The 72,089-nt window shown below is 46.2% G+C and overlaps 1 protein-coding gene across 1 annotated transcript; it reads left to right on the top strand.

The window, feature by feature from the left end:
• The first annotated feature begins 23,634 nt into the window (after nt 1–23,634).
• LOC102947011 (zona pellucida sperm-binding protein 4) lies at nt 23,635–37,816 on the top strand. Its single transcript, XM_037891852.2, has 12 exons — nt 23,635–24,030; nt 26,731–26,849; nt 28,177–28,276; nt 28,583–28,738; nt 32,548–32,735; nt 33,160–33,257; nt 34,065–34,192; nt 34,833–35,022; nt 35,105–35,252; nt 35,847–35,925; nt 36,581–36,694; nt 37,653–37,816. The coding sequence occupies exons 1-12, from the start codon at nt 23,823–23,825 to the stop codon at nt 37,799–37,801; spliced, it is 1,677 nt and encodes a 558-aa protein (XP_037747780.2). The 5' UTR covers nt 23,635–23,822; the 3' UTR covers nt 37,802–37,816.
• Nucleotides 37,817–72,089: the final 34,273 nt, after the last annotated feature.

Below are 72,089 nucleotides of genomic sequence, written 5' to 3'. Positions count from 1 at the left end.
TTTAAAAACATTTTTGCTGTTAACAAGCATGTTACCTCTGGAGACACAAATCCAGTTTGAGAACTGCAAAACTAAGCATCTCTGATGCTATCTTCTAGACTGATCACTGAGTCACATTGGGTAGATAGAAAGATTAACCTAAATAATCTATACAGAAGCCTGTGGAACCCCGTAAGATTGGGTCCCTAATCCATGAACTATTAGAACTCATTTACAAAACTTTTCTTAAATATTACATGAATATATTGTCTCATACTACAGAATTAGAATTTATAATTCCTATTCCATGATGAGATATAATGTATCTTAATTAAAACGATTTTAGATAGGTTTTTTCCTCAAAAATCCAATTTAAATAAAAAAATCCGAAAAAAGTGATTGATTTTTTTATCCACCCTGACAGCGCAGCATGGTGGTGGTGCGGGGGGTGGGGGGGAGGGGAAGGATTGGTCTCCAGATGGAGTGAGGCAGGGGCCGGGGCAAGATGAGCACAGTGGGGCATGGGGGGAGGATTAGTCCCTGCTGACTACAGCAAGGCAGGGGCTGGGGGCAAAAGCACAGTGGGCGGGATCTAGGGTTGGTCCCTGGAGCAAGGGAGGGGCCGGGGGTAAACTGCAAGTGCAGGAGGGCTGGGGAGGGGGTAAACAGGATCCACCCCACCCCTGCTCATATAGAGCAGGTACCTACCTTCTCCCTGGTTCTAGCCCATTCTCTTTTGTCTCTCTCTGTACTGAGCTGAGGGTGGGGGTGCACTGAGCACAGGGCTGGGGGTGCAGGGTCTGGGAGGGAGTTAGGGTGCAGGAGCAGGCTGGGGTACATGCAGGGTCTAGCCAGGAGCTAGGGTGAGGGAGGGGGCTTAGGGTTGGGGCAGGAGGTTGGGGTATGGAGTGCTTACCAGAGGCAGATCCCATTTGGTGTGAGGGGTGCAGGTGGGAATGTGTTTTGGGGGGGGGTGCAGGAGCTCCCGTTTGGTGTTCAGGCTGGAGGTAGAGATGTGGGGATGCAGGAGTCAGGATTGGGGGTTGGGGGTGTGTGAGGGGGTGCAGGAGTCAGAGCAGGGGGCTGGGAGTGTGGACTGGGGTTGTGGGGGTGCTCCCAGCCCCCTGCAGCTCACAGCAGGGGGCTCGAGGGGGTATGCCCTGATTCCACCCCCTTCCCCAAGGCCCTGCCCCTTCTCTGCCTCCTCCCCCGAGCAATGAGCGGGCTTCAACTCCGCTCCTCCCCCTCCTTCACGCCGGTGAACAGCTGTTTGGTGGCAGGGAGGGGGAGGGCCGGGAACGTGGCATGCTGGGGGAAGAGGCGGGGGAGGAGCTTGGCTGCCAGCAGAGCCTGCCTTGCAGCAGCCGGAACCGGCAGGACCAAGCTTCTGCCCCCTGCACCCACAGGAGAGAGCCAGAGAAGAGCGGGCCAGACCGGGCTCCCTTTGGAGCATGGCAAATCCAGGTATTGCAGATTGGCACAGTACCACCCACAACCATGTCCTGGCCTGGGCGAAATAATCATGAAAGGACTGCTTGAGCTGACTATTCTGTTAAAGGCAGCTGCCCTGTGGCCAAATCGTGCAGTCCTTGCTTAGTTCTGAGTAGATCTGAGCAAATCATTCCCAAGCAATAATCTCTTGGCTGAAGTTCATTTGCCTTTCTGTCTGAGCAAATAAATTGAAATTTTCCCAAATCAGTCCCTTCAAATGTTCTCAAAATGCATTAGTTCTATGCCTTGTTATAGGAAGTTGAGCCATATTGCTTAGTTGTAATTGGTCATACAAGCACCAAGGAGTTGTTTCTCCTTCCTTCTCATAAGGCAGTCAGGTTTCTGGTGTGAACACACCCAGAAAGAGAATTTACAATTCACTCTACACAGGTATTTGCATGTGTGAATGTAAAATTCATTTCCCTAGAGAATGTCTGAGTAAAAATCCATCACACAAGCATAAAAGGCTCTGTGTCCCATCTCTGAAAGTGGCCAGAGTCAAATACACCAGGGAGAGGCACAAACCTCCCTCCCTGACTCATACAGGATTGTACCATGAGAGGGGAGGGCACTTCCTTCCTGACCAGGGCTAGAGATCAGTGAAAGCCCTGAAGGAGGAGGATTAATTATACTAACATGTATTGTAATAAGCATAACTGCAGAAGCTGTTCCTATTCATAATACTGTCTACTTTCATCTGCTTGGAATTTACCAAACCCTATCATTGTAAGTGAACAGGATACAAATCCAGTTAGCAAATCCAGAGCCCCCTCTCTTACCCCATGAAAATGCTTCCTCCTTATCTCACTGACAAAAAGGCCTTGGAAGTAGAAGTACAATGCGGCACACTTTGTGCGACTCTCTCCCTCAGGCAAGGAAGGAGTTTTGGAAAGTGCTTCAATAAGATGTTTGAAAATCTTCTTGTTTAAATTGCCCCACATTTGCTTCTGTTTAAACAATGTTAAGCCACATTCTAGGCTTTTCTCCTTTCTTTTCAAATGAGTGTGTAAATTTCATGCTCAGGAAGCTATCTGACTAAAAGCTAGGCTGACCAGACAGCAAGTGTGAAAAATCAGGACAGGGGTTGGGGGGTAATAGGAGCCGATTTAAGAAAAAGCCTCAAATATCGGGACTGTCCCTATAAAATCAGGACATCTGGTCAACCTACAAAGCAGTCAGTAGAGCAGCAGCAGATGGCATCCTAGTTCTATAGTCTTCGCCACTAACACTACCAGCATATCCCACACAGTACCCCCTTGTTTCCATCCAGAACCCCACACACTTCTGTCAATGTATCTCACTCCGACCGCCTGCACCCCTAGCTAATCTCCTTTTGTTTCCCCTAGCTCACATACTACTTGCCAAAATACTTAATTATATATTTTGTGACAAAGCTCCAACCTTGTCTTAGTGGGTCCCGCGCATCCTGGCAGATTACACTAGCCTCAGAGGCTCACTGTGACCCTCCACGTAGTCCTTCTCTCTCTAGAGACAAGGGTGGCAGCCGACTGAGAAATTTTCATCATAAGCCAGCAAGGGAGGTGAGGAGAAGGTACCCTCCCTTGCACAGTCTCTGTTGTCTCCTAGTCTCAGTGATTAGTCAGGGAGGGGGAGCCGAGGCCCACCCTCTACTCCGGGCTCCAGTCCTGGGACCCTGACAGTAGCAGCTTTTGGTAGCTGGCTTTTTGGAACAGGATGAATACAATTGCCTGGACCACTTCCCCACAGCAGCCCCCACTTCCTCAATATCTACGTCACCCTTACCTCAGGGCCTCTTTTCTTGTGCCTGATAACGTTTGTACTGCTCTGTTTCTCCAGCAGCGCAGCTTCCTCCTACAGCTCCTGACACATACCCCGCACTTGACTAAATGGGAGGCTTTTAACTAGTTTCAGCCAGCCCCTGATTGGCTTCAGATGTCCCAATCAACCTAGCTGTTTCCACTGCTTTCTGGAAGGATCTTAATTGGCCCCAGGTGTCTTGATTAACTTGGAACAACTGCCATTTTGTTACCATGGTAACAGGGATTTGTTTAGCCTGGGGCTAACATACCTGTTTCTCAATACTTTCCTATAGCCATCTGGCCTTGCCCCGTCACAATATGTGTATATAAAAATGATTAGAGTGAAGATATCAATGGAAGCCCCTCATCAGCTATTCCAGCTCTGTCGCTATACTAGCCACATCTGATAAAGTCTTATTTCATAGCCATAAATGTCACTGGCCTGAATTGGCAGCTGTTTTGAACTCCAAACTCTTTGAAACCAATAGGAGTTGTGTGCACAAAACAAAACTGCAGGATAATTAGACCCCATCAGCTCAAGAATGGCACAACACAGTATGTATTTAAATATGTGGATTGTTTGTTAGGTGCCAACACCATGCAGATATCACTCACCCTGAAAGATAGACAACATCCCCTGAGGGGGACATTGCATGTTGATAAAATAGCCATATGACTGACACCAGTGCTGAGTGCATGTGAGAACACATTAAGTCCCTTCCATCCCAATGCTTAACAAATGTTCATGAATTAAAACTGACATTTTCAAACATGGCTTATGATTTGGGGGGTCTGATGCTGGTAGACCAGGTGCCAGTTCATGCCGTGGTCCCTAAGCCTCAAGGGAACACTATCAAATGCACAGCTGGAAGCCAGTCTGACTCTCCTCTTTCAGAAACTGGGAAAATGGGCAAGTCACTATGCATCAAAGGTCACAAGACCATAAAAACAGCCAAACTGAGGCAGACCAATGTCTATCTAGCCTGGTATCCTGTCTTCTGACAGTGACCAATGACAGGTGCGTCAGAGGGAATGAAGAGAACAGGGCAATTATCAAATCATCCATCACCTGTCATCCAGTCCCAGCTTCTAGCAGTCAGAGGTTTAGGGACACCCAACGCATGAGGTTGCGTCCCTGAGCAGCTTTGCTAATAGCCATTGATGGACTTGTCCTCCATGAATTTAATTCTTTTTTGAACCCAGTTATACTTTTGGCCTTTTTTTGCGGTCACACAGTGAGTCAGTGACTGAGCCAAGCACAGAACTCAAGTCTCCTGTGTCCTAATCCTGTGCTGTAATCACAAAACCACCCTATGCCCTGTGATTCTTGCCTATCCATGTTGCTAGTTATACATCTCATTCTTGGAGCGAGAAAACCATCCATGAGTTCCAAAGTAAATATCAAGTATGCAGAGAAGAACTTCACCTTTCTATTGTTATCAATTACAAGTAGATTTTGATATCTATGTAGTTTACCACGAAGCTCTCTGTATCCAAAAGGAAGTATTTTATGAGACCGATTAGTGCCTGGGCCTCCCTGTGGCTTCCACTGGTCAACAACAAAGCAAAGCACAAATGAAAAGAGAGAATTCCTCCAGGGAACTGAAAGTAACCAGTGGGATATTTTTAAGTTTCCTCAGGCCATGGTAGTTTGTTCTACTGGAGCATCCCTGGTGATTGGTACAACACCTCCCTTCTTTTCAGGCATTGGGTAAAAGGGAGCATGTGATGGTTTCCCTCTCTAGTTCTCCGCTCAGCCCCAGTGCAAGTCAGAGCTGTCAGCTGATGGTAGCCAGAGTGTGGTGCCCTCTAGATACTCCTCCTCCCCCACTCCCTGTTTCTATTCCCCTCACCCTGCACTGGGCCCTGTGGAGTAGGAGCCAGCCATGCCAACGCTATCTCTACTGTGGACTCCCCACACCAAGGGAATCCTTTTAGAAAGAGGAGGGGACAGAGACTCTGTCTCAATGTCCATTTTTCATTTCATGTCCCCCACATTATCTGTCCTGTCCCTCTCTCCCCCGTGAACTTGCAGTCCAGGTCCCTTCTCCCCATGACATACTACGCATCTGCTTTGTTCTTTTCCTCTGCTGCTGGTGGCTGGCAGCCTCAGTCCCCAAGGACGTTTCAATTAAATCTTTGTATGCAGTGTCCATTGATGAGTAGGGGGCTAGCCGAGCTGGAAGTTTCCACCTCCCAGGTTGTAAAAAGCTTTAGTGGCATCACTGGCAAAATTAGCCTGAAACCCTTCCACAGTATCAAGCCTCTGCAATTGCTCCTGTTGGGTAGACAGCTGATGTAGAATCGCTTGACACCCAGCTTTGGAAAAACCTCACACAAACAGGAGCTATAGTGTCCTCCAGCAAAACGTAAATCCTGATTAGGATTCTGAAAATTCAAGCTGGCGATTTTCCCCTGGCCTGTGTTACAGATGCCAAATCAAATACCTATGGGATCTTGCTGGACGACACTCTATCTTTCAGTGTACTATTGACTACATGACAAATAAGATTTCTTCCAAATCGAACATTTCTCCTGAAGATTTAGACACCGTCTCTGTCACAATTGGCAGCGTCTTGTAGAACTGTCAATTCATTTGCTACACCTCATCTGGGCTGCCGGCCTTGGGGCGTTAATATGCCATGAAATACTTGTGAACCTTTGAAGCGCTCGGCACGCAGAAATGGCAGCAGTGCTGCTGTGAGGTACTGCTTGGTGGCTGCTGCTGTGAACTAAGCATTCAGGCCACCTCATGCAAAAAAACAAGGGAGGCACTGCATGACGAATGAAGCTTTGCAAGGGTACCTAAATAATTTAGGAGCACAACTCCCAGTGGCTTTCAATAGGACGTGTGCTCTCAACTTTTAGTTGCTGTAACAGGGTGGGGCTCACTCGTCTCTCACGAGTGCCCCCAGCTGAGTGCACGGGCCTGCACTCTTTCTCTCTCTCTCTCTCTCTGGTTACAGAGTCTCTCCAGTGACTCAACCCTCAGGCAGAGTCACACGCAGTCTGTACGTGCAACACAAGCAAAACACACCCCTTCTAGGGTACACAATCCAACACTATCCTAGTACCCCACTGTTGGAACATCTCTTGCTGCAGCCCTCCAGAGCTCAGTCCCTTAAACAGTCCCACAGTCTTTGAACAGTCCCAGCCCAGATTCCTCCCTGGAGCCAATGTCTTTGCTTTCCCTGGCCCCAGCTGGGTCATTAAACTGTTCAGGTCCCCTTCCAGGAGTGTATCAAACTCCAATATCACAGACCCTCTTCGAGGCCTTCAATCCTCTCTCCTGGGCCTAGTTCAGCTCCTCTCTCTGGGGTTAGGCCACACCACCTGGGGGGGGAGGGGAACGGACCCAGTCCCACCCTCTACTCCGGGTCCCCACCCAGGAACCCTACAAATAGCAGCCACATCCTACTGCCTCCCCTTTAACTCTGCTTCACCCTTAGCTCAGGCTATTCAGCTACCAAGCCCCAGCAGCCTGCCAGGAACGCCTCCGTACCCCCCTAGTCCGACCAGCCATGAACACAATTGGTGCTCTTCTGCCTCCCAGCAGCAACTGACTCCTGCACAGGACAGCAGCTCCTTTTGCTTGGGCCTGCTGGGCCCTGATTAGTGCTCCCTGCAGCCTCTCTTTGATTGGCTGCTTCCCCGCAGCCTCTCTAGGGAATTTGGAGGACTCAGCTCCGCTGCTCCTTTTTTGGGGTGAGGTGCGGTAGTACCTTGATGGCATGTATTGGTTTAGGTTGCACATGTAAGGCCTGGTCTATGCTTCAAAGTTAGGTCAACTTACCTCTGTTGGTCAGGCGTGTGAAAAATCCACACTCATGGTGCCGAAACTGTGCTGACCTAATTCCTGATGTAGGCGCAGCTATGTCAACAGAAGAATGCTTCCATCAGTGTAGACGCAACTTCAATCAACCTAGCTACCCGTGCTTGGGGAGGCGGTGTTCCTACACCAATGGAAAACCCCCTTCTATTAGTGTAGGCTGTGTCTACACTACGGGATTAGGCTGGCATAGCTGTAGACATACCCTAAATTAGCAGTGAAGGTTGAGTAAGGACCTACATAAGGGTTGGTCCTAGCTGATTTGGTACTAATTTTTTTTAAAGGCAAGAGGCTGATCATTCCACCTAGCTCCATCCCCACAGAGGATGTCAGACCACAACCACCAAGGCTGCTGGGTCCTAAGCAGTGGAGGAGTTGACCCAAAATTTAGGGGGAACAAAGGGATGGCTCCCCAGATGAGCTCAGTTCCTGTCTCCCAAAATTGCCCCGCTAGCACCATATCCTACATTCATACCACAAAAAACAAGTGTATCTGGGGTCCTCAGAAATTATCCATACTTGAAAATTTAGCTGTGCTTTAACATGGGGTAATTAACACATGATATCTCAGCCACCTGCACGTTCTAATGTAGACACTACACAAATGCTTGCTGCTGGACAGAAATGTTGTCTCCTAGTCACGTTAACATGACTAACGACAGTTGTGTCCTGTCCACATTAGAAGTGGCAATCTTTTTCAATGAACACGTGAAAACAACTAAAAAGTCAAGTGTAGTGTCACAGGCTGGCTTGCCCCTTAAGGCAAGCTGGGCTCAGCCTTGCTTGTGGCCTAGCAACTTAGTGATAATTAGTGACCCTAGCTGAACATGGTAGGGAGGTTTCATTATAATAACTGACCCGAGCTGCAGGGAGGGAATTAGGAAGGACTATGAATACAGAGCTGAGCATTCCCAAGGCCAGTCACAGTTAAGAGCAGCAGGGGGTGAGTGTTCGGGCTGAGTGCCTGAGAGAAGCCATCTGGGAAGTGTTCAAGGAGTAGCATGAAAGTTTAGAGATTACAGAGCCTGGGTAACCCCATGAGCTGGGAGAGGGGAGGAACAGACTAGATGAACTTAAAGTCTAAAGGGGCTGAGATTCTGGGTTTAGCTGGGGACAACTGAAGACAGACCTCAGCAAGGGCATGCTGTGCCTGCTGGGAGAGTGGGAGGAGAAAGAAGGTGTTTTAAAACTCTAAAGCAGCCAGACCTTAGAGAGGTGGTGCTGTGCCCCCAGTGAGATGCTGTATGTTAATAAACTAGTGCCTGAGACGGGGGTGCTAAGACAGGACTCAGAGCTTGGCTGTGTATTGAGGAGCTCTGGGGAGGAGGGTGAGGATGTGTGCTGCAGAACCACCCATGACCAGTAAGGGGCATTGCAACATGGGCATGTATGTCTGCATGGCCGCATGCCTCAAGTGTATGTACATGACACTGTGTTCTTCCCAGCACTACGTCTCCTTTAGTGCTTGTTTCCCCCTGTCCTGCCTACTCTGTGTGTTCCCTGTCCGAGCACACTGTGTCCCAGTCATGTTTTGTCTCACCTTTGGGTCTAGTCTAACAGGTGTGTCTGTCCCCATCCTCCCAAAAGTAACTTCTCTCCCCCCCCGACCCGCACACGGGAAAGGGAGCTGGATGGTTGTTCTTCTGTAAAGGAACTGCTCTGTGCAACAGAAACGAGCCTATTCCCATCACTGCAAGCTGAGAGCTTGCTGCTTCATTCAACCACAACACAAGTTACAACAGGGGGCAGGGACAAAATCCCCACTGACTAAACAGGATGGAAGGGAGGGGGTGGAGCATGTCACCATGCCATAATATTCTGGGTAACCCAGTTAACCCCTTGATGGCTATTCTAGGATAGTTTTCTCGTGGGGTCTTCCTTGCCTCCAGCTAGCTGTGCTGACAAGAGGGAGATGTTGGACTCTTTCTTCTAGCTCCCCTGCCTGGCAGAGCCTAGAGCTTCTACCTCTGCACATCAACTGATGAGCAGAGCTCTTACCTCTGCTAATCAACTGCTAGCCCCACAGGCAGCGAGGGGATGAGGTAGGGCTCAGCTGCTACTTTGGGACCTGGGGCTGCCCTCCTCTACAGCTCAAAGTTGGAGGGGGTGGAGGTGGGGGGTGTTAATTGTGGTCCCCTAATCACACACACCTTAAAGTAAGGAAATGTCCCGCACCTACTTATAATTGCACCTATGGCCCTAAGTAACCTCTGGGAGCCTTTATTTTTGTTCTCAGAAGGTGCCCATCACCATATTATCTGAGCTGATGTTTTAGATTCCTGCTGCCTCTTCCTTGGTGTACCATTTCACCCCACTTCTCTATATTAGCCTATCATTTTTTCTTTCTCTCTGTTCCGTTCCAAGCCTGGCTGGCCTTAAAGTTGACTCAGCTCTGTTATAGGCTATACTCAGCACCACATGCTGAAGCAGTGTGAGCAGCATCTCTCCGGGAATGAGAGCACACCAGTGGGAAGGAACCAGAATGAGAAAGCCAGATGTTCTCCTAAGCCCATTGCGTGAGTCAGGATCCAGAGGCTGAGAGAGCAAGCTGTCTGTGTGTCCTGCCTGCAGCATCCGAGACAGAAACTTCTGTTCTTTTCCATCCCTCCTGGGTGTTCTTGTCATGTCTGTCTTGAAAGCAGTGCTAATCTTAACAAAAATGACGGTGGAGTTGCTATTTCACTTTTAACAGACTTTCCCATTCCTCCAGGAAAGCTATTTTGAGGGCAGATCTGATGGAGGCTATGGCACCAGCTGAGGGTTGCCTGTTGTTGTGGGCATGAGATTTGGGGCCTGATTTCCCTCACTTACACTATTGTAGATCAGCATTAACCCAGTGGAGTTGCATCAGTCTGAGTGAGAGGAAAATTGACCCATGCAGTTAAGCCTGTTCTTTTTTTATGAAACAGTGGGGGCGGGGGAGGGGGGAGGCGGGGAGGGAATGGGCAGTGGAAGGAAGGAGAGCTGGAAAGGAGAGATAGTAATATGTATCTAGAAGAGCAAGAGATGAGTGTCAGTCCCATTTTCTTTCTCTGAGTGACCTTGGCACCAAGCGCCCTGATCTTCGCTGACCGCGGCTCTTATCGTCCCAAGCTTGATGTGAACTTCCTGCTTTCCAGGCTTAAGCTTCTTATTCTATCAGTCACCATTTTTTCCCCTTTTCTTTTGTCATATTTTAATGAGCAAAGCGCTTATGCAAATAGGAGGAGGAAGCAATTTCCCTGAATGGGGAAGGAAATCTACCAGGCAACCACACAGACAGATTCTGATTTCATTTACACTAGTATCCCAACATTGGCTTCCATCAAGTTACTCCTGTTTTACACCAAACATAGGAACCGAATCAGGTCCTTTGCCTCCCCTGACACTGTTCTTCCATGATTGGCCCTGCACCTTATTTTGGGAATGGGCAAAAAATCAGAGGTCCCAATTCATTACCTGACATGCACCTAGTATACTTATTTGCCCCATGCAAAAGGGGTGGAAAACGCTCCCAAATCAGAGTGGTAGGTCTTTGTACAGGTGTATAGATAAATGATGACACAAGGTGCAAGGCAGTCAAGAATCAAGCTTGCCATTAGCCAACTGAAACTGGACAGGGAATTTTAGGTGGCCAGAATCCAACTACCCAGACTGGAATTGGTTCAGAATATGGGGTTACTCAAAGGCTTTTATTATTTATGTGTCCTTTTAATAATCATAACACTTGGCATTTGATAGCACTTTATATGCTCAAAACACTGTACAAACATTAACTCTTTTTATGATCTGTAAAGAGGGTCTGAAAGGACTTTTTTTTTAAGATTACACTCCCTCCCCTTTGTCTTGCTTTCTGACCTATGCACCATTTTTGTACCAATTTAATTTATTTATGTTATTTATTTAATTTAAGGGCGTGATTTTAGAGCTAAATGGCTACACCGGTAAAAGCTCTAGAGTGGACGTCATTATACTGGTGCTTGATATGGATATCAGGAGTAGCTATACCCATATAAGCATCTTTATTCAGATATAATTGAGCCCATAGCATGGACCTGAATGGCTGTAACTGTACCAGTACAGTTAAAGCCATACAACTTTCTAGTGTAGACAAGCCTTTAGTCATATCGAGGGTGTCAGATTTAGTCTCTCCTGGTTTGTTAGTTGCAGTGATGTTCCTGTGAGCTCTGACACCTTAATGGAAGAGATGGGTGTGCAATCCTGAAGAAAGGTTTCCTTTACCCAAAATGGAAATCAGTCATTACAATTACACACGTGTGGATAGGCCAAGTGAAAATCGAAGGGTGAGATTTTTGTTTTGACCCTCTAAGGGTCTGTCCACACCGCAGCTGAGTGACAGGTGCGATTGCAGCGCATGCAAAGGTACCCAAACTAGCTTTGCTCTAGCTATAGGCAGAATACAGGGGGTTTAAGGTACCTTTAAACCACCTTTGTGTCCTCCTGACTCTGATTTACTCTGGAGGTTGGAGTGGCTGCAGCATAATTTAGATGGTCCGGGGGTGTGAGGTGTTACCTAAATTATGGCAGCTTCTCGGGGCTGCCTTGTGGGCTGCAGCACTTCCCAAAATCTCCACAGGACTGCAATGTGCAGCCCAGCCCCTGACATGCCCCTCCCATCCCTGACACACCCCCAGGGCTTGGGAGGGAGTCCTTGGGAAGCAGCTTTATGGCCGCCTTCTTCAGTTCCTGTGTCGGGGAAATTCTTCGCAAGCCAGAACTGGGGCTTTTGGACAGGGGCACTGGAACCAGTTTTCTAGTAGAGGTGCTGAAAACCATTGAACAAAACTGCAAACCCTGTATATGATGGGCCCTGTACTTCAACCCAGGGGTGCTGCCACACCCCCAGTGCCCCTGCTTTTAGAGCCACTTTACATTGCACTGGCTCTTTTACCTGGGGTTGAGGATCTCACCCAAAGAGTTTTAACAGTCTAACTAAAATTCCCTGGCCCTCTCAGTTGTTCAACCTTCACTTTTGTGACCCTTATGATACCAGATCTCCAGTCACCATTAAGTTTTCCAGGACAGAGACCTGAATTTCTGATGTAAACAAATAAACAAACAAAAAAAACCAAGCCGAAAATACATTTATTTTCAAATGTTATTTCACGTTTCTAAGAGAAAGCAAACCGGATAGGAGCCCAATGTGATTTCCCGTTCAGGTCACTTATAACACCCCTCTTGTTGTGAAAAGTACGTATAGGATCTTTAGAGTTATAGCTTAAGTTGTGCCCAGGGAATAGATGCACATGTGTGTAAACAAGTGACACTACAAGCTAACTTTGCACTCCTTTCTCACCTGAGTAGTTATGGGGGAGTGTGTGCTCACCACTATGAGCCCTGTACAATTGAGCCTCAAACTGGTACTTGGGAGAAGGCAATCGCTAAGTATGAGAAACAGCTAAGGCCTAAAACATGTCAGTGGGACCCTTTGCTAGCAGCTGGTGTGTGGTTACTCCCTACAGCAGCGGATCCCAACCAGGGATCCACAGCCCCCTAGGGGGACACAAACAGCTTTCAGGGGGGCTGCCAAGCAGGGCCAGTGTCAGACTCACTGGGGCCCAGGGCTGAAGCCCCAAGCCCCACTCCCTGGGCTGAAATCGAAGCCTGATCAACTGAGCTTCATGTTGCATGGAGCCCCAGGCAATTGCCCTGCTTGCTACTCCCTAACGCCGGCCCTGGCTGTTATATGCAGAAAACCAGTTGTTGTGGCACAGGTGGGCTGTGGAGTTTTTATAGCATGGTGTGGGGGGGGCACGGAATGAAAAAGGTTGAGAACCCCTGACCTACGGTCTCAATCTGAGTCCCCTGACTCAGATGACGGTGGGGTTTCAAGTGCTTCCCTTCAGCATGGTGATAAGATCTACCCAAAGTGTCAGAAAAGTTGATAAGCCTTATGATTTTTTTCCCCAGGTCTTATATGAACCCACCCTTTCAACCTGGAGGTGGGCCACCATCCCTTGGGGGTGATGGCATTAGTAATGAGAGCACACTGACTGCTAGCTCATATAGACAACATAGCTTCCTTCCATACATTCCTCTCCCAGGAGACTGAAATGCACGCTACCTGCAGATAGCCTGCCCCCCCCCCCCCCCCCAGCCTCAACCAACAATATGCACTCCTGACCCTCTCCAGCTGCTCTCGATGTGCATTTGTGTATGTCTGCTCTAGATGACCTGTGTAAAAGTCCACTGGTTTTACAGCTGCGGCAGATTAATAGAGCCCTGCAAATCTGCGGATATCCGCTTCATATCCGTGGACCATTCTTGCGATCGTGGATCGGATGCGGATAAAACCTCCCCCACCCCCGGTCGTTAGCCCTTGTGAGATGGCTTGCTGCTGCAGGTGCAGATACAGGTAAAAGTCAGCTAGTGGATCGCAGGTTGGATCATGGGTTGATTCTGGTGGATGTGGATCAGATGCAGATCCACATTTTAGTATCCATGCAGGGCTCTACAGATTAACGGTTCTGTAAAGTAATCTCAGGTGAGTGCATATGTATTTATATAGTTATATGCACTTCGTTAACCTTTGGGTAAATATTTTCTGTAAATAGGGGACAGAGTGGAGACAGAGGCTCATAGGCAAAGGGTCCCCCTGTTCTTTGAAGATAACTATCCCCCAGACTTGACAAACTCACTACACCAAACACTTGTCTTGCAGGATATTTATCCATAAAGAGTGATGTGTAAGGTATTTACAGAAAGCACATAACTTACCAAGATTTATAATCATTGTGAGATGTATGTATGGGTAATATTTAAGGAATAATGTATTTCTACTGAAAGTATGCTTTATGGACTTGGAGTAAAAATTAGTCACCAGGGGATAATATGTTTCAGTGATGGCCCATTCAGGCAGGAGGGACTTGTCACTCTCACCCTGCTGAGCCAGCGATGCAGTGCAAGGCTCAATTGTCTAGCCTTGCTCTATCCCAAGACTTTCAAGGGAAAACCATTAGAGACAACAGCAAACAATCGAAACCTCTTGAAGATAAAAAGGAACATTACAACAAGACAGCAGTTCACCCTGTCTAGGAATAGAAGCAAAGTACTGTTTCACTATAACACAGAGGAATGGGAGGTGCTCTGTATCCGTTCACTGCGGAGACATCTTGAAAAGCGAAGTGGTTTTCGTGAAAAACTGGATCCTGCTTCCTATGTTGCCAGGCAGCTCTCCAGCAGACAGAACTTGGGGGTGGGGGTGAGAAACCTATTTTATTAGATAGGAAAGGTAACTATTAATGAGTGTAGACTCAGGTTTGCATTTTAAGATTTTATTTTGTATTGTAGCCATTTGTTTCTGCCACTCTCTCTTGTTTCTAGTTAAATCTTTATTCTTTCTTTAACAAACCCATGTTTGTGTTGTTATAAGTGTTCACAAGTGCTGTGTTTATAGGAGTGGTGGTTTAAGGTTAAACTGGAGCACTCTGCTCCTTTGGGGGCAGGGGATCTGGGATTTCTGTGAGTAGCCAGTGTCAGGGGCTGGATATGACAGGGGAATGTTTCAAAGGAATTTGGGGACTGGGGTGCACCTCTTGTTAACCTGCAAGGTGAAGACAGGGCTAGCATAGCCCAGAGTGCTTGAGTAGTTAACAGACAGGTGGTGGTAGGCAGCTAACACCCAACCACCACACATAAGGCTATCTCTCCCTAGAGCAGTGGTTCTCAAAGTTTTGTACTGGTAACCCCTTTCACACAGCAAGCCTCCGAGTGTGACCTCCCCTTATAAATTAAAAACACCTTTAAATATATTTAACACCATTATAAATGCTGGAGGCAAAGCAGGGTTTGGGGTAGAGGCTGACAGCTCACGACCCCCCATGTAGTAACCTCACGACCCCCTGAGAGGTCTTGACCCCCCGTTTGAGAACCCCTGCGTTAGAGGCAGGCAACTCACAGTCCTGGGTACTCTGGGATCCATCACACAGAGCTTTCAAAAGAAAACAGAGGTTTGTTTCGCAGGGCCAAATGTAATGGTTGCCAGCCTGGAAAGAGGCATCAATCACTGCCGAGAAGCTGAATGACTGCGGATAGTAGGGAATAAAGAGCAGTGTGAGGGGGCCCTGTGGGAGCTCTGCATGGGTTTGGTGGTTGTAAAGCACCTTCTCTGAGCTTGTTTGGTGTCAGTGTTTCTACAGCTTCATGTGCTCCCCATAGGTATTCCTTCACCTCATGGGACTAGGCAGGTGCAGGGGCATTTCATTCTGTGTTCCCCGCCCCCGGGGCCTCACTTCACTGCTCTGACCCTGCAGGTCTGAGAAAAATGGGACATACAGCTTGGGATGACCATTCCCCTCTACAGCCCTCATGGCATCAGCAAAATAACTATCGTTCCACCTTACTAACCTCCTTCATCCCCACCTGCTTCTCTGGCTAAATTTCTCCCTTTCTCCGGCTGGATTCCCCTCTGTCCCAGGACTATGTCAGCCATGTTCACACTCACTGTTTACTCAGCCCAGCACTTATTCTCACAGCTCTGAAAAATCACCTCAGTCCTGTCACCTCAGTGACCTCCAGGTCACCTCAGTGACCCTTCTAGCCAGGAGAGGACAAAGAGGACTCCCTTCTCTGAGCTAATTCCCTCCCCTTGCCACAGGGCTGTTTGATCCTCCTGTGAGAAGGGAATGATGGTGCTTGTATGAGCAAGTGTCTTAACTCATTCTCCCAGTTTTCAATCAAACTCCGCATATTGGCTCAGATCCTCCAGCATAACGCAGCCCAGAGAACCTCACTCAGTGACTCCTATACCAAGCTCATAACTGTTTGACTGGGAGCATATCTTTAGAGCAACATCCAGTCTTGATTTATAGACTTCCAGCGATGGAGAATCCGCCATCTCCCTAGGTAACTGTTAGTACAGTCCATGCAATTACTCTGTCCTGGACTTTGCTAGCACTGCTTTATGCATGTTTCTGCAGTCAGAGGCTCCTTTAGCCTCCCTGACAGACCACAGCTACCTGTGAATGGAATATATTATGCAAGAGCAGGGTAATGGGGAAGGAAGGGAGGGGAAGGGCCAATTAAAACTAGAAACCCTGGAACAATTAAAATCAGGTGATTGACAGAGCCAGCGAGAGGCATTGACTGCAGGAAGATAACCTGTTTGTGAATGCAGCCCCATTTTATCTCCCACCAATTAAATTAAGTTCTCTTTGGCCTCCAGATTTTTTTTTTAAAAAAACCCCTAAATAAACATTGTAATGCTGCATACTTCTTAATACTTCTAATCTTCTGACTAGCAGAGCAAAAAATTAATATCCTCCTGTCTCGGTAAGAGGGAAACCAGAGATGCCATTGGGAGGAGGAAACAGGAGAAGATGAGCAACCAACCTCCCAGAGTATTTAGGTACAAATGTGTGTGACTGCAGATACAGAGGCCAAATACACCTCTTAGTTACAGAGATGCTTGGGGCAGAACTCAAATAATGGTTGGGGGAAGAGGTGGTGTTATATCACCTTTTCACTCCTTTCCCTCTAATCTTATGGACAGCTAGGTTGTTTGGCCCTGGTGCGACTAAGAGCAGCCTCAGGGCCGCTGTAAATTACCAGCTCCTGGTGATGGCTCCCTAGCGGCCATTCTGCCTGAATACGACTGCCAAAGTGCAAGGTGAGCTGGACGTGTCATCCAAACTCTACTAGGATTCCCCCTACACTGCAGACAGCAGGAGTGAGTGGAACAGAGTTGGCTAGTCTAGCTTTATACCACCCAAATATTCCCCCGTACAAAAGGAATCCCCAGATAGCTGTATCAGACAGTTCCCTCCCCCTGCCCCCCCTTTGTGCTGCCGGAGCACTGCAAAAGGGAAGGAGTGGGACTGAGGCTCTGGCCCACAGTGTGTCAATTCAGAGTAACTCCACTGAAGTCTGTAGAGTAACTCCAGGTGGACACGGGTATGAATGAGACCAGAAGGAGGCCTTTAATATACATGGGCCTAATGAGCCTGTTTCTGATCTCCTCCCACTCACATAAATCTGGAGTAATGCCACAGAACTCTATAGAGTTACACTAGTGTAAAGCTGGGAAAGCACAGATGTAATGGGCTTGATTCCCCTGTCTTGTACCTAATGGACTTTCTTACACCTGTGCAAAATGGGTGTAGAACACTGCCAGGTGACAGCAGTGGGGTTTTACACCTTCTCTGCACGGATGTGAAATGGTTCAAGGCTGAGGAGGATGAGGCTCAAAGTGTATAAATACAGAAGCTGATGCCGGGTGCCCCAAACACAGGCTATCCTTAAAGTCAGCGCTGTTCCCAGTTCCCTGTTTCCATCATCGGTAGATGTGCTGCCAAGTGAGTGATCAGCAGGACTTGCTGCGGAGCCCACACATATCCACAGAGGGAAGAGAGGAGGAGGCTGATGAATTTTGCATGATCCGAGAGAGACAGGGCATGTGCTGCTCTCCCTCACAGCAGAGAGCAAACCCAGGCGGTTCTTTAAAAAAAATCAGAAAATGCCTCCCCGGCCCCCTTCCCCTGGCCCTACCTTACTTCCGCACAGCCTATTTGAAGGCTCTTTGGAGTCATGTGTGGCATGTGCGATCAGCTGTGCACTCGGTGCTTTCTCTAAGGTACAGCTAGCTCCCCTCAAAACAGCTTCGCTTTCATTCCCGGGGCCCTGCCTTGGACTTGGAGAGCACAAACAAGATGGCTTTCCACCTCCCCTCCCCTCCCTGTCCAGGTTCCCCATTCTGAGTCGCAGCTTGTGCCACAGAAAAACATTGTCAAACACGAGCTGGAGTAGCTGCCTGGCTCCTGCTCCAGCTCTGCTGCAAAGACATATGGCCACCACATGAAACAACATGTCAGTCTCTTGGGGCCTGATTCGCCATTGCTTTGTGTCCTGCGTAGTGAGAATGGCAGGGTTTTACACTCACAACACACAGGTATAAATAATTTACACAAGGGGCCTGATTCTTAGCTACCTTAAGGCCCCTATAAGCTGCTCTGCCACCATAAAGGGGATTTAAAGTGAACAGAAAGAGCCCCCTGAGAACACTGCCTGGGCAGAGGGCAAGCCTGGCCTGTGGAGAGCTGTAAGGGCATGAAGCCCTGGCCCAGGGGCAGATGAGGCGCACAGTTGAAGTGCATTGCCCTCAGGGGACTGAGCGTGCCCTCAGAATACAGGAAGCACAAAGCTTCAGGCCACTTTACATTCCCCTGCTTCAAGTGCAGGAAAGGAGTATCTGCCAGTTGGGTCCATGGTGCCAGGCTGTGGAGAAGCACGTCTGCAGTCTTGGCTGCTGTACGTCAGTGATCTGCTCCCTGTAGTGAGAGGGAAAAAGGTCTGTGGACTTGCAGGTAAAACCCAGGACACAGGGAGGCAGAGGATCTGGATTCTAATCCAGACTTTGCTGCAGACTCACTGTGTAAACTTGGGCAAATCACTTCCTTGCTCTGTGCCTCATTTTTCTGATGGGGAAAATAAAGAGACTATACACTCCCCTACTTTGCATGGGGGTTGCAAGGCTGAATCCATTAATGAACAGTCTGGTTACCAGTGGGCCTTTGGCAGCTGGCATAGTTTAGAGCAGCCTGGAGGTTTCGGTAAACTACACAGGGTGGGGGGAGGGGTGTGCTGGAGTGGTACTGGGACTGCGGAGCACAAACAGCAATTTTGTGTGCAGTGGTTCGTGGTGATATGAACCATGCCATGGTGTCCTCATCATGGCCTCTGGAAGACTCTCTCAAAGAGCTCACTGGCAGGACAGTTTACCTGATATTCAGCTTAAGTGTTCCTTTGTTTAATTTCATCGCATTATCCTTAACTAGACTTTCTTGGACCAGACTGTCACTACCGCTGCATCTCTTATGAGCCTCTTTCCACATTTCTGGGTGCACATTCTTCCCTTTGATTTTGCTTATTTTTTCACATATTTTTTTCCATTGAAATATAAATCTGGTCCTGAGCCACAGAACTTGGTGTTGGATCCAAAGTTTCTCAAAGGTCAGGCACATTTTAATCCAAAGTTTTGGGTCAAGCCCTTTTGTGTTAACACACACACAAGCATGCACAAAGAAAAACATCCTGTGTGGGATTTGTAGTAGCACTTAGCACTGGCCTAATTTTGTGCCTGCTGAAACAAATGGTAAAACTCCGACCAACTTGAATGGAAGCAGAGTTACATCAACATTGAGCCCCTTTGAAAATCCCATTCAATATGGAAAAAAATCTATATTAATAAATTGTTGAGGTGTTGGTTTTAATTCAGGAACAAAGAGGTACCATCAAGATAAAAAAATCACCATGTATTATTAAAACCAACAGAATTTTTAAAAAGCTAATTTGCTTTTCATCATTTCTCTATGTTTTTGTTTACTTTCTGCACATCACTCAGCTTGGACAGTGGAACTATACTGGTCATTTTTGTTAGGCTTTTCCATACGCATAGAGCAGCCATACACTTGCAGTTTGAATGACTTTTAGCTTACCTTAAGGGAAACAGCAAAATAAGAAAGCATGAAGGTAAAGTCTCAATGAGAGCGAGCGGGGTGTGTGTCTCCTCCCTTACATGCTGCACCACTCTGCCTTACAAAATGGCAGCTGTCACTGCAGACAAATGCCTGAGAAATTTAGAATGCGCTATAGAAAACATAATTTCGTCGTAAACAGCTACATACAGCACAAGTGTCATTCTGTATGCCCAATCCTTGCATCTGCTCTCAGAGTACAACCTAAGGCAGGGTGCCATATTTCCCTATGCTGAATACAGGACACCTGGTAAAATTAATTGTATTCAAGCGAGTTCAATGCCAATCAATTGTATAAACATTCAAATTCACATCGAGTTGACTGAGCCCCTGTTAAAAAGAAATACTGCATAGTTGGATTATTTTTATTTACCTTATCTTTAAGGCTTTAGAGTTCACACGGGGAGGAGTGATACACACACTCCTAATTCTCCCCCCCCCCCACACACACACAGAGGGGTGACACACACCCACTTCTGTACACCTCTGTCACACAGTGGGGGTGACCGACCGACCGACCGACCCCACCCTCCCTGCCTGGCTGGGCCCCCTGGATGGACCCACCTCTCCTTGTACCTGGCACCACATTTTACAGAGGCAACACGTGGGGGAGCATGCAGGGTCATATGTCCCCCCTCCCCATATTTCTGCCAGAATCCACACCAGAATGTGGTCAGCAGCAGCCTTTTGGGAGGGACCAGAAGGGAACTGCTTCCAGCCACAGGGGAGGTGTGGGGGTGAAGGAATGACCTGGCCTGTGTCTTTGCAGAGCTCATAGAAAATCAGGGTTGGAAGGGACCTGAGGAGATCATCTAGTCCAACCCCCTGCTCAAAGCAGGACCAGTCCCCAGTTTTTTTTTCCCCAGAACCCTAAATGGCCCCCTCAAGGATTGAACTCACAACCCTGGGTTTAGCAGGCCAATGCTCAAACCACTGAGCTATCATAGAAAAGTGGGAATCCCCACCTCTCCTGTGTAACTAGAAGCAGCTTGTCCCTTCCTGTCCCCACAGTGTTGAAAGGCAGCTAACACCTCCAGGCTGCGGCTGGCCACCAACATAACCCAGCCACCTCCTGTCCTCTGGCTACACAGCGGGCAGGAAAGGGTTAAGCCCTAAGGCTGCCTTGTGCACCAGGCCCAGGGAACCTGACTTCAGGGGCTTCAGCGAACCCAACCAGAGAAGTGGCTCAACAGAGGAGGGTGCCTAGGGGACAGAGCAGCCTTGTGCTCCCTGGAGGCAGGACCAGGAGGTGGGGGCAAGGAGAGAGCTAAGCTCCTGCCCCAGGGGCTGCTGTGGAGCCTGCAGATTAGGGGTGTGAACAAGCTGGAAATCGCTTCCCCCCCATGTCAGAGTTTAGCTGAGGGGCAGAGAGGCTTCCCCATGCCAGCACTGTGCAGGGCTTTGACACATGCAGGGCTTGGCTCCTCCAGGCCAGCACCTGGGGCCAGAAGATCTTGGGCTTTCTCGGGGCACTGGCCCAGCCAGAGGATGTGGGGGAAGGCTGTTGATGAACTCAGCACCATGGGGGGATATAGAGGAGCAGCGGAGCTGCAGGGTGTGTGTGTGTGAAGGAGCAAAACAGGGAGAGGACAATGGGAGGGGGAGCACATGAAGGGCTGATGGGTGAGTGGCAGAGGTGACACGTAACCATCTGGTGCCTGCCCGCACTCACCAACTACTGCAACTCACAGCGCGCAGTCAGTGCCAGCCGGAAACGGGACAAGGGGCGGGGCCCTGCTGGCCGAGAGCCGGCACACAGCGGAGGCTGCACAGACGGAACAGCAAGGAGACTGGCACGCTGCATCTTTGCCCCGCCACCAGCCTTGCACACCAAACCCCATCATCGGCCAATGGACTCCCCACTCGCCATGGGTGGGTAGGCAGCTGGCGAGCAGGGATCCAGCCAGCAATAGGACCCACCAGTACTAATGGGGGTGGAGGGGGGATGGAAAATATGGGACAATTTGCCTGTTTTTAAGAAAAAGTCAGGACACTTGCAAGAGGGCTTAAATATGGGACTATCCCTTTAAAAATGGGACGTCTTGTCACTCTAACCCTAGGTGGGGGGGGACAGGGGAAGGGAAATCGCCATATGACACTTCTCCACAAAACTCCTGATCCTTGGACCAACCAGGGGTCAGTTCAGTTCCAGAAGTAAGCGGGAGCAGCCTAAGGGCTGCTCTAACTCATGAGGTCTGGTACAGGTCCACAGGAGGCCATTATTCTGTCTGTGGATTGCTAAAGCACAGCAGCACTCTCCCTCAGTACATCCCCAACACTGATTTGCGGATGATACTAAACTGGGAGGAGTGGTAGATACGCTGGAGGGGAGGGATAGGATACAGAAGGACCTAGACAAATTGGAGGATTGGGCCAAAAGAAATCTGATGAGGTTCAATAAGGATAAGTGCAGGGTCCTGCACTTAGGATGGAAGAATCCAATGCACCGCTACAGACTAGGGACCGAATGGCTAGGCAGCAGTTCTGCGGAAAAGGACCTAGGGGTGAAAGTGGACAAGAAGCTGGATATGAGTCAGCAGTGTGCCCTTGTTGCCAAGAAGGCCAATGGCATTTTGGGATGTATAAGTAGGGGCATAGCGAGCAGATCGAGGGACGTGATCGTTCCCCTCTATTCGACACTGGTGAGGCCTCATCTGGAGTACTGTGTCCAGTTTTGGGCCCCACACTACAAGAAGGATGTGGATAAATTGGAGAGAGTCCAGCGAAGGGCAACAAAAATGATTAGGGGTCTAGAGCACATGACTTATGAGGAGAGGCTGAGGGAGCTGGGATTGTTTAGTCTGCAGAAGAGAAGAATGAGGGGGGATTTGATAGCTGCTTTCAACTACCTGAAAGGGGGTTCCAAAGAGGATGGCTCTAGACTGTTCTCAATGGTAGCAGATGACAGAACGAGGAGTAATGGTCTCAAGTTGCAATGGGGGAGGTTTAGATTGGATATTAGGAAAAACTTTTTCACTAAGAGGGTGGTGAAACACTGGAATGCGTTACCTAGGGAGGTGGTAGAATCTCCTTCCTTAGAGGTTTTTAAGGTCAGGCTTGACAAAGCCCTGGCTGGGATGATTTAACTGGGAATTGGTCCTGCTTCGAGCAGGGGGTTGGACTAGATGACCTTCTGGGGTCCCTTCCAACCCTGATATTCTATGATTCTATGATTCTATGATTCTGATGTGAGACACAGTAAGAGGGCACAAAGCCAGCTATACAAGCTTTACACCAGCTGGGCATTTTGTGGGAAAGTCATCAGTTGCCTATTTAGGGGCAAAGGGACTATATACAGGCCAGGATCTGACCTCCTTTTTCCAGTCACTTTCCCTGGTTATGCCCTAGCTCAGTGCTGGTGTAATGTGATTTTAAAACAAAAACAAACAAACAAGCAAACATGTTTCTTCTAAATTTTTTGGATATGTCATTTCTATTCAGCTGTGGTTTTATAACCCCCAGCCCATCACTCTTTCCCTGTATTTTGTAAGAGATTCCACATCTGGAGCCTAAGCTAGATTGAGGGCCTCCAGGACCCCTATCCTACCAACTGCATTACACGCATGTGCCTGTAAAGTTGAGGGGACATTGAGCAGATGCAGGAGTTCATCTGTGTGGATATATAGTTGCATGAATAGGTCCCAGGTTTCCACAGCAAATGCCTCTCATCCCCCTAGTGCACATATATATGAATCACAATAGATCCTTTCTGTGACATGATTACAAAACATACAGCATACATAGAAATATAAAAATGCTGCATATATGTGCATCTAAGGATACAGGAAGCATTTGCATTATTTGCCAAGTAGCATGTTCCATTGCTCAGTGCTGCAGAAATCCTTGCCTATTCTGTTATTCAAGCCTTTTTACCTTCCCCTGGCATTCATCTAGTTTGCTGGGCCTCTCATTTACCATTAGGTTCACCCAGTTAAGACACTGGATAGGTTTTTCAGACACTGCCTCCTCCATTTCCATTTTGAAATCTGTTTATTTTTCTTCAGCAAATATAGCTGCATTTCAAAAAGTCAGAACAAATACTACTTCAGAACAAATAAAAGGGGCTAAATGTGGAGCAGGTGCTGTCACAATTTAAACAGGAGAGGGAGTGCAAGGTGTGAATTGATTTTGGGCTGCCCTCCTCAGGGGTGCATAGCAGTCTCACCTGGAGTCAGAAATGCATCTTTGTTCTGTCCAATTGCAGCTCAGTTAAGGGTATAAGAGTGCTCCCCAGGGAGAGGGTGCTTTAGGAGCTACTAGATAGACAGCAGGATGGGAGTAATAAAGCAGCAAGGGACTTCTTGGGGTAGTCTAGTTTGGATATTTTGTAGCTGCCTTTCTTTAGCCTGGGGGGCTCCAAATGTCTTTAAAGATTCAGGATTAGTGTGGGACCATAGCCTACTAGATTGTGGCTGGGAGAGCTTGCAGTTAACCGTTCCTGAAAACCATCCTGAGATGATTTCCCTTCTGAGTGCTCTGGGTAAGTGAATTACATGGAATGAGACAGCCTCTTATCTGGATAGAAGATAAAGCTGGGTGAATAAAAGTGTAAAGTTGAGGGAGCTTTACTCTTACTTCCTCCCTTTAGTGCAGTCCATTGGGTTCCCCAAGGCATCTGCCCTGTGTAGAAGTGTTTGTATGTGTGCAAGGTGGGTGTGGAAAACAAAACCAACAGAAAAGCAGGCCAGCTCCTCCACTGATGTAAAGTGGTGTAATTCTGCTAAACTCAAATGATCTGTCTTAGACCAGCTGAGGCTCTGGCCCATAAACTCAAAAGGGTAGCTAGCATTTTACACTTGCTGCCCTGATTTCCCTGTGACTCCATTGAAGACCTGCTGCAAAGAGCGTTCAAGCCCACGATGCACAGGTGCAAGGCTGTGGAGTATTTTGGCCTATTGCTGTTGCCTTTGAGGCGTTGTACTTGATTCCCCCCACCTTGTAGGTGTGTCCTGGTGACTTAATACTATTGCATCTGAAGAAGTGGCTTTTTTATCCATGAAAGCTTATGCCCAAATCTTAGTTTTTAAGGTGCTGCCAGACTCCTTGTTTGTTTGTTTTTTTAATACTGTTGAGGCTCTTGCTCCTAAAAGAGCATAAGCCAAGCTGCCTACCACTTCAGTCCTGTAGTGCTTCTATGCTAGCTGCTTCTACAAACCTGAACTGTACTGCACTATTTCAAAGGGTATTAGCACCATGTTAGAGATGTAAGCATTGAAGAGCTGAGAAGCAAAGTGACTTGCCTAAGGTAACAGTTGCAGGGGAGGGGTGTAGCCAACCTGGCATGAGCATTAAGAAGCTCCTCCAGATTCTTGCTCTGTGCTTAATCACTAAGCCCTGGTTCTCTCCAAAGATTTCCTGTTTGATCACAAGTGGGTGGAGTCTGGTATTCTTGGACTAGAACTGCAGCTATAGCTATTCTATATGTAAGCGGGGGAATAGTCCCACTCTCGTGGGGAACTTTCCTGGCTTCTGCACTACCCTGGTGAAGTAGGCTAGCGAAAGGATCTGAGTCCTCACTCCTACTTCCTTTACCCAGTGGCCTCCCTGCCCTTGGACTGCCCTTCCACTCCCCTATCTGGCAGAATCCTCGTAACCCCAACAAGGCTGGGCCCAGGATTCCTGGGGGGGCTTGACTCCCAACCCTGCTGTGGTCACCTAGGACAGGGGCTAGGGTGTCCCCACTCCGGGGTACTCTCTCTGCACTGGGCACTTCTCTGACCATTACATACAAGTTAAAGCAAATGCAAGTTATTTAATCAACAATTTTAAAAAGAATAAGGGGAAATGGGAAATGGGAAAGGTTAAAGGAAACACATCACCCCACTCTGTGGCAGGGATCATCACAAACAGTGTCTCTAGAATGTCAGGGCAGTTCAGTCTGTTCCTTGTAAGTCCCAGGCCGCCTTCTCAGGCCCTGGCTGTGCTGCAGGGATGCTGTGGGTTGGACACTTGCTCTGGTGGTGGCGTCACACTCTCAGGCTCGAAGTGGTAGGACCCTGCTTCCCAGTGTTGCCCCTGTTGGGGTTACGATCCAAGCCTGGCCTGCAGAGCCCCTTGGCTGAGGCATCTCCCTGTGCTGGGCCTGCTGCTCAGGGTCCCCCTCGCTCTCCCCAGCTGCTCACCGCACCCAGCTCTGGACTGCTCCAGCCCCAGCTGCACCACTCTGTCTCTGCGCTGCTGCTCTGCCTCCAGCTCCCTGGGCTGCTTCTTTGGCCCCTCTGGGTCTGGTTGCTGCAGCTCTGCTCCCAGGGCAAGTCTGCTCTCTCTGTGCTGTGCCCCTGGCTTTGGGGCTGCAGCTCTGCTCCCAGGACAGGGTCTGCTCTCTCTGGGCTGCTTTTCTGGCCCCTCTGGCTCTGGCACAGCTCTGCTCCCCAGCTTAGCTTGGGCCCCTGCTTTCTCCTTAGCTCGTCTCCATTCTGTCTGATCCAGGCGATTCCAGCTCACACAGAGGATGGGACCCCCCTCCCCTCGCCTCCTGACCCCCTGATTAGCCTGCCCACCCTGTCATTCAGGCTGGAGCACTGGCCTCTCCCCATTGTTCCTGGGGACTATCAGTATCAGGGTCCTGATTTCCCATCAACCCTTCCCCTTTTAGTACTGGGAGCTAGCCAACCAAAACACCCCCATGGAATGTTAGTAAGGGGGCAACAGTCCCCTTACATATAGCTTATGAGATTGCATGGGCTGGAATGCATAAGGGCACTGAACCCTTTCTTTACTTAGGGTTAGTATTGAAGAATTTGCTCTCTGTAGGTCAGGGGTTCTCAAACTGGGGATTGGGACCCCCTCAGGGGGTTGCGAGGTTATTACGTGGGGTGGTTGTGAGCAGTCAGCCTCCACCCCAAACCCTGCTTTGCCTCTAGCATTTATAATGGTGTTAAATATATAAAGAAGTGGCTTTTAATTTATAAGGGGGGTTGCACTCAGAGGCTTGCTACATGAAAGGGGTCACCAGTACAAAACTTTGAGAACCACTGCTGTAGGGCTACTTACTGAAACAGACCTCTGAGGGGCAGTACAACTTTCTCTCTTCCATATCATTCAATAATTGGATAGATTGATCCATACATGTTGGACCCTTCCTATTTCATCACTGAGCAGTTGTGGGTAGCTCAGCTGTTGGGATATGTTTGTCCCACAGGATTCTCTATTGCCTGCTGACTCTAGCCTTCCTTCCTAGATTTGGAAGGACTGCCTCATCCTCTGTCCAACTCTACGTGTGGTGTCCTCATCTCTCGGAAACAGGATGGTTCAATGGTTGTCACTGCTCCCTACGCTGGGTGTTTCTTCATCAAGAAGGTAGGGCCACTTCTGTCTGCAAGGAATAGCAAAGGGATGCACAACTGTTACCTGGAGATCCTGTTTTCTGGCTATTAGAAACAGTATTTAGTCTTTTTGGGGGGTTGGGGAGGAGGAAGGGTTGTGGGATGGGGAGGAAGAATGTGGCTGCAATCCAACAATCCCAAATGGAGGCTTAAAACCAAAGGAAAACCTTTCCTACTAGAAAAGGAGGGAGCTTTCTCTCAATCCAGACTGCTAGTGTCTTCAAGTTAAGCTTCTCCAAGACTTAGCAAGCTTCCTTCTCCCACTTAAGGTGTCCTGTACCTTGCTATTGTCCACTCTCTAGAGACCATTGCAGTCAATGAGGAAACAAGCGTGAAGTCATAACTAGAATTTTACTCCTCACTTGTAAGAGTTGGTGGTAACACTTTTTTTTAATAAGCTAAAAAAACCTCTCTTCAGTTGGATGAGACTCCTTCCTATTAAGGAGTGTTTCAAAATACAAACAAATGCCCTGTTTCTGAAATGTTTTTGCATGTTGGCTAATGTCAGCCATCACTCTTGACTTAAATTCCACAGTATAAATGAGACTTTACTTGCACCTGAAGTCTATGGGAGGGAGCAGTGACTCTGAATTAACACAGAGCCTGCTTGTCCTTTCACATCTACAAAAATTAGATATACTCCATAATGGAGTCTCCGCGACAGAAGCCAGATGAGAACTGGACCCAACATGTAAGCTACTCCTGCAGTAGGCAAGAAGGCTCCCCTCTTTTTTTAAAGAATTACAAGGTTGTATACCACAACTTGGAGCAGCTGAGTTGAAAGTTTTTGTGTGCTCCCTGATTTGGGTTCTTGGGTGGGGGTGGGGGGGAAATGTGGGGGTGGAAAGACCCAATACTATGACTTATCAATCACAGCTAACCAACAGCTCAAAGTACTCAAGATTCTGGACTTGAACACAGACTTGGGGTCCATCTCCAGGTGAAATGTTTAGACCATCAAACTAATTGTCTCGCCTCAGCTGAGGGTATAATGCCACTTGAGGCAGCTTTAGGAGCCAGAGTTCACAAGCTCAACCTGGTATGTCACTGAGAAATGGAAGATGCTTCTGGATGGCTAAGCACTCTCCATAACATGTTCATGGTCCTCGACATCCTAGGTCTGAAAGTCACTCTGCTCAGAATGGGCTTTGGTGTGGTCCCCATTAACCAACCGTACTCCTTCAATGGGTGGACTAACTTGTGATGGGGTGGGGGGGAATACTCTTCCTTTCTTAGGAACAGGAGGAGGGGTGGAGAAGCTCTAATCACCTTGGTTTGGTTTCCACCCGCTCTTCCTGCAGAATGGTTATTTCCTCATGACTATCCGGATTAAAGGAATAGATGACACTGGGGAAGTATCTTTCCATGAAGAAGAACTGAGATGCCCAATCCACCTGCCAGGTACAATTTTAGGTTCCAATGTCCCAGCCTGAAACTGTACTGGCTGTTCTTCTTCTGGGGTGGGGTGGCAGGGGGAAGAAACACTATGTACCTTAGTGTGCCAGTTTGCCATGTCACTTGGTGTTGGGTGCTCTTTAGAGACTCAAGTGGCTGTGGTGCCTCAAAAGCCTAGAATACGTGGGAGGCCAGACTGATGCATAGTGAACATGGGCTGCCACAGTGCCTAGAAGAGACAGGCACTCTGCTATATGGCTCCAAGTGGAGCAGGGTTCATTTGACTTGAACTAACACTTCTCCTCTCTCCAGCTCTAGATGCACCAAGTACTAGTGTGTGCACAGCTGTTCTGCACCCAGACAGGCTGCCTTGTGCCACACCACCTGTGTCTCAGGAAGAATGTGAAGGGAAAGGCTGCTGCTATAGCCTTGGTGACCCAGCTGCTCCTTGTTACTATGGCAACACAGGTGGGTTGGAATCTTAAAGGTGTATCTTGGCGTGACCAAGTGGAATCTGAGCATCTTAACCAGGTGTCTAGTGTAGTTGGGAATGCTACCTTCAGAGCTGGAGCTACCATGAGGCTGTTCCACTGGAATTTGGCTAGCACCATCTCAAAGTTTAGGGCCAGAAGGGACCATCATGATCATCTAGTCTGACTTCCTGTACGTCACAGGGCACAAACCTGCCCACCCCACTCTGTAATAGATCCACAACCTCTGGCTGAATTGCTGAAGTCCTCAAATCTTGATTTAAAGACTTCAGGTTCCACAGAATCCATCATTTACATTAACTTAAACCAGCAAGTGCCCATGCTCTGCTGCAGACAGTTTAAAAACCCTTAGGACCTCTGCCAAGCTGATGCAGGGAAAAGTCCTTCCTGACACCACATGGCAATCAGACTAGGGCGTTCTCAAACTTCATGTACTGCAACCCCCTTTTGACAATGAAAATTACTACAAGACCCCAAGAGGGGAACAGAAACCTGAGCCCATCAACCTGGGCATGGGGGCAAGGGGCAAAGGCCAGGGGGCAAGGGCTTCAGCTCCTAGCAGGGGGCCTGTAACCTGAGCCCTGCCACCTACGGCTGAAGCCCTCTTGCTTCCTGCCCTGGGTGGTAGGGCTCAGGCTTCACCCCTGGGCCCCAGAAAGTCTAACACTAGCCCTGGTGACCTATTAAAATGGGGGTTGTGATCCACAGTTTGAGAACCGCTGAGTTAGATCAAGCACATGTGGGCAGATCCACTAAACCTGTGGCCCGTGAACTGCTTGCAGCCCAATCTGCACAGGGCTGCCGCCCATGTGACATCCTCATTGCCATAGAGGTGGTATCGTATGCAACCCACATAACCCATTGTGAGTCACATGCCCTTCCATCTAGTGTTCCATCTCCAGCTGTTGGAGGTAGAACATCTGCAATTGCTATTAGCAAATAGATTTTAGGCCATTATAGGTAGGCATCATACCAGCCCCTCCATAAATTTCTATCAAGCTCAGTCTTACAGGCAGTTAGGGTTGGGTTCCCCCTGCACTACTCCCTTTGGAAAGCTGTTCCAAATCCTCCCTCTTAAAGTTAGAAACCTTTGCCTAATTCCATCTAAACTGGTTGATGGACAGTTTATATACACTGTTTTGCCAACACCTGGCCTTAACTTGTGTAACTCAACTGTCTCTCCCTGCTATTTATACCTCTGATTGCTCTCTAAATATATTCATATCCCCTCAGCTTTTGTTTTAAGGAATTTGCTTATTTAGCCTAACAAGTCTCCTCTCGGCAGGTTTTCTGTTCCTCTGGAACAGGTACAGAGAAGGGTTTCTAGGATGACCATAACTGCCACAGTATTCCAGATGAGGGTCTCACTAGTGCCTTGTATAATGGCAATAACTTCCCTCTCTACTAGAAATACTTCACCTAATGCATCCTAGGATTGCATTAGCTTTTTTCACAACCACGTCACATTGGCAGCTCATGGTCAAGCACAGGCTGACTAATACACCTGGGGGGTCTTAACGTTTGTTGCTTCCAAGTGATAAATCCATAGCTTATAGCAAATTCTTGTTAGTGCAAAGCAGAAGTTAGGGACTATTAAATTTCATCCTATTCCTCCAGTCTGAGTTTGTCCAAATCTTCTTGTAGGATATTCCAGTCCTCCTCCACATGGGCAATACCTCCCAACTTTGTCATCTACAAATTTTATTAGTACACTCTCACTTTTTGTGCCAAGGTTACTAGTGGATGTCTTAAGACTGATCCAAAACCAATCTTTGAGGAACTCCACTATTAACTAGCCTCTGGCTTGGCAGTTCACCTTTCAGCATAACTTGTAGCTTCACCTTTAACCAATTCCTTGCCCAACTTTTGATTCCCCATTAAACGGGAGAAGGGGATTAACTTCCCATGTAGAATTGTATCCCATGCTAAATTGGGATAGCTGTCTCAAACACCCAGATGTGGTCTAATGGCTTGTGGTCAAGAATTGAGACACTAAGGGTGGCACAACATAGGCACTGAAGTCCCACACTGCAATCAACAATGTCCACTGAGCCCTTTGGGCACCTAATGTCACTTGGTGCCTGAGGTTTTTTCCAAAAGTAAAAATTCCCTAGGTGCTTATTTCCTTCTAGGGTGCAGCAGCAGTGTGCATATCCAGGGGCCAGTCTCAGACCAGGGCCCCAGAATGGTACATGAACCAGGGCAAGACAGGTATTTGTCTACCTAACTTACCCATGGGGGGCCTGATATGGTAGGTGACTCCCCTCTGAGTATACTGATCAGATCAGGCCCCATTAAAATCTGGCTGGAGGTGGTGGTGCTGCCCACCTTAAGCTCTTACAAGGTGAGTGCTCTAAGCAGTGGGGTATGTGGGAGAGCCAGGTTCAATTTTCCCATTCCCTGGCAGAGGTAGAAAGGATTTGCACAGGGGTTTCTGAACTGAGTGCTTTAACTTCTGAGCAATGGGATATTCTAATGGGGGCTCCTTCAGCTTCTCCCATTGAAGCTGTTCCACTGTGGATAAATAATGGAAATCCAGCTTCCCTGCAGCCTGGACTTAAGTGCCTATCTCCTGATAAATGAGCAGGGCTTAGCAAATCCACACTCCCATTGGGTAGCTTAGGCAGCTCCCTGCCTAGCATGCTCATTGTTGTGGATTGCATTCTGAGGTGCCTAGCTCTCTGTTCACCATATAGGGAGCCAAAACACCTAGCCTGGCTTTGTGAATCAATATTTCTGTGTTGTGGGCTTTTTCTAGGCTCCTGAATGTCATGAAGTTCAGCATTGCAATATCCAAGTCCAGTTGTGAATTCTGCAACCATTGTAAACTTGGTGGTTCTCAGCAAGCTTCTAAACTGCTGTAGAAGAACATCCCAGGTTTCAGAAAGAACTGATTCTGGATGAAATGCTAGGTCTCTTGCAAGGAAACACCATCAAAGGGCATAGAGCTGTCCTTCCTCCACACCTAAAGTCTTGGACCGTAATCCATGCATTGCTGACTTTCATAACTGTTGCTGCTGGTGAACTTTCCCAACTAACTTTGGAGGGCCTGGCTGAGTGGCCAAACTCCTAGCAGGCATTCCTTGATAGTTTGCTGCCTTAAACTATCTCTACACAGCCAGGGTCAGGCTTGTAAATGTCAGATCCTAAACCTAGTGAGACTTCCTTGTCTAAAACTCCTGGCTGGTTCCATCCCCTCATGGGAAGGAGGCAGAATTAATTAAATCTCTTCACTAATAAAACCTTGAAGGGCTGGAAATGATAGCATTGGAGCTGGCCTTGGTAACTTTGGGTGGGTCTGCAAAACTGTTCCCCTCCTCCCAAAGTAAACCTGCCACCATTACACCACTGTGCATGCCTGTAGGTGTCACATAATTAGCAAGATGTCAAGAATACAAAAAATCCAAGGTGAGTGAGTTTGGTGCATATCTTCCACAGGCCTCAGTTAAGACAGGGAGCCCATTGGGGGAGGTATATAACTATAAACACAATAGCTGCTCTGAAGAGCTGTGCAAGGACCATCATACTTATTCTCCCAACACCTACTGCAGAAAGAGGCCATTGTTGGAGGACTAGTTTGCATCCTTTCCAACTGAAAGGGATCAATATTTAAAGAGCAAAGACTCTCCCTCTGTTTTTGGGCCCCATCTGACTTGGGAAAGCTAAGGTTGGCTCTGCTTGGTACTACAGGGAGCAAATCTGTTTGGAGAGAGGTTTGCTGAGGGACAAGATGGCAGCATTTGCTGTATAGAGTCTAACCAAGTCTTTCTGCTGCATGTCTTTCAGTGACAGCACAGTGTACAACTGATGGCCAGTTCTCCATAGCAGTCTCTAGAGATGTGACTTTGCCACCACTGATCCTGGACTCTGTGCATCTGGTCAGTGGGCATGGCAGCAGCTGTATCCCTGTGGCCAAGAGTAATGCCTTTGTTCTGTACAGATTCCCACTCTCTGCTTGTGGAACTACTTTCCAGGTAAGAGGGCAGCAGGAAAGGGAGATGGTCTTCCATGAATTCTCTTCTCTGCTGGGTGGTGGTCTTTGCTGCTGCTTGTCAGGGTCTGAGTGGGATAAACTAGTTTCTTCAATAAATTGCATGGCTATTAGAAATTCAAGTAGAAAAGGTTGAAGAGGTGGACACCTAGGAAGGAGTGTCTGGGTGAATGAGAAGTAGCCACTAAGGGAATGCCTCTGCTTTCCCTCTTAACTGAACATCCAGGGGAGCAAATCACCCTTTATTTCTGGCTCAGTGGCTCAGGCCACTAACTCTGCATCTCTGTTGCTTTAGGCAAGAGCCAAAAGGCAGAGCTGGATACTCAAGAATGCCAAGTTCTTCCCATTTGGGACCATACCCTTCTGGAGTCCTTGCAATGATTAATGCTAATCCCTTTTCTGTACAGGAAGCTGGAAACCAGGGTGTGTATGAGAATCAGCTTGTGGCAGACAGGGATGTGAGAAGCTGGAGCACAGGGTCTATCACCCGGGACAGCACCTTCAGGTACTTGTGTGTGTTAAGCTCTGGGGAGGCCTGTATGGGAAGGATGGTCTAGATTCCTCTGACCTTCTGGTGGTGGTCAGGAGCACTGCTAACCTGACAAGACTCTGCTAATATTGTTCTGAAGGGTAGAAATCTGCAGGTGGAGTGGATCTGTCTGCATATTTAGGAAGGGACTTCCTAGCCACAACACTGCCATCTGCATTCCTCTGCAGAGGGCTACTACCAATCCCCTGAATACAGGGTTTGGGGGAACCCTATATAGACAGTCTTTACAAGTCAACTTAAACCCTTCCCAAGTAACAAGCTTAACAGAAGCCACTTCTGGACAGGAATAAATGTCTATGGGGGGAATTCCAGTATAACACTATTAGTCTAAATTAATGCCTGGAGTTACATCCAACCTTTCTGTATAGAGTTGGCCTAAGGCAGACTCTGGGGTGGGGAATATGGGGAGTTGGGAGGAACAGGACCAACACCCTAGTGTATGCAGCTGACTGGCTGCTGGGATGGGCTTCGGATGACCAAGTAGCTTGCCTCACCTGACAGGATGACTATAACTATGGCACAGGAGGAGGGACTAGGACTTGAAAACTTTCCCATATCTCCTCCTGATGCATTTGATCTCCCTTGTAGCTGTAACTCTTCTACCTTAGACTTCTGAAATTGCTTGTGAATCTTTTCCTATACATGACTAGTTGATGGTGGTCAGGTGGTTCCCTCATGGGACAGAGATGCACTGCACAGCATGGAACTAGCTGGCTGCTAAGGGGAATAGAACACTCATTTGACTCTTCCTGTGCACACCAGGCTCCATGTCAGCTGCAGCTACTCCACTGGGGACTTCCTTCCACTCAATGTGCAGGTCTTCACCTTGCCACCGCCGCCTCCAGTCTCTCAGTATGGCCCCCTCACTCTGGAACTGAGGATTGCCACAGGTAACAGTGACATCTACCTTAGCAGAGGTTAAAATGCTTGGAGCCCACCATGCCTGGGTACTCTTTCTGGAGAACTCCCATTGCCAACAACCAGATTGGAGGTGGGGGATGGAAAAACAAGTTCTCAATGTCATAGGAGATTGGTGGTTCCTAGAGGGAGCTGCTACTTAAGTCTTAGAGCCCTGAAGTGGCAACATTAAGTACATAGAGCAGGGAGATGCAAGTCCAGGATAATGTTACTAGCAGTTTTCCCAGGGTCTGAAGATCCAAAGAACTAGCATGGTTTTGTGATCAACTGATGTCCAAGTCATTGCAGCTCACAGAAGAACCTGCACGAGCAGGCACTTTCTCTTTCCTGACTGTAAAATGTCCCCTCTTCCTCAGCTTACTGGAGTCCTTTTGCTTATGGGAAAAATAGATGCCTCAGTTGTGGATAGCTATGGAATAGTGTTAGTTGCTGTCAGACAGGATTCTGAATTAGTTTGAGCACTGGTCTGATCTGCAATGGGAATTCCTGTGCAAAGCTCCCCATATCCAAGTGTCTATAGAACCATGACTTACCACAGTGGACCCTAAGGAGACAGTTCTCCATTATGTCCTGATCTCACTCTCGCTTAAGACTGTAACTCTCATCCTACAGACCAACAGTATAGTAGATACTATGTCAACAGTGACTATCCTGTGATTAAACTTCTGCGGGATCCAGTCTACATGGAGGTCCGAATCCTGCAAAGAACAGACCCAAACCTAGCTTTGGTTCTGCACCAATGCTGGGCCACCCCAAGCAGTAATCCCATGCAGCAGCCACAGTGGCCCATTCTAGTGGATGGGTAAGTGACTGGTTCAGGAAATGTATGGGGCTGTGGAATGCTACTGGTGGGCTCCTGTCTCACTGCAGCTTCCCTTTCTCAGGTGTCCATACACAGGTGACAACTACCAAACAAAGCTCATCCCTGTGGGAGCTGCTTCAGGGCTGCAATTCCCATCACACTACCAGCGCTTCATCATCAACACCTTTACCTTTGTGGATCTTGCCTCCCAGAAGGCACTTAGTGGACCAGTAAGTCTTATGTAGTTCAAAATGCCATGTTTCAAATCCTGTGTAAGGCTTGTTGGTCATGCTTGGCAAGATCCCCATACTGAGTTAAAACTTGGTAGAATCATGTTTAATCTATTAATGGCACAATCCCTGCACACACACACTGATAACACTACAGAATTATGATTTAGGAAGGAGCCTGACTGGTCTTGCAGCATTAGTCTTGGGTCCTGCACCTCCTTTCCAGCACTGCAAGGTCTACCAAGCTGTGAACAGAAATTCCAAGTGGCTTTGGTGGCTTCCACCTGTCCAGATGTCCTAATTAGCAACAAGCTAGGACTCCTTTTTTAGCAGCCAGTCTCCTTCACTCCTTACACTGAACTATTTGGATCCAGATACCTTGCTGTTCCAACCCCTCTAATGTTAAACACTTAGAAAAATCTTTACTTCCCCACCCCTTCACCTTCAGGCAGTTCTGGATCTCCCAGGGGAGATTGGGGAGACTTGGCTGCTTACTTGATGAAATAATACTTTGCAGAACATTAATTTTATAGTTACTAGCTACAAGTTCAGTCAGAGGTTTTCTTCAGTCTCCCTCTGCATCTTCCCTTACAGGTCTACTTTCACTGCAGTGCTTCAGCATGTGTCCCATCTGCAATGGAATCCTGCAAAACTCTCTGCACCATGACAAGAGGTAAGAGCTATATACCTAACTTCAGGATGGGGCCAGAGGCACAATGCTTGCACAAACATCTTTTTGAGGATGGAGGGCTTCAAAGGTCTTGTGCCCTTATTTCCCAAGGTCATACTTTCTGTGGGCTGGAAATCGCTCTTAGTTGAGCAACATGGCTTTAACTTTCCCTAGTGAGTAGGAAAGACTGATTGTACTGGGTCCAAGGAGAGATGCCAAGGTCACTTGGAAGGATGGGGTATCTGGAGGGAGATCAGTTATACTCCTGAGTACCCATAAAGTGAGGGGCTTCAGGAGAGGTTAAGGCTAAATCTGACACAGCTCACTTAATATCAGTTTTGGCATGGCACTCTAAAAGGATCACTACCCCAGAGATACTAAAACAATACACAAGAAGAGCTACTTGGCAATGAGGAATATTTGGAGGCTATTTTTTGGTGTTGCAGCGATGGGTTTTGAGGATGACTGAGTAATGGTCTGAACAAACACTGGAAGCCATGCCCTAGATATGGGCTACATAGGAAAACCTGCATAGGTGAGGAACAGGATGGGGGAGGCAAGGCCTGAGACCTAGAGTAGGATGGGGGTGTACAGGGTCTTGCTAATAAGGATGAAAACCACCACACTCTGGTATTAATGTCTCCTTGTCTCCAAACAGCAAGAAGAGCACCTGAGAAGCAGGCCTCAGAAAATGCTCCAAGGTACTTGGTGACCACAGAAGGACCTGTGGACTTCCAGAACACTGAAGCAGATCAGACCCTTGAACAGAAAGGTAGTAAATGGAGGTGGTGCTGGTTGTCCGAGCATATTCAATGGTTCTACTGTAGTGCTACACTTGCCTAGAATTGGGGTATGACTTTGGGGATGAGTGGAGGATTGTGCCACTAAAATGGTGGTGCTCCTTTTCTTTGGGGACATAATTACTGGACCTCCCATGCTTACTGCAGGCTTTTAAATAAACCTGCTCATTATCCAGCTTGGAAGACAAGTGCTGTAGGGGAAAACTAGGACCTGGATTCTACTTGGTTTAGAACTGGTTGACTCCTAGAGTAGAACAAAAGCCTGAGTGTCTATGACAAACCATGATGTCTCTTCATGGAACAACCAGGATAGGGTTTGGGGTTCACCAGTGGAGTGTTGGCCTCCTGAGTAACACAGCTTTCCATCCCTTTCTGCTAACTCTCGACTGCCTGCAATTTCATAGAATCCTAGATTGGGGCTGGAAGAGACCTCAGGTCATCTGGACCAACCACAACTAAATCACTTTCAGCCCAGGAGAAATGGGACTATGGATGCACATAGGAAGGAGATTCAGAAGCCTGCAGTTGCTAGGGATTCCCTCCCTTTGTGCCCTAAGGAAGGAACTGGTGACCTTAAATCTGAGGGTCCACATCAGCCCCTCCTTGGGTGGGACTAGCAAACTGGGACAATGTCTGTTAAAACAGCTTTGGGGGAGTTGAGAGCAGTGCAATAGCTAAGGAGCTTGCAAGCTGATCTCTACAATGTTAAGTTAGCCCCCTTCTGTCTTAACTTACCTAGCATTAACATCTCTTCTCTTCTAACTTCCAGATTCTAGTGGCTATAAGTACAGATTAAACTAACCAACACTGTACCCAGGCACTTCCAGCAATGGAAATAGAGTAGGAACCTAGTCACCATTAAGTGGTGGTGGATTATTCATAGATCACCTTTGCCTGAACTGTTGCTTGACCATACATTCCTTCTCACAGGCTCCCAATGGACTAGAGACCTCCTGTCCCAGGAATGGGAGCAAATGATGGTGGTTGCAGTAGGAGCTGGTGCTATTGCTCTGGTTTTTGTTGGAGTAAGGTATTGGCAAAGACAAACACTTAAACAAAAGAATATAATCCCTGAATAAAAGTATATGAAGGAACTCTGACTTGGATCTAGTTCTTACTGGGGGAGAAAGAGGGTCCTTCATGTTTGGCCCTGTGTGAAGTTACCAGTGTCCCTTACAGCAGAAGTGCTGGTCTCTTTCCACTGAATTGTGGACTCTGTACTAGTGCACACAACATGGGTGTGTTTAGGGTGCAGCATGCTATGCTGTCAGCACTCCCTAGCATACCTGCATACTCAGGGGGCTTTCAAACATCTGCAGGGATATAGAGCAAAATAAACACATCTCCCTCTGTGGCAGCTGGAATGGAACTGTACAAAGCTTGACATAGTGTCTATCACAAGCTGGAACAAGAAGTCTCATACTCAGTTTTCATCTTGTCCCTTGTCCTTACACTAAAGATTTTCTGTCTTTCCACCCCCTCCTGCCCACCAATTGGACATGTTTGACTTGGACTAAGTTGCTGTCAGACTCCTTGGATTGCTCAGTAAATAGTGAGCTTTCTACACTCCAACTGAGAGGACCAACAGCTCCCTCTTCACCCAGGTATCCCTGCAGGAAAAGCCAGCTGTGCTATCCAAGGACAGGTTAGAATGGAGCTATGCAAGCTTGGCCCTGGAAAACTTCCCTGGTCCTGTAGTCTAAGTGAGAAACAGCCTGGGTCTGTGCATGGAGGAAGTGAAGCATGCACTCTAGAGTAGTAATGGGGGTGGAGAGAGGAAAGCTTGAGCTCTTAATTAGTGCCAGCTGTCCCAGCTATGGGGTAACTGCCCCTTTGACCACCAGCCTCCTCCTGCTCAGGCAGGTTTTGGGTTTGTAGCTTTCACCTCTCAGGGCAGGGGTTTTAGGCTGTAGATCACTGAGCCTCAGCATGCCAGTCTGTCTAAAGGCTGCTGTCTGTCCTCTCCCTCTAGGAGGGCTCTGAACAGTGTCTTAGTGCAGCATGGTAACTTAGAACTGCTGGCATCTCAGTACAGATGTTTGCTCAATATAAAAAAGTATGCAGCAAAGTATGTTTCATAGGGTGTAGGTCAATCAGCTTTATAGGGCTCAGTAAGCACAAGCCAAGAGGGAGGGCCCTAGGCCCAAATGCCCTGTCCATCTGTTGAATCAAAGGGAAGATGCTTAGTCTACATAAATTCAGACTTCATAAGTCCAAATTTCTTTTTCAGCCTTCTGAACATGAGTAAAAACCGCTTCCTCCCTCATACCCCAGTCTTTGAAGACTGACCACTGTAGGGGATTGGCATAGTCAGACTTCTGCATTTTCATCCCCTGGTGATTCCAGGGCCACCAAAAAATACACAGGATGTATTGATACAAAGGGCTGTGCATATTATGCAAGCTTTCATCTGGACTACCCCAAGATAATGGGGTGCCTATGTTCATATCTGTCACCAGGGCTATTATAGTCCTCCTGCTATGACCTGTTGCCTGACTAGCTGAATAGAAGTAAAGCACTTTTCTCCCTAGGGCTATAAGTTCAGAATAGGAAAGGGAATAAGGGATAGTAATGACCAAAGACCAACCCATTAGCTCACCAAAATGAGACGCTGTCTGCAGCTGATCAGGCAGATCTTCATTTTATCCTTGGCTGGCTTGAGCACTGATGTAGCTAATGACACTGACCCCTAAGATTAGCCTTCAGTCTAATGATACTAATGCTATTGGGGAGTTAACTTTACTCCAATAGTGTTAGAGTAGTTTTAGACTAAAATGCTACTGCAATTGACTTCTGGTCTGACTCAAAGCATGAAGATCATATTTAAAACTAGCTCTTGTGGCTCATTTTCAGAGTGAAAGGGGAGGTCCTAGAGACTTGAATTGCAGCCTGCAGAATGCTTGCCTCTTCTAGCCCCCTATTGGGCTAGGAAGTTATATAGAACCTCTGTCCTCTAGGTTGCCTCTGTATATGCCAAACTACCCAGGCACTGGTGCTATTAGAGGTTTTAGACTTTTATGCATCTTCAGCTGTTTGTCTTAACGTAACTCTGTATTTAGGTGACAGGCTGATGCTTATAGTTCAGAGTTAAGGCTTTCATAGAATATCAGGGTTGGAAGGGACATCAGGAGGTCATCTAGTCCAACCAATCCCCAACTAAATCATCCCAGCCAGGGCTTTGTCAAGCCTGAGCTTAAAAACTTCTAAGGAAGGAGATTCCACCACCTCCCTAGGTAATGCATTCCAGTGTTTCACCACCCTCCTAGTGAAAAAGTTTTTTCTAATATCCAACCTAACCTCCCCCACTGCAACCTGAGACCATTGCTTCTTGTTCTGTCATCTGCTACCACTGAGAATAGTCTAGATCCATCCTCTTTGGAACCCCCTTTCACGTAGTTGAAAGCAGCTATCAAATCCCCCCTCACTCTTCTCTTCTGCAGACTAAACAATCCCAGTTCCCTCAGCCTCTCCTCATAGGACATGTGTTCCAGTCCCCTAATCATTTTTGTTGCTCTCCGCTGGACGCTTTCCAATTTTTCCACATCCTTCTTGTAGTGTGGGGCCCAAAACTGGACACAGTACTCCAGATGAGGTCTCACCAATGTCAAATAGAGGGGAACGATCACATCCCTCGATCTGCTGGCAATGCCCCTACATATACAATCCCAAAATGCCATTGGCCTCCTTAGCAACAAGGGCACACTGTTGACTCCTATCCAGCTTCTCATCCACTATAACCCCTAGGTTCTTTTCTGCAGAACTGCTGCCAAGCCATTTGGTCCCTAGTCTGTAGCGGTGCATGGGATTCTTCCATCCTAAGTGCAGGACTCTGCACTTGTCCTTGTTGAACCTCATCAGATTTCTTTTGGCCCAATCCTCTAATTTGTCTAGGTCCCTCTGTATCCTATCCCTACCCTCCAGTGTATCTACCTCTCCTCCCAGTATAGTGTCATCTGCAAACTTGCTGAGGGTGCAATCCACACCATCCTCCAGATCATTTATGAAGATATTGAACAAAACTGGCCCGAGGACTGACCTTTGGGGCACTCCACTTGATACCGGCTGCCAACTAGACATGGAGCCATTGATCACTACCCAACTGAGCCCGACAATCTAGCCAACTTTCTACCCACCTTATAGTCCATTCATCCAGCCCATACTTCTTTAACTTGCTGGCAAGAATACCATGGGAGACCGCATCAAAAGCTTTGCTAAAGTCAAGGAACAACATGTCCACTGCTTTTCTGTCATCCACAGAGCCAGTTATCTCATCATAGAAGGCAATTAGATTAGTCAGGCATGACTTGCTCTTAGTGAATCCATGCTGACTGTTCCTGATCACTTTCCTCTCCTCTAAGTGCTTCAGAATTGATTCCTTGAGGACCTGCTCCATGATTTTTCCAGGGACTGAGGTGAGGCTGACTGGCCTGTAGTTCATCGGATCCTCCTTCTTCCCTTTTTTAAAGATGGGCACTACATTAGCCTTTTTCCAGTCGTCTGGGACTTCCCCCGATCGCCATGAGTTTTCAAAGATAATGGCCAATGGCTCTGTAATCACATCTGCCAACTCCTTTAGCACTGTCGGATACTTTCTGTTCCTTGTCTGCATTTAAGTTCTCCACAAATAGTTAGAGAGGTGCTACAGCTACAAATGGGCAAATTTATGCTAATAAACATGGACTTGGGAAGAGCTAATGACTTGAGCTGAGACACTTGTCATTGCTCTAGCAAAAGAATTAAACTAGTACACTAATACACAGGCTGGATAACCTCAGACCATGCCAACCCTAGCTGAGGAGACACTGGAGACCTATCGAAGGTAACTAAAGGGACACAGCAGCCCAGTGTACAGGTGCAGTTAGAGAAAAGGCAGGCTTTTGGGATTTTTTTCTTCAACAAAAAATTGGCTACAATTTCCTAGCTCTTCTGATGTGCTCTGACTGTATTTGCTCTTAGTTATCTGTCTGAAGGACATGTGTGTGTGCTAGGAGTTGCAGGTTCTATTCCTGCCTCTACTCTGCATTACCTTGATCTGCTCTGGCTCAACCTATCTCTCAGTAAAGAACAAAGATAGCGCATCATCTTGCAGTAGCCCAAGTCTATTAATGTTGGGTGGAAGGTGTTCTAGCAGCGCTAGTCACTGAGTAGCTGAACTTTTAAGTTGGAGCAAAGCAGAGAGCCTCTTTGCAACTGGCCAGCCTAGGAGAAATGGTGTACGGGTGTGCAATGCAATACGGGCAGCTTTGTTCCCTCTCAGTCTCTAATTGTCTGACAGCACAATGCAACAGTCCAATAAAGCTTGCTACCATTGGAGACAAAGCGGCCTGTCTTTCTGCTGAGTACAGTCTGGCGAACAAGTAAACAGCTGTTGCTTCACAAGCTCTGAAGGGTATGTGGTGCTCATGCTGCACCATGTAACTGGATCATCTGCAGAGGGTTGAGGACATCGCCTCCGATGGAGATAATCCACTTTTTTTTTTTTTAAACTGTAGTACCTCCGGGCTTTTCACTTCCAGTTACACCATCATGGTATAGGTACAGCTTATATGGTAAAGACAGCAGCCTTGAACTGCTGACATGGTACAGCACAAATAGAAGCACTAGGGATGCAAAGAACCATACTCATACTGTGGCTGACTAGCTCATTATGCACTTGCCTATCACCCCAGTGCCATTAAAATGGAACAGCCAGTTCGTAGCTGGACAGACTAAGATACAATCCTGATGTAAGAAGTGACTCTGGTAGCATATAGTGTTGACTACTGCTCCATATGCTGCTATCTTGCATTTCATATTATACTGCCACCATACAGGGTAACTCCTACTTAAGACACTTACCACAGCTTCAGCTAACTCCTCCAGGCCCATGCTCCCTTTCCGTTCAGTGGGTGAAACCATCCTCCCTGCTCTGAGCATTAGCCATTATTTTGCAGGGGGTGGGAGGAGGAGCGAGCTACCTAATTGTCTAAAGCCACTATGGGTGGTCTCTGGCTAGCAGTCACACAGTCATGCTGTGATTGTAGCATGCGGCACTGCAGCACAAGATACCTACTCTTCACACTTATAGCTGCAATATTCAGTCACTTATTTGACTGCCTGTAATGATGCTGGTTCTGGTGGGACCCAACTGAGAGTGCCAATTAAGGACAAATTGCTGAAAGCAGGGCAGTTACAGCCCAAGGCTGGGGGTTTTCCACCTCTAAGGCAAACCAAACCAGCCAGACAGAGAGGACTTTGGTTTTACCTCACTGGCTAACCACAAGTCACACAAGCAATTCCCTTAGACACTCCAGTGTCCCAGTATCACCACCAGTGCCACTTGTTATGGGGACGAATGGTTAAGAAAACCAATACCCCAGTAAAAGAAAAAAGGTTCTCTTGATCCAAAGGACCAAGCCCCAGACCCAGGTCAATATACAAATCAGATTTTACCCACAAATCACGCTGTTGCCAATCCTTTAGAATCTAAAATCTAAAGGTTTATTCATAAAAGGGAAAAGATAGAGATGAGAGCTAGAATTGGTTAAATGGAATCAATTACATACAGTAATGGCAAAGTTCTTGGTTCAGGCTTGTAGCAGTGATAGAATAAACTGCAGGTTCAAATCAAGTCTCTGGAGTACATCCACAGCTGGGATGGGTCATCAGTCCCTTGTGTAGAGCTTCCGTTTGTAGCGAAGTTCCTCCAGCGGTAAGAAGCAGGATTGAAGACCAGATGGAGGAGCTGCAGCAGCTTTTTATATTCTCTTGCCATGTGGTCTGTCTTTCTTTGTTCCAAAGACCAGCTGTCCATCACGTGGCATGGAAAAACCTCAGAGTTTTGTCCATAGGCATGTCCCTGCATACCTTGCTGAGTCACAAGTTGTGTCTGCCTTCTCTCAATGGGTCAGTTGTATAGCTGATGGTCCTTAGTGGACCATCAAGCAGGCTAGACAGAGCTGACATCAACTTGTCTGGGGTATTCCCCAGAAGCATAGCACAAGTTTGAAATACAGACAGTATAGAGCCAATATTAATAACTTTAACTACAAAAATGATACACCTATACAGATAGCATAACCATAACCAGCAAACCATAACCTTTTCTTAGACACCTTATTTGACCCTTTTATACAAGATTTGGTGCCACTACAGGACTTTGCTTGCAGTAATGATCTACACTGTCCCAGCTTATGTCAATAACATCACACTGCCTGAGGACCTTTTGGTGATTTCTAATATGGCATTCAACTTCCTATAGGGATGCCTGGCTGCATTCTAATGTAATTGCTGAAATCTCCAATAAGTAGTTTGAGAGTAGCCCTAGTAAGATGTTGAAAAAGGCACGTGGTGATTCAGTTAACATCAGCTGGTCAGTAACAAGCTGTAGGAGATGGTCAGTCAGGCAGCAGCTGTGATGCAAAATATCCATTTGGGGGCAGGTGAAAACTTGTCTAACAAAGTTGTATTAGGAGCTGCTGCCTTTTTATACAAGGGCAAATACACTTGAAAAACTCTGAAAAATATTTTTTGGTACAGGAATATTTTGAGATCCTCAGCTTGCAGCAGCTAAGGAAGGGCAAAACACTTTACAAACACTAATGGATTAAGCCTCACAATCACTGAGTCATACTATCCCCATTTTACAAATGAAGAAACTGAGACACAGAGAGGTGAAATGGCTTACCTATGGTTGCACAGTCAGCCCCAGCTTTGTCACTGACAGGAACTGAAGTCTCCTGACTCCCAATCACCTGCTGTAACCACTAGTCATGGTGCCTCATTTGTTGTTCATATTTATTCAATGGATTTACAAAAGCTCCACGGTCAGTTACCAGAATGAATTATCTGCTGGTTATGATGCTGTTATCAGGATCTAGTCCATCTCAGGGATGTAGTTTGTAGGGATGTAGCCTACAGCAGGGAGACTTCCTCAACCCTTATGGCCTTCCATCCCCTCCATGCCCTGGGGTCTCCAACAATTCCGTCCTTTGAGAATACTCATTTCTGTTGCTTGAGTCTTCTCATCTTTATTTGCTCACTAGCGGGCTATGCATAAAATTAAAATTTTTAAAGCTATGCAAAATAAGCATTTTTACACAGGACCACATACAACACAGTAAACATAACATGATTAATACAGGAATAAAAAACTTAAATAAAAGGCTAAACAACCTACTTAGCCACGGGGAAAGGCCCCAACCAGAAAATAAAGAGCCTAGCCAATCCTCCCCAGTTTGCTCAAAAAGGTAGCATTTGGGGCCATTTTGAGTGTTAATCAGTAGGATTTTAAAGGCATAAATAATTGCATGAATTAATTCTGTTATCACAATTACTTACACCAACACACCTATCAGTAATGAGCTGTTCAGTGCTGTCCTGAAACCAAACTAAGTTTAAAAGCTACATCCATGGTGTAACTCCAGCCAAGTCATTGGTATTATACCAGCAATGAATTTGACTCTTAGTGGTTTATAAGAACTGTATATATATATATATATATATATAAATTGAGAATCTCTAGTGCTAATGAATGTTTAAACTATCTTGACAGCCTTGGAGTCTTCTGTTTAGATCAGGTACTAGAGTGGTTTTCAAACTTTGTATTGGTGACCCCTTTCACATAGCAAGCCTCGGAGTGTGATCCCCCCTTATAAATTAAATATGGGGGTGGGAGTAATTTAACGTAATGGGGACTCAGGGCTGTCAGCCTCACAGAGCTGACAGCTTTCGACCTCCATGAAACCATCTTACGACCTCCAGTTTGAGAACCCTTAGACATTCCTGCTGGGGCCAGTAAAGAGGCTTTTGCAGGGCAGTCTGGACAAGCAGTCCACGGGACCAATGACATGCCAGGCTGCACATCATCCCACCAGCAAGTGAGCTGGGGTGGGGATAGCCTGACTTTGCACAGAGAATTTAGATTTTGGAAGAGGGTAAGAGCACAACTCAGGGAGTTTTTGCACTGCTCTGAGCTCTGCTGCATGAATCAGGCATCTCCACCACCCACAGAGACAGATGTGACCTGGCACTAGCCTCTGACAGCCAGGCAAGACCCTAGGAAGATTACAGACCAGAGGACCAGTGCGCCCAGTTTGAAGTCAGGAGAGGACCCTGCACCCCGGGGGGAAGAACAAGAAAGGCATTTTATTTAAGCTGGCCACTGCTACAGTGATGCAATGCTATGTCATGGGCCACAGAGTGTCAGCCAGGCCATTCATGTTAGGAAGGTGCCAGGGAGGGAGCTGGGGTTTGGAGGAGTTTGTGAGTATGGAGAGGTGGGGAATTGGTTTATCAATCAATGTTTATTACTAAACCTTAACTCCTTCCTTCCTCAGATCCTATTTTTCCTTTTTACAGTAAAGACCCCTCTCTATTATAGTGTTAGTTTTGTTTTGTCATTCCTTTACTGGGATTTTGTTTTATTTACCTTATTATCCCCTGTCAATTGGAGTTCATACTTCTTGCCAGCTTGTAGCAGTGCTATTGATTTCTCAAGGGACAGCTCCCCCTCTGTATGCGGCACAGTGAGGAGTAACTTTGAGTAGCAGCACCAGGCATGAAGAAAAAGGACATAGGACCCACCCTGTGTGAGAAAAGGGAGAATCTGCTTCAAATATTGATGACAGCAAGCACTAGTGAGAGAAGAAGGAGGAAGCATAAGCTACACCTCTTAGGATGGGCTGCAGCATTAAATGATCCCCATTTTGGGGTCCAGTAAATATAGGATCCACACTTGTAATAAGAGACACTGTTAAAGAGTGCCTCATTCCTTCCTGCCTGGGAGATGAGCTCTCCAGGCAGTACTACACCCTTTCCCACCAGCTGAAGGGGAGGGAACTACAGCTCTTTGGGCTGGTACTTTCTCAGTCTAGGTTTCCTTATTGGCTCTGCGAAAGGAGAGAGAGAGAGAGAATCTGAAAGAGTGGGAAACAGTGTATGTGCACATGACATTAAACAGGGAGGAGCTACAAGAGAGAACAGATAAATAACCCAAGGGGACGTAGAGAGATTAGAAACATGGATAGAAAATCGCAAGATGAGGTTTAGCTTGGCAAACACAAGCTTACACAACTGAAGACGAGTCTAGATCACACACACTTAACATGAAGAAGAAATGTGGAGTCTGACATTGAGATCTCTTATCCTGTGGAATCAGGTCCCTGGGGTGGCAGTTGGAGCCCCTTTATTTGGGTCTTTTACAAACTGGATTGGACAAGGCACTAGCAAATGTATCCATTGGGAAACAATCCTGTAGTGGCCAAGGACAGCTAGACTGGGTGAGCTAATAGTTCCTTTTCCTTTTGAAACAGCAAGGATTGTCTGAAGCTCCTTAGTGCTCCTCTGTGTACCTCAGGGAAGAGCAAGGCAGCAGTAGAACTGGTTGGGAATTGTTCGGTGAAACCGTTTTTCCACTGAAAAAGGGCAATTTGTAGAAACCAAAAGTGTTTGTGAGAAAGGGTGGGGTTTTGATGAATTTCTCAAATCAAAGCAATTTTGGAAAAAAAGATTTGAAATTGTTGAAATGCCCCATTTTGACATGTTTGAAAGAAAAAAAAATCCAGTTTCCTGGTTCACAATTACTTTTTTTGAAATGTGAGCTAATTTTTAGTAAAAAATTTTTTTAAAAAAGAAGTTTTAAAATGAACTTTTGATTGAGCCAAACCACAATTTTTTTCTGGTGTGTCTACACAAACATTTTTGAGATTTTGACTATCCTGATTTGGGCCAAGAACATTTTTCAAAATCTGGAATGTTTTCCTAGTGTGGGATGTAGTTTTCTGCCCAGCTCTGTGCAGAAGCCTGGAGAAGCATAAGAAGGTAAGGAAATAGGTCTACTTGGAAGCAGTTAATATTTGTATTCAGAGGACTGTTAGGATTGAAATAATAGAAACAGTCCTTCCCCTGTGCTCCCTGCCTGCTAAAGGCAAATAGCATTTGAGTAACTGGTCACAGCAGCTGTCTCTTGTGTTTGCAGGTCGCTGGCTCACAGTGACACTGAAGGGGGGCCCTCCTTCAAACTGCTGGTTGCGAGGGGGACTGCAGTATTGGCCTCTCATCTCCTCCTCCTCCCTGATGCTTTTGTTTTCTGCCTTAATTCCCTTTTGAAGGCTGATATTTTATTCAGCAGCCCCTGCTGCGTCAGAGCCCATAACAGAAGTTTTTCAAAAGCGCTCCATCAACAAAATGATAACAGCGGGTCTTTGAAACTCTGGGAGCCCTTGTCTGAGAGGTGGTGCTGGGGAATGGGAAGGGGAGGGAGGGGGCCCAGGAAATGCACTATTTGTTGGGAATAATGAGGCAAAAATGTGACGGGGGGGGGTTATTACAAATAATAGAGAACTTCAAACAACAGCAGAGAGTCATTAAAAACAGCAACAGTTAAATAAATGCCTAATTAGCAGGTACCATGAAAATGTAATTTACTGCTCCAGAGCTTCTTGAGGGAGAGTCAATAAATTTACAGCTGGAATTTTTTACCCAGGCACACAGGAAAGTGTGAATGGGTCCAGCCCACTCCTGGTTTGGAGTCTATCCTAGGTGGCTCAAAATCAAAGCTCTGCCCTGCTGGGGAAAGAGAGAAAGAATTAGCCTGCCAGAGCCAAGTATGGTTGAGCTCAGCCCATTTCTGTCTGTATCTGAGTTGTGTGCAGTTCTCTGTGGACATGTAGGAGGGAGAGGTATGTATGAGCTAAGTGAGGTCTCTGTGTGTGTGGTTTTGTGAGTCATACAGGTCTACATGTGTATGGAAGGTGTGAGAGAGTTCTCTATAGATTAGGTTTACCAGATAGCAAGTGTGAAAAATTGGGACAGACGGTGGGGGGTAATAGGTGTCTATATAAGAAAAAGCCCTGAATATCAGGACTGTCCCTATAAAATTGGGACATCTGGTCACCCTACTATGGATCTGTGTATGTGACTGAGCTGAGTACAGGCTCATGTATGTGGGTAGGTGCATTTGAGCTGTGTGTATGTCTCTTATGCCAAATGAGAGTGAAGTGTGTGGCTCAACTTTAACACCACAAGTGTCACAAAGCACAGTAGAACCCTACAGCTACACATCTGCAAAAACACCTCCAACACAACATATTCGAGCCAGTCAGGAATTTTCCATTGGAATGATTTTGTGATGGAAAATGGAGTGTCATTCTGAATTTGTTAAAAACAAAATACCCCTGCATTTCCCTATGTCTCACTGCCTTATGGGAGTTGTAGTTCTGGCACCCGTTCTCTCGTACGGGCCAGGCTCCCTGGACAACTTCATGCCCCCTAGGGCAGGGCACTAATTTCCTCTGATTGAACTGTATGGTGCATCATGGGAGTCATGTGACTATATAGGACATGTAGTCTAGCCAGGGAGTGTAGCCTATAAGAGATGAAAAATACCAAAACAAAATGATCTGTTTGACCAGAAATTATTTATTTTAACTTTTTTTGATTCACCAGAAATTTAAAAAATAATAATTTGTTTCCCTTTTGACTCAAACTGATTTAAAAAAAAAAAAAATCCAGACCTGCCAGCAATCCAAAAAAACAGGTTTTTGCCCAGCTTTACAGTCTAATGTGAGATGAGCGAATGAAACAGAGGGACACTTTATACTTCTGTGTCCAAAAGACAAGGAAATGCAAGAAAGAGATTTCCTCAAATTATAAGGATTGAGAAAGACTTTTCAACAAAATGCAATGAAGAGCATAAGAGTGACAACAAGATGGCATCATGCCACTGAATGAGTGGCAAATGGACACAAGCGATAAAACCCCAGCCACAGTTTGAAGACCTGTTCGGCAAAGACTGTCCCTCTCTCTCTGAGAGTTACTTTTACACTATGTCATTACATGCATAGCTTAACATTCCAATAAAGTATTATTGAACTGAACTATGTGTGAGGGAATGTGAGTTGTGTGCCGGTCTATGTATGAGAGAACATTATGTGAATGTGTGTGTGTTGTGTGTGTGGTGTGTCAGAGAGACCACGGGTGAATAAATTATTTGCATGTATGTGTGGGAAAAGGTGCTAGCTGTGTGCATGTACATTTGAGACTGTGAGGGCTGTATGGGGAGGTTTCGTACCTTTGAGAGGAATATGACTAAGGGCATTAACCCTTTAGCACAAGCTGTGAGGCATCAATAGGATTAATCAGAGATTTTTTTTTTAAAACCTCTGCTGCTTGGGCTTTTGTGTTAGCTGAACCTGTGGGTTATACAAGGCATCTCTAGCTGCAGAACTAGGCGCGGCCGGTGGAAAAGAGCAGGACTATTTCATGTACTGAGGAGCTGCTGCAGAGTATTATCTTCACCACAGAAGGTATTATTCCTACAAGTGAAGCAATGAAGGGGAACAGGAATTGGATATTGAGGTCACAGAGAAGAGTAGCATAAGGCACCACTTACACACTAGGAGCAAATATTAAGGGATATACTGGGGTTTGACTTACAAGGTTTTAAAGTACTGCTCTGAAGTACCGTACATCAGCTGATCCTGGCAGGGATGGAGAGGGGAGTCTGTATTACACTGGTGGATGTGTTGTGGCCATAGCCCTGTGATTCAACGTTTCTAGAACAATTTCTGGAGGCCAAAATGACTGGGACTCCAGAGTACGTATTACAAGCGATTGCCAGAAACGAGCTAACAGCTCCGCTCAGGCAATGCTGGGTCTCTGCTTTGCTGTAATGGTCAGTATAAAGTGGGCTACCTACTGAGACACCTTGAATACCTTGCAAGAGATTTTGCTTTAAGGAATGGTACAAAGTCAAGATGCTGCAGGCAGCAGGATGTGAGAGAGCGCGCAACACAATGAGGGATCAAATGGACAAAATCAGGGGGCTCTTGACACTGAGCTCTTTTTGAAATGCAGTCAAATAGTGCCGCGAAAGCAGGTATGTACTTGTCATAGTCATAGATACTAAGGTCAGAAGGGACCATTATGACCATCTAGTCCGACCTCCTGCACAACGCAGGCCACAGAATCTCACCCACCCACTCCTGTGAAAAACCTCTCACCTATGTCTGAGCTATTGAAGTCCTCAAATCGTGGTTTAAAGACTTCAAGGAGCAGAGAATCCTCCAGCAAGTGACCCGTGCCCCATGCTACAGAGGAAGGCGAAAAACCTCCAGGGCCTCTTCCAATCTGCCCTGGAGGAAAATTCCTTCCCGACCCCAAATATGGTGATCAGCTGAACCCTGAGCATATGGACGAGATTCACCAGCCAGATACCCAGGAAAGAATTCTCTATAGTAACTCAGATCCCACCCCATCTAACATCCCATCACAGGCCATTGGGCCTATTTACCATGAATAGTTAAAGATCAATTAATTACCAAAATCATGTTATCCCATCATACCATGTACTGTAGATAAGAGCAATGGAAATATAGTGGAGCTGCACAAAATTCAGCATTTATGATGTGCAAGGATTTGTATGAATCTTTTCGGGTGCTTAGATCTAGGTTCAGCCTATCATGCAGTTAGATGACAGCATTTGGCAAACCAGACGCAGTTACTGCTTGCTCCACTTAGGGGCCCTAAACCTCAGCTACTTTCCTTGGACTCTTATTGAGAGGTTTGGGGAGAGACCCCAGGCCGCATCCACCTTGCCCCAGCTGGCTCTGGGGCAGGTCCCATCCGCCCTGCCTGCTCTGGCCCAGCTGCCACTGGAGAAAAGGCATAACATATTGGCAAAGCGCGGTATGTGTGTCTCTTGCTGAGGCTAACCTAAAGAGGATAAATGACTGTAGTCTTCAGTCCAAGTGGCAGAGGCCTGTGTTTTGGAGCTATAGGTTCTCTGGGGTTCGATCCTTGCTGTTGACCCATTTGAGGGCTATCAGAGAAGCCATTTGAAAAATTAAGGTTTGTATTTGGACCCCCATCCTCCCCGACATATTCAGGGCGGTTTAAAGGTCACGTCCGTCTACCCTAACAAGCTTACAGTGGCACAGATGTACTGATGCAGCTGCACCACTGTAGGACTGCTCATGTAGCCACTCTGTGTCAGCGGGAGAGAGCTCTTCCGTCGACATAATAAAACCACCTCCACAAGCAGCAATACCTATGTTGGCGGGAGAAGCTCTCCTGCCGCCATAGTGCTGGTCATACCGCCAGTTATGCTGGCGAAACTTATGGCGCTTAAGGGTGGGGTTTTTCACACCCCTCAGCGACATACATTTTGACGACATAAGTGGCAGTGTGGAATGCCTTAGACTCATCTTTTATTTGAAGGAAGCCTGAATCGTCAAACAAAACTAGCACAGGTTGGACACAAAGCCATAAACCAGGCTCGGGCTCTCTCAGAAAGTTGGTGATTCTCTCTGAATTTCCATCTTGGAACAAAACCAGGTGAGTTTTGCATAATTCTGGAATATGCTGTGAAGTGAGGATACTCTGAAGAACATGTGCTAGGGTATACTTATACTCCAATGTAGAACACAGCATTGTCACTGTACAATTGCAATGAACACTGGGAAGTTTAAATTAAACTATTTTAAATTTACAGAAAAAATGACAGTTTGTCAAAAAATGTACATGAGAATGAAGGCATGTGGAGGTGCAAGGGTTCTGATACCACAAAGAGCATTTAAAGGGGCTGTACAAATGCTACTGACACGAATACGAATACATCTTCTCATGACCCTTTCTCTTCCCACAAACATTCTGGCAAGGAAATCTTCCCTGGTGTGAATGTTCATGGGAAGCAAATAATAGGGCCCATGAATCCCATGAAAGAGGATGGGTTGGTCTTATTTGGATCAATGTTTGCAAATACTGTTTTTCACTCTTTTCCCAACTGTACAAAAGATGTAGCAACTTGGGGCTTGAGTAGGATGTAGAGAGAAAGTATAGTATGGTGGCTTGGGGACTAGTTTAGCACCTGAGAGCTCTAGATTCAAGTCCTTGCTCTGCCTCAGATCTCCTGTATCACCTTAGGCAAGTCACTTAGCTGCTCTGTGCCTCAGTTTCCCTTTGTAAAAAGGGAATACTCACACTTGTCTTCCTCACAGGCGTATTGTGATGATAAATTCTTTAAAGCTTGTGAGATGCTCGGTTACTACAGTAACGGTGGCCACATAAATAACTAAAATAGATAGTTTCAGGGGGTAGTCCTGTTAGTCTGTAGCCAAAAAAACAACAAGGAGTCTGGTGGCACCTTAAAGACTCACAGATTTATTTGAGCATAAGCTTTCTTGGGTAAAAACCTGCATCTAAAGAAGTGAGGTTTTTACCCACGAAAGCTCATGCTCAAATAAATCTGTGAGTCTTTAAGGTCCCACCAGACTCCTTGTTGTTAAAATAGATAGGTTAGCAGGAGGCAAATCTGATTAGTTGTTTGATCTTTTTTTTTATTATGTCTTCAGAGTGACTCCTGTGATGTGGCTCATGAAACATAGGCGCCACAAGCTAATGTGGTCCGCTGTGTCTGTAACAGTTGGACTAGGCATAGCTTCGTACAAAATGGAACTCAATACACAATGGAGTTCTATTATAAAGATCAGTTAGGACCATGTCCCTCTTTTGGGATTATTATAGGCAAAGGATTATAGTCCCATGAAACAGTGAACTTTCCAAATAGATGTGTGCACAAGAGGAAAAGCTCTACTTGCAAGGGCACAGACGGTTTTGCTAGGCATTTTAATACCAAGGTGAGTCTCTCAGGTTATAATTGACTCTAATTAGCACTCCCACAAACGGTGACATTCTTTACCTTCAGCCAAGTGGCTCTTAAATATTAGGTGTGAAATTCTTTCTTATCTTTGGAGAACATAAAAGAAAATCACTTTCCATCAGATGCCTCACTGATCACTGAGGCATAGACATCTGCACACATAGAGAGTATTTTTGGGGGAAGTGAGTTTTGATCTCTAGAGCCAAATGATCCCTAGAAGGGGTGCTCAGTAAAACAGAATTCCACTGTATTATCCAGCTATAAATCATAGCAAGAGAAGAGATGAGTGTGTATGAGTCACAGGTCATTGATTCCTTATTCTCCAGAATGAGGCTCCACAAAGAATTAAAAAGAAGGTTTGTAAGAGCTGAAAGACTGCAACATTCCCCCAAGTCAATCTCATTCCTTTATCTACTATTAATTATATAATTATTGTGTGTATAGTGCCATAGGCATGCATAGCTCTTTACATAGTGAATGAAGACACAGGGTGAAATTCTGGCCCAACTGAAACCAATGAAAATAGGAGTTTTTCCACAGAAAATTAAGACTTTTTAGTAAAAAAATCAAAACCTGAAATATTTTGACTGAATACATACATTTCAGCCAAAACCCCAAATAGTTTCATTTGGAAATACCATTACAGTTCCTCCTGGGAGTTGAAGTTTGGGTGCTAATACTCTAATTCTCCTCTATAAGGTTGTGCTCCCATGTTCCATAATGCCCCATGTTCACCTCGCTTGGTGAGCTACCGTGATGAATCATGGGAGATGTAGTCTGGCTGGGGAGCCTGGCTCAGAGAGCATGAGGGTGTCTGAGGAAACCAAACTATATCTCCCATGAGGAACCATGGTGACATATCCAAATTGAAATATTTTGGTTTTTAGCTGCAAACTGAAAACTTCGGTTTTGGTCTTTCTATTTTGTTTTGGTTTTTTTTAAAAAAAATCTAAATTGCCACAGACAGTTTATATATTTTCATGAAAAACAGTTTTTATGGACCCATTTTCAACCGGCCTAATTTCACTGATAGCCTGGATGCCTGAAGAGCTTAGAGTCTAAAATGATAATGACAAGACAGAATGCTGGGGAAGCTGTGACATGCAAGCAGGTTGCAGGAAAGAATACAGAGAGTAAGTTTATGAGGCTGCTTGGGTGGTACAATGCCCATTAAATTAGTTCCTGGGTTTTTAAGTTGTTTTCATAACAGCATTTTTATTGTATTTTGTTATTTAAAGGGAATTGATTATAAGGTCTTTTATAGAGAGATTGTGGGAAAAGGTGGGGTTTGGGACAGGATTTGGAGGAAAGGCAGGTTATGTGGCATACATGATTGGGGAGGGCATTCCAGGCATAGTAGACAGCACAGGAGAAGACACAGAGGCACTTGTGGTAGAGGGAAAAAGGGGAGAATGCAGGGAGGTGGGATTGGCCACAGAATCCACTGTTTTTTGTTTGGTTGGTTTGGTTTTTTTGGAGAATTGTGCTCCAGAACCTCTACTTTCATGTAAACAAGCTTATATTTTTAGCCTTCATAGTTGTGACGTGTAACGATGCTGGCTTTGGTGTGACACAACTGAGCATGCCAATTCAGGACAAATTGCTGAAAGCAGGGCAGTTGCAGCCCAAGGCTGGGGGTTTTCCACCTCTAAGGCAAACCAAACCAGCCAGACAGAGAGGACTTTGGTTTTACCCCACTGGCTAACCACAAGTCACACAAGCAATTCCCATAGACACTCCAGTTTCCCAGTATCACCACCAGTGTCACTCATTATGGGGACAAATGGTTATGAAAACTAATACCCCAGTAAAAGAAAAACAGTTGTCTCAATCCCAAAGGACCAAGCCCCAGACCCAGCTCAATATACAAATCAGATCTTACCCACAAATCATGCTGTTGCCAATCCTTTAGAATCTAAAATCTAAAGGTTTATTCATAAAAGGGAAAAGATAGAGATGAGAGCAAGAATTGGTTAAATGAAATCAATTACATACAGTAATGGCAAAGTTCTTGGTTCAGGTTTGCAGCAGTGATGGAATACACAGAGGGTTCAAATCAAGTCTCTGGAGTACATCCACAGCTGGGATGGGTCGTCAGTCCTTTGTGTAGAGCTTCCGTTTGTAGCAAAGTCTCTCCAGAGGTAAGAAACAGGATTGAAGACAAGATGGAGATGAGGCATCAGCCTTTTATAGTCTTTCCAGGTGTAAGAACACCTCTTTGTTCTTAGTGTGGAAAATTACAGCAAAATGGAGTTTGGAGTCACATGGGCAAGTCCCTGCATACTTTACTGAGTCACCAGGTGTATCTGCCTTCTCTCAATGGGTCAACTGTATAGCTGATGGTCCTTAATGGGCCATCAAGCAGGCTAGACAGAGCTGACACCAACTTGTCTGGGGTGTCACCCAGAAGCATAGCATAAGTTTGAAATACAGACAGTATAGAGCTAATATTCATAACTTTAACTACAAAAATGATACACACATATACACAGCATAATCATAACCAGCAAACCATAACCTTGTCTTAGACACCTTATTTGAACCCCTTTATACAAGAGTTGGTGCCACGACAAGTCCTTGGTCGCAACAATGATCTATACGGTCCCAGATTATGTCAATAACGTCACATGAGGAAAGCCTAAAAAACATAAATTGCCTGAGTTTGCAGGCAGTCTGAAACAATAGTTCTGAGAGGTGTGAACTGACCCATTTATCTTAATTGTGTTTTCTCTGAAACCTAATGGTTTCAATTTAAATATCAACATTAACTGTTTCATAGCTGATCATTTTAATGGAAACATCCAGTTAAAGTGCTTATCCTGCAATCTCAAACTGTCTTCCTCCCCTTCTTGAGTTACAAAAGCCCCACCTACACTCTCTTCAGATGCCACAATCTCCAGCTTCCCCTTGATAAATATCAGCAGGGGCCCCTCTACTGATTTAAATGACACTTTTCAGAGTAACAGCCGTGTTAGTCTGTATTCGCAAAAAGAAAAGGAGTACTTGTGGCACCTTAGAGACTAACCAATTTATTTGAGCATAAGCTTTCGTGAGCTACAGCTCACTTCATCGGATGCATACTGTGGAAAGTGTAGAAGATCTTTTTATATACACACAAAGCATGAAAAAATACCTCCTCCCACCCCACTCTCCTGCTGCTAATAGCTTATCTAAAGTGATCACTCTCCTTACAATGTGTATGATAATCAAGTTGGGCCATTTCCAGCACAAATCCAGGTTTTCTCACACACACCCCCCACACACACACATACACACAAACCCACTCTCCTGCTGGTAATAGCTTATCTAAAGTGACCACTCTCCTTACAATGTGTATGATAATCAAGGTGGGCCATTTCCAGCACAAATCCAGGGTTTAACAAGAACGTCTGGGGGGGAGGAAAAAACAAGGGGAAATAGGTTACCTTGCATAATGACTTAGCCACTCCCAGTCTCTATTCAAGCCTAAGTTAATTGTATGAAATTTGCAAATGAATTCCAATTCAACAGTTTCTCGCTGGAGTCTGGATTTGAAGTTTTTTTGTTGTAATATCACAACTTTCATGTCTGTAATCGCGTGACCAGAGAGATTGAAGTGTTCTCCGACTGGTTTATGAATGTTATAATTCTTGACATCTGATTTGTGTCCATTTATTCTTTTAGGTAGAGACTGTCCAGTTTGACCAATGTACATGGCAGAGGGGCATTGCTGGCACATGATGGCATATATCACATTGGTGGATGTGCAGGTGAACGAGCCTCTGATAGTGTGGCTGATGTTATTAGGCCCTGTGATGGTGTCCCCTGAATAGATATGTGGGCACAGTTGGCAACGGGCTTTGTTGCAAGGATAGGTTCCTGGGTTAGTGGTTCTGTTGTGTGGTATGTGGTTGCTGGGGAGTATTTGCTTCAGGTTGGGGGGCTGTCTGTAGGCAAGGACTGGCCTTTCTCCCAAGATTTGTGAGAGTGTTGGGTCATCCTTCAGGATAGGTTGTAGATCCTTAATAATGCGTTGGAGGGGTTTTAGTTGGGGGCTGAAGGTGACGGCTAGTGGCATTCTGTTATTTTCTTTGTTAGGCTTGTCCTGTAGTAGGAGACTTCTGGGAACTAGGAGAGTGGGGTGGGAGAGGTATTTTTTCATGCTTTGTGTGTATATAAAAAGATCTTCTACACTTTCCACAGTATGCATCCGATGAAGTGAGCTGTAGCTCACGAAAGCTTATGCTCAAATAAATTGGTTAGTCTCTAATGTGCCACAAGTACTCCTTTTCTTTAAATGACACTGACATCGAATTTCCACTGCCACAGAATCTAGAGACTTGCTGAAGAATTTAGGTCCAGCTTGCTCTGAAGCTTTGTCTGTACCGAGGCCTGGTTGGCACTGTACTCTGAAGGAGGCAAATTCACACTTCTTCTCCTCTGCTAGGAATTATTGTGGCCTTTTCTTCTTCCTAGCACATCATCTAAAAATCCACATTCCTCTGCCCAGCTGTGCCCACCTCCTGTGGAACACCATGTGAGAGAATGAGCTAGCCCTCAATCCTTTGTCACTTCAAAATAAAAAGCACTCTGCCTTTAAATGCGTCATTGTTAATACTCCTCCCAGAGCTGGTGGTCATGATCCTTGTCTCCTCCAGGGGAGAAGAACATGGGTGGCTAAATGAGTGAATATTGATAAAGACACAAAGAATCTGTCTCCTTTAGGTCACAGGTTCCAGTCCACCCCATATTGATGACTGAAGGTCATTCCTATTTATGCCTGTTAGTGGCCTATATGAAACTGGACAGTCTCCATGCAAAAGAATAAATGGACACAAATCTGACATCAGGAATTATAACATTCAAAAACCAGTAGGAGAACACTTCAATCTCCCTGGTCACTCAATAATGGACCTAAAAGTGGCAATTCTTCAACAAAAAACTTCAAAAACAGACTCCAGTGTGAAACTGTAGAACTGGAATTAATTTGCAAACCGGACACCATCAAATTAGGCCTGAATAAAGACTGGGAGCGGTTGTGTCATTACAAAATCTAAACCTAATTTCCCCCTACTGTTACGCACATCTTCTTGTCAACTGTCTGAAATGGGCCACTCTCATTACCACTACAAAAGTTATTTTTCCTCCCTTGGTATCCTGCTGTTAATTGAATTGTCTCGTTAGACTGACCTCATACTTGGTTAGGCAAATCCCATCTTTTCATGTATTTATACCTGCTCCTGTATTTTCACTCCATGCATCTGATGAAGTGGGTTCTAGCCCATGAAACCTTATGCCCAAATCAATTTGTTAGTCTCTAAGGTGCCACAAGGACTCCTCGTTGTTTTTGCTGATAGAGACTAACACGGCTACCACTCTGAAACTCAGTGCAGCTCCTAGTGGACCACATGAAAAAATTCACTGGTCCAAATGGCCCCCTTATCGGAAGTCTCAGGAGAAAGGCAAGAACCGACTAGACTGTGGAGACCAGCTTTTCCTTCCTAGAGTCAGTTCTGAGTTATAGTTCACAGTTGGTGGAGAAGTGGGGGTGTCAGCATGCAGAGAAACTGGCATTGATACTGCTGCTGATCTACACATTTTGTGCAATGAAGGAATTACTCTTCAGGCCTGGCAATCTGGTACTTCACACCAGCACTAAATTAACTTAAGAAAACAAACAAACCTGGAGGAGGAAGGGGGTCAAAGAAAACTAGACCAGACAGACAGCAGAAGAGTCCGTAAGATCTGTTTAGTCTGATATCCTCAGATCCCAGTCCTGCTCAATCCTTCTTATAAAAACTAAGATTTGGACTCTTTACAGTGTTTTAGATTGTTTTAATTTTGGGGAAGTAATAACAGCACTTAGTGCCTTTCCTTTGCAGATCTCAAAGCATCTTTTGAGTCAGGGAAGTTACAGTAATCCTATTATACAGATGGGCTCAGTGAAGAGAAATGATTTACCAAAGGGGATGTCAATAGCAAAGCCAGGAATAGAGCCCATATGTTATGAGTCCTAGGCTGGTGCTCTATCCACTATAATACACTGGCTAAAGTAATCCAATACCATATCAAGTATCTGAATAAATGTGCTTCATTAATAAGTCAAAAGATTTTCCCCCTAACTTGTAAATGCAATAAACTGCATGAGATCCAGTGAGGGTTTTTTCTGCTTCTCCTAGACACACCTGATGATACAATCCAGATTTATCTGCCAGCGTTGATGCCTCAGGATCCCCTAGTTCATTGCAGGTCCAACAAGAGTAAATGCAAGAAACAGAGGCAAACAAAAAAGTTTGGTTTGACCTGTACTTCCTCAAAGTTTAGGGATGTTTGGATCCGGGGTTTGAGATGGGACCAGCTTGAAATTCAGATATAGAGCAGGCCAAAACTTCCTCAAAGTTTATATTGTGGGGTTTCAGATCCAGAGTTGTGGTGGTTAGATGTTGCTTGTAATTTTTAGAACTGGGAGCACTGGCTGTTGGGAGTCTGAAAGGACAGGAAACAGGAAGGAGGGAGAGAAGTTGAGAGGCTGGGAGAAAGCTACAGAGGGTGCAGCAGCAGCTTGGTAAAGAGGTTTCCACTTTGAAAATAAAGTCCTGTTGAAGCTTGTTAGTACCTTGCCTGATTGATACATTTTGGCGAAGAGGATGGATCTTCTGCCTCTGAACCCACCTGCACCCTTTCTGCAAAGCCCAGGTGAGCCTCCAATTGCTTTTACTACCTGGATCCATATGTTTGAGACTTATCTGCTTGTAATCAGTGCTACAGAGATTTCTGAAGTAAGAAAGCGTGCTCTGCTAATCCACTGCCTTGGAGCAGAAGGGCAGTGTATATTTTACACTTTTCCCCTTGCAGATGATAAATATGAGACTGCACTCACTGCATTAAAGATTTTTTTTGTGCCAAAAGTGAATGTAGTAGCTAATTGCTACAGATTTCGCCAGCGTGAGCAGAAACCAGGGGAAACGATAATACAGTATATCGCTTTCCTGAGGAGTCTGATTGTAATTTTTGACTTTGCAAATATGGCAGATGAGACGATTAGAGATCAGCTCATTGAGAAAACAACCATGCTTCGTGTAAGAGAACGCTTACTTCTAGAACCACAACTTACGCTAGAAAAAGCAATAACCATTGCTACTCAGATTGAGTCCTACAGCTGAAGCCAAAATAATGAGCATGGATACAGGAGGCACAGTCCAGGCTGTGACTCCTTTGCAGAAAAGTTCACTACCACTGCAGACACACAATTGCAAGAGGAAAACTAATGAAAAACCACCAAATCAGCAAATTCAAAATACAGTAAAAGCATGTTTTCATTGTGGATCCCCACAACACCTTGCAAGCTACACGGGATGTCCAGCAAAAGTAGCTCAGTGCAATCATTGCAAAAAGATTGGACATTTTGCTAAAGTATATCGCAGTAGCCAGTTCAATCAACAAGTGCATGCAGTTACAATACCAGATGTTACTGTGCTGAGCATGGACAAAATCAGGACTGTACATATTCCAGAACAGATAAAGTGCACTGTAAACATTTCTGCCATACCCTCAGGCAAACCACACTATTCAGCTAATGTTGGACACTGGCTCAGCAGTATCTATGCTCCCTGATTCCATCTATCTGCATTACTTTAAAGATGTGCCTCTTACTGAACCCAAACTTCACTTGGTGTGCTACTTGAAAAACCATATTCCAGTACGTGGCTGCCTGCCAGTAATAGTTACTTTTGGTGATTGCGGTGTAACTGCAGAGTTCTACGTTGTCCACAAAGGCACTCCTATCCTTGGCAGAGATTTATTGGCTGCTTTAAATCTCAGGGTAGTTAATGGACGAATTGATCTTCCTCAGCACAGCACTCTTGTGGTACACACACGAGTTTCAGCTGGGACCCAACAGCAGGTTGAGGAGAAACTCGGCTGTACTTATGGGTTTCTGCATAAAGTTAAAATGCGGAATAATGTGATGCCTGTACGACAGAAGTTACGGCACTTACCATTTTCAGTCAGGGAAGCTGTTTCAGAGGAACTTAGAAAACTTGTTCAAGAGGACATTATTGAAGAGATCGACTCCTCGGAATGGGTTTCACCTATAGTAGTGATGCAGAAGAAGGGTGTTAGAATAGCAGCCGTGTTAGTCTGTATCCGCAAAAAGAAAAGGAGGACTTGTGGCACCTTAGAGACTAACAAATTTATTTGAGCGTAAGCTTTTGTGAGCTACAGCTCACTTCATCAGCTGTAGTTCATGAAAGCTTACACTCAAATAAATTTGTTAGTCTCTAAGGTGCCACAAGTCCTCCTTTTCTTTTTTTAGAAGAAGGGTGGAGGCATTCACCTTTGTGTTGACTTAAGGGAACCAAATAAAGCTATTGTGTTTGACAGCCATCCTCTTCCTCACATAGAAGAAGTATTTGCAGAACTCCGTGGAGCAAAGATGTTTTCTACTCTTGATTTGCAGAGCGCATACCACCAGGTTATGTTGCATGAAGATAGCAGAGACCTCACAGCATTTATTACACATGAGGGACTATTTCATTTTAAACGTGTTCCAAATCTCGCATCTGCCCCAAGTGCCTTTCAAAAAATGATGTCATTGATTCTGAAGAATCAACATGGAGTTCCGTGCTATGTGGATGATATTATTGTGTTTGGAAATACTTCTGAGGAGCATGACAATAGCCTGCAGTCTGTACTAAACTGCATCAGCTCAGCAGGCCTCCAGCTCAATAGGTCCAAATGCAAATTTAGACAAACTGAACTCTCCTTTCTGGGGCATACAATTTCACAGGCTGGACTAAAGCTTGATCCAGATCATATCCTGGCAATTTCAAATGCTCCTCCTCCAACAGATTTGCAAACCTTACGTTCCTTCTTGGGTCTTACCTCCTGGAATGCAAAATTCATTCCCAATTATGCTTCTGTCATTGAACCATTATGGGAATTACTACAGAGAAGTTCAACCTTAGTGTGGACAATGGATGCACAAGCTAGTTTTGAAACGGTGAAAGACTTGATTGTCCATAGTCCAGTACTTGCACTATTCAGTCCTGCACTGTCCACAATTGTAACTACTGATGCTTCTGGTTATGGACTTGGGGCAGTTCTCACACAACTGCATGAGGACAACACAGAGAGGACTGTTGCATTTGCTTCAAGGACATTAAGTAATGCTGAGAGAAAATATTCTACAGTCGAAAAAGAAGCACTTGCTTGTGTCTGGGCTACTGAAAAATGGAGAACTTACCTGTGGAGCCGCATGTTCAAGTTGCGCACCACAGCCCTTTGACGACGTTGCTCACAACAAAAGGACTGGGAAGAGCAGGATACCGTATTGCTCGATGGTCTGCAAGACTACCCTCTTTCAATTATGAACTGCAATGTAAGCCTGGAAACCAAAATGTGGTCGCTGATTGCCTTTCTCGCCTGCCTTCGCCTTCACCAGATGGTCCACCGGAGGATGAGGATGTAGTGGTTGCGCTTATTACAAGCACTCTCACTGCAGTTACAAGAGAACAATTTCAAGCTGCTTGTTCAGCGTATCCAATTCAACAAAAACTACAGGAATTTCTGACAAAGAGATGGCCCAGTCACCCTAAAAACCTTGACCCAGTTGTGCTGCCTTATTTTAGGGTTTGGGATGAACTTTCTTTGTTTGATGGCTGTGTGCCATGAGGTACACACCGGCTCCTTGTGCCAGAAGAATTACAGTCAAAACTCATACACCTGGCACACGATACTCATCAAGGAATTGTTAGAACCAAATGACTATGGGATCTGTATTGGTGGCCAGGGAAGGACTCTCAAACTGAAGCACTCATAAAATCCTGTGTCACTTGCCAAATGCATGATAAGACAGCAGTGACATGTACCCCTCCATTACAGCCTGTTCCTCTTCCTGAATCTGCATGCGACAAAGTGGCGATCGACATTGTAGGACCCTTTGATACTGCTCCAATTGACTGCCGTTATGCCATCAATTTAATAGACTATTTCAGTAAATGGCCTGAGGTAGCGTTTACGTCACAAATCTCTTCTGCTACAGTAATTAAGTTCCCCTCTTCAGTTTTTAGCAGGGAAGGTAACCCCAAAGCACTGGTTTCAGATAATGGTAGTCAATTTACTTCCCTGGAGTTTGAAATTTTTCTAGCACAGAGGAAGATTTTACACAGAAGGTCATCCCTATATTACCCTCAAGCCAATGGGGAAATCGAGCGGTTTAACAGAAGTTTGAAAGAGAGTTTGCAAATGGCTAAACTGGAAGGGCGATTGTGGATACCCTTCACTACTGATTTCTTGCAAGCATACCGGGATACACGACATGCCACAACGCAAAGATCACCCGCAGAGTTACTGCATGGGAAACAGATGAATACTAAACTGAACATTGCTGGATTGTTAAAGGCACGACCTGAGGCCCCAACCGAGGATGATGTGAGAAATGTGAGAAAACAGTTGAACAGAACCAAGCAAAGTCTAAGGCTTTCGCAGACAAGCAGCGGGGCTAAGGAACCAAAGTTTCAGTATGGTTTCTTCGTTACAATACGAAAACCTGGAATTTTACGCAGAGGGGATCATAAATTCACAGCTCCTTTTAAAATCATAGAGAAGAAGGGACCTTACACCTATCGACTTTCTGATGGGCGGGTATGGAATGCTTCTTATCTTGCACCTGCCTATGCACCAAGAGGAGATTATGCCAACACCCAGCCTGCATGGGATGACTTCACCGTAGTACCAACACAACAAGACACTGCACTGGAACCAGGGCTTGAGAGACGACCACCTGTCTGGACTAGAGACTATGTTATGTAGTATCTACAGTGTTTTCAGTGTAATATTTTGGCCAACTGTATAGTGTCCTGTTTCATATTTGTTCCTGTGGTTAGAACAACGTTTATTTTAATTGGGAGAGTTTCTTAAGAGAGGAGGGAATGTGGTGTTTAGATGTTGCTTGTAATTATTAGAACTGGGAGCACAGGCTGTTGGGAGTCTGAAAGGACAGGAAACAGGAAGGAGGGGGAGGAGTTGAGAAGCTGGGAGAAAGCTACAGAGGGTGCAGCAGCAGCTTGGTAAAGAGGTTTCCACTTTGAAAATAAAGTCCTGTTGAAGCTTGTTAGTACCTTGCCTGGTTGTTACAACAAAAGTTCAGGTGTGGGTCCCTGTGACAGGGTGGAGTGGCCCCACACTGGAGCAGAAAGGATTAAGGCAGCGCTCTTAGCAGCAGAAGCCACTCTCTCTCGACTCTGCTGGACATGCTCCAACTGCTGCTGCAGTATAAATGGGAACAACCTAGCTCAGTCTGGGCTGACTGCTAAGGAGGAAGGACACTTAGTAGACGCTCCAGCCCAGGAGCTGTTATAGCCCTTACCAATGGGAGCCGAAAAGCCCGAGACCCAGACAAGGGGCCTGCTGCCAGCACGTGTACTGGCTCTGTGACAATCCCTCTCTAGCAAAAACATAATTCTTTTTCAGTAAATACAACAGATGTGACCTGAAGACACTTGGGGAGCAGACCTGTGAAATATAAATGGGATTATTTAGGGAGGCTGGTGGATACAGACAAACCCAATCATTCTCTCTGGCTTCTAGACTCAGCCTGGGTTGCCAAGTTTCACTTCACAGGGCCTAAATTCTGACCTTGACTAAGCAATTACAGGGGGGAGTGCTGAGTGCACTACATGACGGGAGGAGCAGAACTTGCATGTAGAGAAGTTCACTAAGATGTCCATTATTACATAGTGACAGGTTTCAGAGTGGTAGTCATGTTAGTTTGTATCAGCAAAAACAATGAGGAGTCCTCGTGGCACCTTAGAGACTAACAAATTTATTTGGGCATAAGCTTTCGTGGGCTAAAACCCACTTCATCAGATGCATGGAGCGGGAAATACAGTAGGCAGAATATATATACGCAGTACATTTCCACTCCATGCATCTGATGAAGTGGGTTTTAGCTTATGCCCAGATAAATTTGTTCGTCTCTAAGGTGCCACAAGGACTCCTCATTGTTTTCATTATTAAATAGTCACTGGAGTGAAACAGGACTGTCCATTACAACACCTCACACCAATGGATCCTACTTTGAATTTTTCTTCCTTGTTTCCATACTTGATCGTATTGTTAGAATAGATACACGGGCACCCACAGTGATGGCTCTTGTGAGATTTGAACCAGCAGAGGTCAGAGTTACGTTTCAAGGCTTTTCAGCTTTCCCATTGCAGCTCATTCCATTGCTTCTGGACCTTCATCCCACTTGAGATGGCTGAATGAAACATCCTCTGAAAACTCTGATCACAGGTTTTGCTTCCCCCAGTGGTGTCTGGTAAAAGAAATCTTCTAGTTTGGACATGCAATACTAAAGTGTGAGAGAAAATAACAGTTGCTTTAAATAATGAACTAAAGCACTGGGAGGTTGTTGGTTTTTTTTTTTCCAGGCAGATTTTTCTCTCCACTTTGCTTTCAAGTCAGTTTCAGGATGGATTGACAGCCCTGCGGAGCAGCATCCTCTGTGTATGCACCAAAATGGGTATAGCTAACACAGTGGTAGTGCAGGCTTTCACTCTGCTCTGCCAATGTGCCTCAGGCCAGTGAGTCCCAGAAGCAGGAAGCTCTGAGCTAGCCCAGGAGAGTCTGTTCTTGCGGTACAGCTAGCTTAGGCAGAAGCAGGAAGTATTTGAAATCTCCCCATGAGAAAGTTTGTTCTAATGGGATTTCCAGCCAAGTTTTGTAGAGCCCAGAGGTATGGATACTTTGAATAAGGTCAGGAATGGAACAGGCATCTTGGACCAAACTGCAGATCCAAACTCTTAAAAATGTTGAGGTGCTAGGTCCACATTTTTTGCTCTTTTCTATCTCTTTAACAGGCTGCACTAAAACCTTGAATTCAAACACTCCTAAACTTGAGGGAAAGCTTGGCTCTGGATCTCAATTCTAGGCAAAATCATTGTGCAGAGACAGGTGACAACCAAACTGCAGCAATGCCTAGAAAATTCTGCCATCCTGGATCGTTCACAATGAAGGTTCTGTTCATACAGCTGACCTCTGGGGAACAGAGAGGGGTGACCAAGGGTATTCCAATCCAGATCTCACTATTGCAAAATGTTTTTCCTGTTGTACTTGCGAAAACTAACTCTGGCTCTTTAAGGCAGGGAGTGGGGGTTTCTTCCAAGCATTCCGGTGTCAGTGGATATGCAAATGAACCATCTGATGAAGGGGCGGAGACAGCCACTTCACAGGCAGGTAAACCGATCCCCACAGCTAAGCATCAGACAGTGAGCGATGGTGGCAAGAAATGCAAAGGAATCCTCTATGTTTGTGTGTGTGTGTGTGTGTGTGTGTGTGTGTATGCGTGTGTGTGTTCTTTGCATGGGTTTAACCCTGGAGAGGAAATGCAACTACACAGGGGGTGGGCCAGTAACATACAAGGTCCCCATACACCCTTTCCTTACCAAAAGACATACCTAAACTAAGAACCTTTACTGAGGGGATGAGAAATACGAATGCTAAACAAATGGAGCTGTTTAGACAGAGAGCGTGGTGTGATAAGCATACCTGGAAGCACCTCTCTGTCATGAATTTGCTGGTAATTTTATGTCTCTTACTACACACACTGTGTGTTAAGACAACGAATTTGATACTGGTGGTAAATACTTTAAAAACGTGTAACATGCATGATTTTTGGAAGAGTCTTTGGTACAAACTGGGAGTGGTAACAAGAAAGTCCTATAACATTACTGCTTTTCAGCTAGTACCTGTAAACGGGCTTAGAGCTTGGCACAGCAAGGAAAGCATATCCAATCTAGACTGCTGTGTGAAAGGGGAAACTGAGGCCCATTGCCTCACGGCATTGGTGGCTAAATGCAAATACATCTACACTTTAAAAGATATTGATATCTGCATTATGTTCATAATGCTACACACCAAAATGTTTTCTGGCAACCTGGGAACAGAAACCCAGAACTTTTCAAAAGCACCTTGAATGATATTACAGTGTTTGATAACACTTGGAGGTTGTATAACCAAAGCCAAAAAGGGATTTTAGGCATACTGCCTCTGCATTGAGGGAGGGGGCGAATTTCATCAAACTTTTGGGTTTGTACTCCCAAAAGGGGTGGGCCCGTGAGTGCTGGGGGAGCCCTCTTACACAGCGCTGACTTCAATCTGTGCCTGCAGTGGGGTGTGACACAGATTGACCTGTGTGTATGTGTGTGCTGCAAGAGGCTGGAGAGCCTAACCCAGCAAAGCACTAAGAGGGAACCCAGGCTAATTGAGCAGGGGAGACTCAGTTAAACCCCGGCACGTTAGATGACACCCCAAAGGGCTCAAACCCGTCACAATAAGTTCATGGAGGAAAAGTCTATCAATGGCTATTAGTCAAGATGGTCAGGGACACAACCCCATGTTCTGGGCGTCCCTAAACCTCTGACTGCCAGAAGGTGGGACTGGATGACAGGGGATGGAGCACTCGATAATGATCCTGTTCTGATCATTCCCTCTGAAGCACCCGGCATTGGCCACTGTTGGAAGACAGGATACTGGGCTAGATGGACCTTGGTCTGGCCCAGTATGGCTGTTCTTCTGCCTCAGACCTATGGATAGAATAAAAATATTTTGCAGATGGAAGACACTCTAGAAGTTCAAAGTATGTCTGTTAGTAATATCAGTTTAATTCTTGACACATTTTTTTTTACTGGGGAACAGGAAAGACCGAGACTATGCACTGTATGAGCAGGCGATAGACTCAACTGCCTCGTAGGTTTTTTCTCTCGAATGTCTGTGATTCTGTGATTCATTTCCAAGTGGGTATAGTCTGACTGGTGGTCAGCAAGAAGCATCTATCTTCATGAAAACACTGCTCCTTCTGCCCTGCCTGGATTCCCTTCCTCTCCCACTGGTGCTGTCAGTCTGGATATGTGTCAAATCCCCAACGCTCAGCAGCCTACATCCAGCGCTCCATTATTATCACGGATGCTAATCTCTGACCGCAGAACACGGGTCAGAACCAGAAGATAATTGCAGCTCCCATCCGCCAGGCATAGTCCTTTGTGAGTAGTTAATGAGTGTTCAGGAAAATAAAGCAGAAGGAAGAACAGGGGGATTGTGGTTTGCATACAGCGAGATAGAGCATGAATAGGAGATGGAAGGAGGGGACAGTTCACTGATGGGGCGGGGGCGGGGGGAACAAAGAATTGAAAAAATCATTTGTACTATATCTACTGCTGCATTTTTCCTGTTTCACCCAAGCAGCTGCTGCTACCTTGGGCAGGAGGAATGCCAAGCACAATTGATGCGGCAGCTCCTGGAGGTAGGATTACCTGCTACTTGCTTTTGTTGTGATGCGCGCTCTTACTGGGGGAGTTTTCCCCACTACTATTGAGGTGGTGGGGCACACCTCAGATAGACGCTGCCTATGTGTGCGAGATGTTGCTCTCTGAAGAGGATAAAACACCTGCCACTGCTGCTCACTTCAGCTGCTAGGTCAGGTGGCAGAGGCCTGTGTTGCTGAAGCACAGAGGTCTTGGTCCCAGCTGCCTCCCTGTAGCTTGTATATAGTGATCAGGCCTGACATCTACAGTACATGGCCTTGTTAAAACCCCATCAGACCCCTTTGCCGTGAAAGACGTGGTCATGGTGGCTGCTCTTAGGAGCCCACTTGGCAACTTGCCAGTCCAGGTAGCAGGCCCATGAAGCCATCCCAGAATTATTTGTATCATGATGTTGCATTGATAACTCTGCATCGTGAGGTGACTGTGCGGTGCAGCAAGAGGCAGAAGAAAACAATGCCATGACACCCTGATGCATGGGTGCCAGTTTTCCCATGGGATTATTATGGAGCAGCTGGGCCAATACAAATAAGCAACCACCCTAACCAAGGAACGGAGGAGCTGCTTCCCGAGCATGAATTGGAGTCACTGGGGATGGGGGGGAATAAATGAGCGCTGAATGTGTTTGTGTCCGTACAAGTCCCCTCTCCCTAACGACCGTGTTAATGTGCTTGTAAAAAGATATGGCATAAGGGGGATGTGGCTGCAGGTTGATTAGCATTTTATGGTGAAATTAAGCTGCATGACAAATGACTAGCTGGTTGGGCTACTTTTACAGCCCAGCAAACTCCACTTTTACATGCTGGAAGGGCTGGTTGTTAGGGATTTCCCCCACTCCCAATGAGTATTATTATTGTTAACTACAGAGTGGCTGAGAACGGAGTCCTAAAGAGGGGCTGCAGGAATTGTTAGGTGGTGATAGGAATCAGCTCTCCTTTTGAGTCAGTACTCAATCCACTGCCCCAGCATGGCTCGAGGGGGCGCTGGGCTGCTAAAGTGCTATCTTTTGGTTGGGAAGAGAAAGTGAAGTCTTGGCCTGCTGGTGTCATCAAAAAAGTCCTCCTGCACTTTTCATAAAGATAGCAGTGTTAGCCCTGGTATCTCAGCCATATTCCAGCCCATCTCCCTAAATTCCCTGTGAAGTTTCAATTGGATATTGTATTCTTTTTCACTTCCTGTCCTAAACCTTTGCGCAGTATTGTTGAGTGCTATTATATAGCTGCCGGAGCACCCCCCGACACACACACATCCTCCCGAGCCATGTGCATTTTTGAATTGGGTGAGTGGTCCCAATACGAGTAGTTCATACAGAGAAGTGGGATTCTGCAGGATAGAACACACTATGGAAATCTTTGGTGCAATGTTGGGGGTTCAGAACATTCTGCAGTGTCTTACAATGGCCTGGGTTCACTACTCACGCCACACCCCATGAGAGCGCTGGCCTAACATTCATGGCTGGAGGGGTCACAGCATTCAGCAGTAATGGCCAAGAGATGAGCAAGAGATGGGCAGGACTAAGGGAGATAAAAACAGGGTAACCACACACCCCGTTTTGGACGGGACAGTCCGTTTTTTGAGCCCTGTCCTGGTCATTTGCTGATCAAGCAACCGATCAAGTTGGCAAGAACAAATGGGACAAATGCCCACTTTTGTCAAAAAAGTGGGGTGTGGAGGAATGTGCAGGGGGCGAGCGGAGATGCCAGCCCCATGCAGGGGGGAGGCTGGGCTGGAGGGGTGCAGAAGGAAGGGTTCCAGTGCCTGGGCTGGGGGGGGGGAGGCTTGGGGGGTAGGCAGGGTTCAAGTGACTGGTGACAGCCTCAAGCGGGAGTCCAACAGGGTTTAAGTGACCAGTGACAATCCGGGGGGTTGGGTGCATCAGATGAGCAGCTGTCCTGTTTTCCGTTTGGGAAATATGGTCACCCAAGATAAGAAAGGAATGAAAACTGGTAACCCGCCATGGTTGCTGAAATGCGTATTTACATAGGGATCCTCTGGGGCCTTTTTATTTTGTTGTTATGAAAGTAAACTCCTTTCAACTAGCTTTGCATTCCTCCACACAGTCATCCACTCCCACACGCATGCCTGTGCAATACAGGGCCCCCCCCCCGCCTCAAAGGTTTTTTATCAGTGGGCGTAAATATACTTCTGTGTCTATCCACACACTTCTGGAATCATCAGAAAGAGAAAGAGAGAATCCAGCTGTGTAGCACTTGGGACTATCAGAGAGAGGAGTGAATCCAGCTATGTACGTACTCCCGGTTGGGAACTGTCATACAGAAAGAGAGAGTCAATCCAGCTGTGTACCCCCACCTGGGGACAGTCCAAGAGAGAAGTAGTCAGGCCAGCTGTGCACCCTCACCTGGGGACTACCTGAAAGGGAGAGAAAAAGTGATCCTCCAGCAATTGTAACAAAGAGGAAGTTAATCCAGCTGTTTTATCCCCTATAGGAGTGTCAAGGAGCCAGAGCGAGAGATTCCTTGGGCACTGTCTCAAAGACAGAGGATGGGACTCTAGCTGCACATTGCTCCTGGGACTGTTAGAGAGAGAGAGGGAGAGAGAGAGAGAGAGAGAGAGAGAGAGAAAGAGAATCCAGGTGTCTACCCCCTCCCAAAACCAGGGGCTGTCACAAATCCCAAGGTGGAGACCTCGTTGCTCACAGGAGTGGGGAAGGTCTCATGCTATAGGCCTCTGACTCCCTGATGGAGGGGAGCAGATCCTGCTGCCAAACAGTGAACAGAGGGACTGCATGACAGAGAGCATTTATCCAGCGCATGCCATGCTTTCTGAGTGATGGAAGGGCTCCATCTGGTTAGAAGTCGCAGTATATAACTGCTTATCATATAATGTCACTGGAAAGTCAATTTTAGGGGGAAAATGTGACAGATATTGAATAGCCTAATGTCAAGAGAATATCAGTTTTGTGCTGGGTGTTTTAGAAATGTGACAAAAGTGGATCATGGGGACAATCAATTCTGCAGGTGAGCATGGTGGGCTTTGCAGGAGGAGGGGCATAACCTGACTTGAGTGATGACTGCTACGGGGTCCTGCTGCATGCACTGTGTGTGTAGCATGTGCATGCACTGTACAATCCATTAGTCATTAAGGTCCTGTTTCAGAAATCCATCCCTATTAGGCAAAGCACATAAACATGCACTAAGCTTAGGCACATGCTTCAGTATCTTTGACTACAATGGGATTTAGCATATGCTTATCCAGTTTTCTCAATAGGGTCGTAGAGATTACAGAGACCCAGGACACTGTGGTGGTCGGGGGGTGGTGGTGGTGGTGAATGTAAGGGTGTCTTTTTTTCCTGTTTACACACTGTCAAGGTTCCTTCCCCACTCTGATCTCTAGGGTACAGATGTGGGGACCTGCATGAAAACCCCCTAAGCTTATTTTTACCAGCTTAGGTTAAAACTTTCCCAAGGT

The sequence above is a fragment of the Chelonia mydas genome, chromosome 1, assembly GCF_015237465.2.
Source record: "Chelonia mydas isolate rCheMyd1 chromosome 1, rCheMyd1.pri.v2, whole genome shotgun sequence".
In the NCBI taxonomy this organism is placed as follows: Eukaryota; Metazoa; Chordata; order Testudines; family Cheloniidae; genus Chelonia; species Chelonia mydas.
The sequence above is the reverse complement of the archived record's forward strand: the minus strand, read 5'-3'. Positions and strand labels throughout refer to the sequence as shown.

Bases quoted from the DNA above. Each gene is read 5' to 3' on its own strand.
- LOC102947011 (XM_037891852.2), top strand. From the start codon at position 23,823: ATGGGAGTAATAAAGCAGCAAGGGACTTCTTGGGGTAGTCTAGTTTGG. The intron at 24,031-26,730 runs GTAAGTGAATTA...CTTCCTTCCTAG, and splicing joins TTCCCTTCTGAGTGCTCTGG to ATTTGGAAGGACTGCCTCAT. The intron at 34,193-34,832 runs GTAACAGTGACA...CTCATCCTACAG, and splicing joins GGAACTGAGGATTGCCACAG to ACCAACAGTATAGTAGATAC.